Here is a 72,089-nt window from a genome sequence, read left to right as displayed (position 1 = left end):
GACAAGCTGGACAGAAAAAAACAGCAAACAAATAGCGGAAATTAGCGGAAAAAGAGGAAATTAGCTGTGCAGAGCAGCAGGCCACAGGAACGATCCAGGAGGAAACAGGTCCAATACTAGAACATTGACTGGAAGCCAGGATCAAAGCACTAGGTGGAGTCAAATAGAGCAGCACCTAACGACTTCAGCACATCACCTGAGGAAGGAAACTCAGAAGCCGCAGTACCACTTTCCTCCACCAACAGAAGCTCACAGAGAGAACCAGCCGAAGTACCACTTGTGACCACAGGAGGGAGCTCTGCAACAGAATTCACAACAGTACCCCCCCCCCCTTGAGGAGGGGTCACCGAAGCCTCACCAGAGCTCCCAGGACGACCAGGATGAGCCATATGAAAGGCACGAACAAGATCGGGAGCATGGACATCAGAGGCAAAGACCCAGGAATTATCTTCCTGAGCGTAACCCTTCCACTTAACCAGATACTGGAGTTTCCGCCTTGAAACACGAGAATCCAAAATCTTCTCCACAATATACTCCAACTCCCCCTCCACCAAAACCGGGGCAGGAGGATCAACAGATGGAACCATAGGTGCCACGTATCTCCGCAACAATGACCTATGGAATACGTTATGTGTGGAAAAGGAATCTGGAAGGGTCAGACGAAAAGACACAGGATTAAGAACCTCAGAAATCCTATACGGACCAATAAAACGAGGTTTAAACTTAGGAGAGGAAACCTTCATAGGAATATGACGAGAAGATAACCAAACCAAGTTCCCAACCCGAAGTCGGGGACCCACACAGCGTCTGCGATTAGCGAAACGTTGAGCCTTCTCCTGGGACAAAGTCAAATTGTCCACTACATGAGTCCAAATCTGCTGCAACCTGTCCACCACAGTATCCACACCAGGACAGTCCGAAGACTCAACCTGCCCTGAAGAGAAACGAGGATGGAACCCAGAGTTGCAGAAAAACGGTGAAACCAAGGTAGCCGAGCTGGCCCGATTATTAAGGGCGAACTCAGCCAAAGGCAAAAAGGACACCCAGTCATCCTGATCAGCAGAAACAAAGCATCTCAGATATGTTTCCAAGGTCTGATTGGTTCGTTCGGTCTGGCCATTAGTCTGAGGATGGAAAGCCGAGGAAAAAGACAAGTCAATGCCCATCCTACCACAAAAGGCTCGCCAAAACCTCGAAACAAACTGGGAACCTCTGTCAGAAACGATATTCTCTGGAATGCCATGTAAACGAACCACATGCTGGAAAAACAACGGCACCAAATCAGAGGAGGAAGGCAATTTAGACAAGGGTACCAAATGGACCATCTTAGAGAAGCGATCACAGACCACCCAAATGACTGACATCTTTTGAGAGACGGGAAGATCTGAAATAAAATCCATAGAGATATGTGTCCAAGGCCTCTTCGGGACCGGCAAGGGCAAAAGCAACCCACTGGCACGAGAACAGCAGGGCTTAGCCCGAGCACAAATCCCACAGGACTGCACAAAAGTACGCACATCCCGCGACAGAGATGGCCACCAAAAGGATCTAGCCACTAACTCTCTGGTACCAAAGATTCCAGGATGACCAGCCAACACCGAACAATGAACCTCAGAGATAACTTTATTCGTCCACCTATCAGGGACAAACAGTTTCTCCGCTGGGCAACGATCAGGTTTATTAGCCTGAAATTTTTGCAGCACCCGCCGCAAATCAGGGGAGATGGCAGACACAATTACTCCCTCTTTGAGGATACCCGCCGGCTCAGATACACCCGGAGAGACGGGCACAAAACTCCTAGACAGAGCATCCGCCTTCACATTTTTAGAGCCCAGAAGGTATGAAATCACAAAGTCAAAACGGGCAAAAAACAACGACCAACGAGCTTGTCTAGGATTCAACCGCTTGGCGGACTTGAGATAAGTCAAGTTCTTATGATCAGTCAAGACCACCACGCGATGCTTAGCTCCTTCAAGCCAATGACGCCACTCCTCGAATGCCCACTTCATGGCCAGCAACTCTCGATTGCCCACATCATAATTTCGCTCAGCAGGCGAAAACTTCCTGGAAAAGAAGGCGCATGGTTTCATCACCGAGCAATCAGAACTTCTCTGCGACAAAACAGCCCCTGCTCCAATCTCAGAAGCATCAACCTCGACCTGGAACGGAAGCGAAACATGTGGTTGACACAACACAGGGGCAGAAGAAAAACGACGCTTCAACTCTTGAAAAGCTTCCACCGCAGCAGAAGACCAATTGACCAAATCAGCACCTTTCTTGGTCAAATCGGTCAATGGTTTAGCAATACTAGAAAAATTGCAGATGAAGCGACGATAAAAATTAGCAAAGCCCAGGAACTTTTGCAGACTTTTCAGAGATGTCGGCTGAGTCCAATTATGGATGGCTTGGACCTTAACAGGGTCCATCTCGATAGTAGAAGGGGAAAAGATGAACCCCAAAAATGAAACCTTCTGAACACCAAAGAGACACTTTGATCCCTTCACAAACAAAGAATTAGCACGCAGGACCTGAAACACCGTTCTGACCTGCTTCACATGAGACTCCCAATCATCCGAGAAGATCAAAATGTCATCTAAGTACACAATCAGGAATTTATCCAAGTACTCTCGGAAGATGTCATGCATAAAGGACTGAAACACTGATGGAGCATTGGCAAGTCCGAATGGCATTACTAGATACTCAAAATGGCCCTCAGGCATATTAAATGCAGTTTTCCACTCATCGCCTTGCTTAATACGCACAAGATTATACGCACCACGAAGATCTATCTTGGTGAACCAACTAGCCCCCTTAATCCGAGCAAACAAATCAGATAACAATGGCAAGGGGTACTGAAATTTAACCGTGATCTTATTTAGAAGGCGGTAATCTATACAAGGTCTCAGTGAACCATCCTTCTTGGCTACAAAAAAGAACCCTGCTCCCAATGGCGACGATGACGGGCGAATATGCCCCTTCTCCAAAGACTCCTTCACATAACTCCGCATAGCGGCGTGCTCAGGCACAGATAAATTAAACAGTCGACCTTTTGGGAATTTACTACCAGGAATCAAATCGATAGCACAATCACAATCCCTATGCGGAGGTAGGGTATCGGACTTGGGCTCATCAAATAAATCCCGGTAATCAGACAAGAACTCAGGAACCTCAGAAGGGGTGGATGACGAAATAGTCAGAACTGGGACATCACCATGTACCCCCTGACAACCCCAGCTGGACACAGACATGGATTTCCAATCTAAAACTGGATTATGGACTTGTAGCCATGGCAACCCCAACACGACCACATCATGCAGATTATGCAACACCAGAAAGCGAATAACCTCCTGATGTGCAGGAGCCATGCACATGGTCAGCTGGGTCCAGTACTGAGGCTTATTCTTGGCCAAAGGCGTAGCATCAATTCCTCTCAATGGAATAGGACACTGCAAGGGCTCCAAGAAAAACCCACAACGCCTAGCATACTCCAAGTCCATCAAATTCAGAGCAGCGCCTGAGTCCACAAATGCCATGACAGAATATGATGACAAAGAGCAGATCAAGGTAACAGACAGAAGAAATTTTGACTGTACCGTACCAATGGTGGCAGACCTAGCGAACCGCTTAGTGCGCTTAGGACAATCAGAGATAGCATGAGTGGAATCACCACAGTAGAAACACAGCCCATTCAGACGTCTGTGTTCTTGCCGTTCAACTCTGGTCAGAGTCCTATCGCACTGCATAGGCTCAGGTTTAAGCTCAAGTAATACCGCCAAATGGTGCACAGATTTACGCTCACGCAAGCGTCGACCGATCTGAATGGCCAAAGACATAGACTCATTCAGACCAGCAGGCATAGGAAATCCCACCATGACATCCTTAAGGGCTTCAGAGAGACCTTTTCTGAAAATAGCTGCGAGCGCACCTTCATTCCACTGAGTGAGTACGGACCACTTTCTAAATTTCTGACAATATACCTCTATTTCATACTGACCCTGACACAGAGCCAGCAAATTCTTCTCTGCCTGATCCACAGAATTAGGCTCATCGTACAGCAAACCGAGCGCCAGGAAAAATGCATCGATATTACTTAATGCAGGATCCCCTGGCGCAAGGGAAAATGCCCAGTCCTGAGGATCGCCACGCAAAAAAGAAATAACGATCCTAACTTGTTGAACTGGGTCACCAGAGGAGCGAGGTTTCAAAGCCAGAAATAGTTTACAATTATTTTTCAAACTCAGAAATTTAGTTCTATCTCCAAAAAACAAATCAGGAATAGGGATTCTCGGTTCTAACATAGAATTCTGAACCACAAAGTCTTGAATACTTTGTACTCTTCCCGTGAGCTGATCCACACATGAAGACAGACCTTTAATGTCCATTGCTACACCTGTGTCCTGAACCACCCAAATGTCTAGGGGAAAAAAAGGCAAAACACAGTGCAAAGAAAAAAATGGTCTCAGAACTTCTTTTTTCCCTCTATTGAGAATCATTAGTACTTTTGGCTTCCAGTACTGTTATGAAAGGTAATTCAGTACCACAATGAACATAGAGGTCAGCGCACATACAGTGACCTGGCAATAACCCAAAAAACAAGAACGAGCTCTGAGACGTGGGAACTCTGTTGACCGCAATCTCTAATCCTCTCCAAACCACACTAAAGGCAGCCGTGGATTGCGCCTGACGCTCCCTATGCAACTCGGCACGGCCTGAGAAACTAGCTAGCCTGAAGATAGAAAATAAGCCTGCCTTGCCTCAGAGAAATACCCCAAAGGAAAAGGCAGCCCCCACATATAATGACTGTGAGTTAAGATGAAAAGACAAACGTAGAGATGAAATAGATTTAGCAAAGTGAGGCCCAACTTTCTGAACAGAGCGAGGATAGGAAAGGTAACTTTGCGGTCAACACAAAACCCTACAAAAACCACGCAAAGGGGGCAAAAAGACCCTCCGTACCGAACTAACGGCACGGAGGTACACCCTCTGCGTCCCAGAGCTTCCAGCAAGCAGTAAAAAACAAATTGACAAGCTGGACAGAAAAAAACAGCAAACAAATAGCAAAGAAGAACTTAGCTATGCAGAGCAGCAGGCCACAGGAACGATCCAGGAGGAAACAGGTCCAATACTAGAACATTGACTGGAAGCCAGGATCAAAGCACTAGGTGGAGTCAAATAGAGCAGCACCTAACGACTTCAGCACATCACCTGAGGAAGGAAACTCAGAAGCCGCAGTACCACTTTCCTCCACCAACGGAAGCTCACAGAGAGAACCAGCCGAAGTACCACTTGTGACCACAGGAGGGAGCTCTGCCACAGAATTCACAACACGCAAAGCTGTGCACCATCTGGCGGTGTTCTCTGAGCATAGGCCTGAGCCTATGCAGTGTGATAGGACTTTGACCAGAGCTGAACGGCTGGAACACAGACGTCGGAATGGGCTGTGTTTTTATTGTGGTGATTCCACTCATGCTATCTCCAATTGTCCTAAGCGCACTAAGCGGTTCGCTAGGTCTGCCACCATTGGTACGGTACACTCTAAATTTCTTTTGTCCGTTACCCTGATTTGCTCTCTGTCGTCCTATTCTGTTATGGCATTTGTGGATTCAGGCGCTGCCCTGAATTTGATGGACTTGGAGTTTGCCAGGCGCTGTGGTTTTTTCTTGGAGCCCTTGCAGTATCCTATTCCATTGAGAGGAATTGATGCTACGCCTTTGGCCAAGAATAAGCCTCAGTATTGGACTCAATTGACCATGTGCATGGCTCCTGCACATCAGGAGGATATTCGCTTTTTGGTCTTGCATAATCTGCATGATGTGGTCGTTTTGGGTTTGCCTTGGCTACAGGTCCATAATCCAGTGTTGGATTGGAAATCTATGTCTGTGTCCAGCTGGGGTTGTCAGGGGGTACATGGTGATGTTCCATTGCTGTCTATTTCGCCTTCCTCTCCTTCTGAAGTCCCTGAGTTTTTGTCAGATTACCGGGATGTATTTGAAGAGCCCAAATCCGGAGCCCTACCTCCTCATAGGGATTGCGACTGTGCTATTAATTTGATTCCTGGTAGTAAGTTTCCTAAGGGCCGTCTGTTTAATATATCTGTGCCTGAGCACGCTGCTATGCGGAGTTATGTAAAGGAATCCTTGGAGAAGGGTCATATTCGTCCGTCGTCGTCACCATTGGGAGCAGGGTTCTTTTTTGTGGCCAAGAAGGATGGTTCTTTGAGACCGTGTATTGATTACCGCCTTCTTAATAAGATCCCAGTCAAATTTCAGGATCCTTTGCCGCTGCTGTCTGATTTATTTGCTCGGATTAAGGGGGGTAGTTGGTTCACCAAGATAGATCTGCGTGGTGCGTATAATCTTGTGCGAATTAAACAGGGTGATGAATGGAAAACGGCATTTAATACGCCCGAGGGCCATTTTGAGTACCTGGTTATGCCATTCGGACTTGCCAATGCTCCATCAGTGTTTCAGTCCTTTATGCATGACATCTTCCGAGAGTACCTGGATAGATTCATGATTGTATATTTGGATGACAGTTTGGTCTTTTCGGATGATTGGGAGTCTCATGTTAAGCAGGTCAGAATGGTGTTCCAGGTCCTTCGTGCGAATTCCTTGTTCGTGAAGGAGTCAAAGTGCCTCTTTGGAGTTCAGAAGGTTTCATTTTTGGGTTTCATTTTTTCCCCTTCTACTATCGAGATGGACCCTGTTAAAGTTCAGGCCATTTACGATTGGACTCAACCGACATCTGTGAAGAGCTTGCAGAAGTTTCTGGGCTTTGCTAATTTTTATCGTCGCTTCATCGCTAATTTTTCCAGTATTGCTAAACCGTTGACTGATTTGACCAAGAAAGGTGCTGATGTGGTCAATTGGTCCTCTGCGGCTGTAGAGGCTTTTCAGGAGTTGAAGCGACGTTTTGCTTCTGCCCCTGTGTTGTGCCAGCCAGATGTTTCGCTCCCTTTTCAGGTTGAGGTTGATGCTTCTGAAATTGGAGCAGGGGCTGTGTTGTCGCAAAGAAGTTCTGATGGCTCGGTGATGAAACCCTCTGCCTTCTTTTCTAGAAAATTCTCACCTGCTGAGCGCAATTATGATGTGGGCAATCGGGAGTTGTTGGCCATGAAGTGGGCATTCGAGGAGTGGCGACATTGGCTTGAAGGAGCTAAACATCGTGTGGTGGTCTTGACTGATCACAAGAATTTAACTTATCTCGAGTCTACCAAACGGTTGAATCCTAGACAGGCTCGATGGTCGCTCTTTTTCTCCCGTTTTGATTTTGTGGTTTCATACCTTCCGGGATCTAAGAATGTGAAGGCTGACGCCCTGTCCAGGAGTTTTGTGCCTGACTCTCCGGGTGTTCCGGAGCCGGCGGGTATTCTTAAAGAAGGGGTAATTTTGTCTGCCATTTCCCCTGATTTGCGGCGTGTGCTGCAAAAGTTTCAGGCTGATAGACCTGACCGTTGTCCTACGGAGAGACAGTTTGTCCCTGATAGATGGACTAGTAGAGTTATCTCTGAGATTCATTGTTCAGTGTTGGCTGGGCATCCTGGAATCTTTGGTACCAGAGATTTGGTGGCTAGATCCTTTTGGTGGCATTCTTTGTCACGGGATGTGCGTTCTTTTGTGCAGAGGTTCCCAGTTTGTTTCGAGGTTTTGGCGGTCCTTTTGTGCTAAGATGGGCATTGATTTGTCTTTTTCTTCGGCTTTCCATCCTCAGACTAATGGTCAAACCGAACGAACTAATCAGACTTTGTAAACATATCTGAGATGCTTTGATTCTGCTGATCAGGATGATTGGGTGTCCTTCTTGCCTTTGGCTGAGTTCGCCCTTAATAATCGGGCCAGCTCGGCTACTTTAGTTTCTCCTTTTTTTCTGTAATTCTGGTTTCCATCCTCGTTTCTCTTCAGAGCAGTTTGAGCCTTCAGACTGTCCTGGTGTGGATACGGTGGTGGACAGGTTGCAGCAGATTTGGACTCATGTGGTGGACAATTTGACATTGTCCCAGGAAAAGGCTCAACGTTTCGCTAACCGCCGGCGCTGTGTTGGTCCCCGACTTCGTGTTGGGGATTTGGTTTGGTTGTCATCTCGTCATGTTCCTATGAAGGTTTCCTCTCCTAAGTTTAAGCCTCGTTTCATTGGGCCATATAAGATTTCTGAAGTTCTTAATCCTGTGTCATTTTGTTTGGACCTTCCAGCTTCTTTTGCCATCCATAATGTGTTCCATAGGTCGTTGTTGCGGAGATACGTGGCGCCTATGGTTCCCTCCGTTGATCCTCCTGCCCCGGTGTTGGTCGAGGGGGAGTTGGAGTATGTGGTGAACATTTTGGATTCTCGTGTTTTGAGACGGAAACTCCAGTACCTGGTCAAGTGGAAGGGTTATGGTCAGGAAGATAATTCCTGGGTTTTTGCCTCTGATGTTCATGCTGCTGATCTAGTTCAGGCCTTTCATTTGGCTCATTCTGATCGGCCTGGGGGCTCTGGTGAGGGTTCGGTGACCCCTCCTCAAGGGGGGGTACTGTTGTGAATTCTGTTGTCGAACTCCCTCCTGTGGTCGTGAATGGTACTTCGGCGAGTTCTGTCCATGGACTCCCTCTGGTGGCTGTGAGTGAAGCTGCTGCTTCTGAGGTTCCTTACACAGGTGACGTGGTTTATCCTTTGGTTGGCTGCTCTATTTAACTCCACTCAGATCGTTACTCCATGCCAGCTGTCAATGTTCCTGTGCTGGTTCAGTTCGCTCTTGGATCTTCTGGAGACCTGTCTCTTCCTGCAAGAAGCTAAGTCCCCGATTGTTATTTTCTGTTCTTGGTTTTCTAGTCCAGCTTGCTTTCATGATTTTGTCTTGCTAGCTGGAAGCTCTGGGATGCAGGGTGGCGCCTCCGCACCGTGAGTCGGTGCGGGGGTCTTTTTGCACACTCTGCGTGGTCTTTTGTAGTTTTTTGTGCTGACCGCAAAGATACCTTTCCTATCCTCTGTCTATTTAGTTAGTCTGGACTCCCTTTGCTAAAACCTGTTTCATTTCTGTGTTTGTGATTTTCATCTTTACTCACAGTTAATATTTATGGGGGGCTGCCTTTTCCTTTGGGGAAATTTCTCTGAGGCAAGGTAGGCTTTATTTTCTATCTCTAGGGCTAGCTAGTTCTTAGGCTGTGAAGAGGCGTCTAGGGAGAGTCAGGAACGCTCCACGGCTATTTCTAGTTGTTGTGATAGGATTAGGGCCTGCGGTCAGCAGAGCTCCCACATCCCAGAGCTTGTCCTGTGTGAGTTTAACTATCAGGTCGTGCCGGGTGCTCCTAACCACCAGGTCATAACACATCTCCTCCTGTATATACAGTAGTATATACCTGCATGTCATCTCCTCCTTTATATAGTATATACCTGCATGTCATCTCCTCCTGTATATAGTGTATACCTGTAAGTTATCTCCTCCTGAATATAGTATATAACTGTGTGTCATCTGCTCATGTATATAGTATATACCTGTGTGTCATCTCCCCTGTATATAGTATATACCTGTGTGTCATCTCCCCTCTATATAGTATATACCTGTATGTCATCTCCTCCTGTATTAGACCTTATTCACACGTTATTTGGTCAGTATTTTTACCTCAGTATTTGCGGGCCTCTGTGCAGGCCTGCCGGGGCTCTGTGCGTGTGCCGGGGCTCTGTGCATGTGCCGGGCCTCTGTGTGGCGTGTGGGGCTCTGTGAGGGCCTTCTGCGGCTCTGTGCAGCGTGCAGGGCTCTGTGCAGCTTGCCGGGGCTCTGTGCGGGCCTGCCAGGGCTCTGTGCAGCATGCGAGGCTCTGTGCAGCGGGCTGGGGTTCTGTGCAGCTTGCGGGGGCTCTGTGCGGACCTGCGGGTGCTCTGTGCGGCGTACGGGGCTCTGTGCGGCGTGCCGGGGCTCTGTGCGGCATACAGGGCTCTGTGTGTGTGTGCAGGCATTGTCCGGGTTTTATTAACCCTTTATTTCTATTGGATTAATAATGGATAGGCATCTTATTGACGCCTCTCCTTTATTAACCTGGCTTAATGTCACCTAACAATAGCAAGGTGACATTAACCCCTTATTACCCCATATCCCACCGCTACACGGGAGTGGGAAGAGAGGGGCTAAGTGCTGGAATTGGTGCATCTTACAGATGCACCATTTCTTGGGCGGCTACGGACTGGTATTTGTAGCCCTAGGGCCAATATCCATGGCCCCTCTCTAGGCTATGAATATCAGCCCGCAGCTGTCTGCGTAGCCTTTCTGGCTATAATATATAGGGGGACGCCACGTCATTTTTTTGGGGGGTCCCCCTGTTTTAATAGCCATTAAAGGCTACGCAGACAGCTGCGGGCTGATATTCATAGCAGGCTACAGCTATTGGTCCCTGGCCGTCGGCTTTCCCCCTCTGGTGCAAAAAATGGTGCGGGAGCCCACGCCGTTTTTTCCCGTTTTTTTTTGGAGCCCAGGGATTACAGTTCAGGTGGAAGAAACATGAACACAACTGGAGACATGGATACTGTTGCCAACCAAGTATTTAATCTGGAAGAGGAGTGGCAAATTCCTGCGAGATCCAGGCCTTGTTCATTTTCAGAAAAGTAAGCCGGTCAATGTTATCGGAGGATAGTTGCATACGACGGTCTGTTAGTACACCACCTGCGGCACTAAAGACGCATTCCGATAATACACTAGCAGCAGGGCAAGCCAGCCTTGAAGGGGGAAGAGCTGTCTGAGATTTCACTGAGAGGGCAAGACATGTAGTCTGTCACTATCTGACTCAATTGCCTCCTGCTGACTGGAGCCGTCTGTGATGGTGTAGACATTTGAGGCGGGCGCACAAAAGTTTGCCACAGTTGGGCCATACTGGTCTTACCTTGAGCTGAGGCACTGCTTCTGCTCCCTGTTTGTGCTGAGCTTCCTCCAATGTCTCGACGCACTGAGCTGCTTTGTAAAGCACTAGCAGCACTGCTCTCAGTTGGACTGGAGAAAATGATGGAATGCACCAGTGTATCTTGGTACTCCCGCATTTTATGCTCCCGATTCAACGGTGTTATGAGGCTTTGTAAGTTGTCCCAGTAGCGCGGATCTAGGAGGGTGTACACCCAATAATCAGCCATGTTGAGAATGTGGACGATGCGGCGGTCGTTTCTCAGGCACTGCAGCATGAAATCAACCATGTGCTGCAGACTGCCAACTGGCCAAGAAACACTGTCCCCTGCTTGAGGCGTGATCTCTGCCTGCTCTGCATCACCCCACCCTCACGCTACATACTGACTACTGGAGCATTATGTAACTCCCTCCTCTGTAAAGAAGTCTTCCTCCTCCATTAACTCCTCCTCATCCTCCTCACAAAGTGTCCCCTGCCTAGGCCTTTGTGAGGAACCACGTCACGCAGACTGTCCAGAAGCAGATGGCATTTGTGACTCCTCATCCTCCACCTCTTCCACAACCTCATCCCTTAGTGCTTGCAGTGTTCTTTCAAGCAGGCAGATAAGGGGGACAGTCATGCTGACTAGTGCATCATCTGCACTCGCCATCCGTGTGGAATCATTGAAGGCGCACAAAACCTGGCACATGTCCTTCATAGTAGCCCACTCAGTGGTTGTGAAGTCTGAACAGCGCGCAGTGCGACTTCTTTGTGCCTAATGCAGCTGGTACTCCAGTACTGCTGGCTGCTGCTCACACAACCACTCCAACATATGTAACGTTGAATTCCACCTGGTGGGTAGGTCACATATGATGCGATGTTCCGGAAGGCAGAATAGGCACTGCAGAGCTGCAATGCGCGATCTTGCCATGCTGGAACGCCGCTAGTGAGCACACTCTAGGCGGACCTTGTGCAGCAGTGCATCAAGATTCGGATAGTCCCTCAAAAATCTCTGCATGACCATGTTGAGCACATGTGCCATAAACATAAGGATGAATGACCTCGGGGAGACAGCCGTGAACGGCGCTGCAAGGCCAAAAAAAGCTCCTCTATGTACTCCTATATAGTGTTTTTCCACAATCTAGCAGGATATGGATGGAAACCCACTAATAGGATAAATTTGAAAAAATGTGCAGCAGGCAGCACTAATTGAAAAAAGGACAATGGAACAGTATGAGGCAGTGATGCACCCTGAGCTGACTACAACCAGCTGTGGCGGCAGAACAGACTACAGAGTGAGCTGCACTCACACGCAGACAGCTGTGAACGGCACTGCAAGGCCAAAAAAAAGCTCCTCTATGTAATCCTATATAGTGTTTTTCCACAATCTAGCAGGATACGGATGGAAACCCACTAATGGGAGAAAAACAGGAAAAATGTGCTGCAGGCAGCACTAATGCAAAAAAGGACAATTGAACAGTATGAGGCAGTGACGCACGCTGAGCTGACTACAACCAGCGGTGGCTGTAGAACAGACAACAGCGTGAGCTGCACTCATACATGTGAACAGCGCTGCAAGGCAAAAACAAGGTTCTCACACAGCAGTTGCTAAATTTGCCTGGGTAAAGCACAATTAAGCAAATCGCTATCTCTAAACTGGCCCTCAGTCAGAACACAGAGTCCTGTCCCTAACTGAATTCACAGCAGAGTGAACCCAAAATGGCGGCGGCGGCGACTTTTATAGTGCATCATGACATCATTTCAGCAGCCAATCACAGCCATGCCAGTAGTTACATGCTTACCATGCAGAACAGGATGTGCCCACACTTCTAATTGTGCCTCATTGGCTGAATTCTGGCTGTTTGAATTATGGGAACTTCCGATTCCGGTATCCGATATACTGAAAGTATCGTAACTCGGTATCGGAATTCCGATACTGCAAATATCGGCCGATACCCGATACTTGCGGTATCAGAATGCTCAACACTAGTAAGGAATACAGATTTACAACTGGAATATTTAATTCAGTGATATCTAGGATGTGGGACTTTAGTGTTCCCTAAAATCCCTATAAATATATATTCATGCAGTTTGTTCCAGTAGCCCATTCACACGGGATCAAACCATAGAAGGTGACACAAGGGGAGGTGTCAGCCAACTAACAGAATTACAGAGTTGTGTAAAGATCAAAAATATGTCCAAGTTAGACAAGTATAAAGCCCTGACCCCAACTGAAACCTTAGAGATTGCTAAACAAGGGCTCACAGCACTCGCTGATAGGGTTGAGCGAAACGGGTCGTTCATTTTCATAAGTCGCCGACTTTTGGCAAAGTCGGGTTTCATGAAACCCGACCCGATCCCTGTGTGGGGTCGGCCATGCGGTATGCGACTTTTGCGCCAAAGTCGCGTTTCAATGACGTGAAAAGCGCCATTTCTCAGCCAATGAAGGTGGACGCAGAGTGTGGGCAGCGTGATGACATAGGTCCTGGTCCCCACCATCTTAGAGAAGGGCATTGCAGTGATTGGCTTGCTGTCTGCTGCGTCACAGGGGCTATAAAGGGGTGTTCCCGCCGACCGCCATGTTACTGCTGCTGATCTGAGCATAGGGAGAGGTTGCTGCCGCTTCGTTAGAAGCAGGGATAGCGTTAGGCAGGGTACATTCACCCCCAAACCGCTTGTGCTGTAGCGATTTCCACTGTCCAACACCACCTTTTGTTTGCAGGGACAGTGGAAGCTACATTTTTTTTCCTCAGCGCTGTAGCTCATTGGGCTGCCCTAGAAGGCTCCCTGATAGCTGCATTGCTGTGTGTACGCCGCTGTGCAAACCAACTGCTTTTTTCAAAGCACAAATCCTGTTGTTCCTTCCTTTCTGCACAGCTATCTTGTTTGTTTGTCCACACTTTTGATTTAATTTGTGCAGCAGTCCACTCCTTGTTATTGCTGCCTGCCATACCTTGCTGAGATTACTGCAGGGAGATAGTAATTGTAGGACAGTCCCTGTTTTGTTTTGTTTTGTTTTTTTAATTCTCCCTGAAAAAAAAAAATAGTGGGAGATTAATCTCTCTCCAATTGTGGGGCACAGAAAGCCTAGTGTCTATAATCCTTTTTTTTTTTTTTTTTTTTTAATTCTCCCTAAAAAAAAATAGTGGGAGATTAAGATTGGCATTTCTGCTAGAGTGCCAGTCCTGTGTGTGCCATCTCTCTCCAATTGTGGGGCACAGAAAGACTAGTGTGTAATACTGGCCCTGATTTCTTGGCAATTCTCCCTAACAAAAAAAAGTAGTGGGAGATTAAGATTGGCATTTCTGCTAGAGTGCCAGTCCTGTGTGTGCCATCTCTCTCCAATTTTGGGGCACAGAAAGCCTAGTGTGTAATACTGGCCCTGATTTCTTGGCAATTCTTCCTAACAAAAAAAAGTAGTGGGAGATTAAGATTGGCATTTCTGCTAGAGTGCCAGTCCTGTGTGTGCCATCTCTCTCCAATTTTGGGGCACAGAAAGCCTAGTGTGTAATACTGGCCCTGATTTCTTGGCAATTCTCCCTAACAAAAAAAAGTAGTGAGAGATTAAGATTGGCATTTCTGCTAGAGTGCCAGTCCTGTGTGTGTTCCATCTCTCTCCAATTTTGGGGCACAGAAAGCCTAGTGTGTAATACTGGCCCTGATTTCTTGGCAATTCTCCCTAACAAAAAAAAGTAGTGGGAGATTAAGATTGGCATTTCTGCTAGAGTGCCAGTCCTGTGTGTGCCATCTCTCTCCAATTTTGGGGCACAGAAAGCCTAGTGTGTAATACTGGCCCTGATTTCTTGGCAATTCTCCCTAACAAAAAAAAGTAGTGGGAGATTAAGATTGGCATTTCTGCTACAGTGCCAATCCTGTGTGTGCCATCTCTCTCCAATTTTGGGGCACAGAAAGCCTAGTGTGTAATACTGGCCCTGATTTCTTGGCAATTCTCCCTAAACAAAAAAAGTAGTGGGAGATTAAGATTGGCATTTCTGCTAGAGTGCCAGTCCTGTGTGTGCCATCTCTCTCCAATTTTGGGGCACAGAAAGCCAAGTGTGTAATACTGGCCCTGATATCTTGGCAATTCTCCCTAAAAAAAAATAGTGGGAGATTAAGATTGGCATTTCTGCTAGAGTGCCAGTCCTGTGTGTGCCATCTCTCTCCAATTGTGGGGCACAGAAAGACTAGTGTGTAATACTGGCCCTGATTTCTTGGCAATTCTCCCTAACAAAAAAAAGTAGTGGGAGATTAAGATTGGCATTTCTGCTAGAGTGCCAGTCCTGTGTGTGCCATCTCTCTCCAATTTTGGGGCACAGAAAGCCTAGTGTGTAATACTGGCCCTGATTTCTTGGCAATTCTTCCTAACAAAAAAAAGTAGTGGGAGATTAAGATTGGCATTTCTGCTAGAGTGCCAGTCCTGTGTGTGCCATCTCTCTCCAATTTTGGGGCACAGAAAGCCTAGTGTGTAATACTGGCCCTGATTTCTTGGCAATTCTCCCTAACAAAAAAAAGTAGTGGGAGATTAAGATTGGCATTTCTGCTAGAGTGCCAGTCCTGTGTGTGCCATCTCTCTCCAATTTGGGGGCACAGAAAGCCTAGTGTGTAATACTGGCCCTGATTTCTTGGCAATTCTCCCTAACAAAAAAAAGTAGTGAGAGATTAAGATTGGCATTTCTGCTAGAGTGCCAGTCCTGTGTGTGTTCCATCTCTCTCCAATTTTGGGGCACAGAAAGCCTAGTGTGTAATACTGGCCCTGATTTCTTGGCAATTCTCCCTAACAAAAAAAAGTAGTGGGAGATTAAGATTGGCATTTCTGCTAGAGTGCCAGTCCTGTGTGTGCCATCTCTCTCCAATTTTGGGGCACAGAAAGCCTAGTGTGTAATACTGGCCCTGATTTCTTGGCAATTCTCCCTAACAAAAAAAAGTAGTGGGAGATTAAGATTGGCATTTCTGCTACAGTGCCAATCCTGTGTGTGCCATCTCTCTCCAATTTTGGGGCACAGAAAGCCTAGTGTGTAATACTGGCCCTGATTTCTTGGCAATTCTCCCTAAACAAAAAAAGTAGTGGGAGATTAAGATTGGCATTTCTGCTAGAGTGCCAGTCCTGTGTGTGCCATCTCTCTCCAATTTTGGGGCACAGAAAGCCAAGTGTGTAATACTGGCCCTGATATCTTGGCAATTCTCCCTAAAAAAAAATAGTGGGAGATTAAGATTGGCATTTCTGCTAGAGTGCCAGTCCTGTGTGTGCCATCTCTCTCCAATTGTGGGGCACAGAAAGACTAGTGTGTAATACTGGCCCTGATTTCTTGGCAATTCTCCCTAACAAAAAAAAGTAGTGGGAGATTAAGATTGGCATTTCTGCTAGAGTGCCAGTCCTGTGTGTGCCATCTCTCTCCAATTTTGGGGCACAGAAAGCCTAGTGTGTAATACTGGCCCTGATTTCTTGGCAATTCTTCCTAACAAAAAAAAGTAGTGGGAGATTAAGATTGGCATTTCTGCTAGAGTGCCAGTCCTGTGTGTGCCATCTCTCTCCAATTTTGGGGCACAGAAAGCCTAGTGTGTAATACTGGCCCTGATTTCTTGGCAATTCTCCCTAACAAAAAAAAGTAGTGGGAGATTAAGATTGGCATTTCTGCTAGAGTGCCAGTCCTGTGTGTGCCATCTCTCTCCAATTTGGGGGCACAGAAAGCCTAGTGTGTAATACTGGCCCTGATTTCTTGGCAATTCTCCCTAACAAAAAAAAGTAGTGAGAGATTAAGATTGGCATTTCTGCTAGAGTGCCAGTCCTGTGTGTGTTCCATCTCTCTCCAATTTTGGGGCACAGAAAGCCTAGTGTGTAATACTGGCCCTGATTTCTTGGCAATTCTCCCTAACAAAAAAAAGTAGTGGGAGATTAAGATTGGCATTTCTGCTAGAGTGCCAGTCCTGTGTGTGCCATCTCTCTCCAATTTTGGGGCACAGAAAGCCTAGTGTGTAATACTGGCCCTGATTTCTTGGCAATTCTCCCTAACAAAAAAAAGTAGTGGGAGATTAAGATTGGCATTTCTGCTAGAGTGCCAGTCCTGTGTGTGCCATCTCTCTCCAATTGTGGGGCACAGAAAGACTAGTGTGTAATACTGGCCCTGATTTCTTGGCAATTCTCCCTAACAAAAAAAAGTAGTGGGAGATTAAGATTGGCATTTCTGCTAGAGTGCCAGTCCTGTGTGTGCCATCTCTCTCCAATTTTGGGGCACAGAAAGCCTAGTGTGTAATACTGGCCCTGATTTCTTGGCAATTCTTCCTAACAAAAAAAAGTAGTGGGAGATTAAGATTGGCATTTCTGCTAGAGTGCCAGTCCTGTGTGTGCCATCTCTCTCCAATTTTGGGGCACAGAAAGCCTAGTGTGTAATACTGGCCCTGATTTCTTGGCAATTCTCCCTAACAAAAAAAAGTAGTGGGAGATTAAGATTGGCATTTCTGCTAGAGTGCCAGTCCTGTGTGTGCCATCTCTCTCCAATTTGGGGGCACAGAAAGCCTAGTGTGTAATACTGGCCCTGATTTCTTGGCAATTCTCCCTAACAAAAAAAAGTAGTGAGAGATTAAGATTGGCATTTCTGCTAGAGTGCCAGTCCTGTGTGTGTTCCATCTCTCTCCAATTTTGGGGCACAGAAAGCCTAGTGTGTAATACTGGCCCTGATTTCTTGGCAATTCTCCCTAACAAAAAAAAGTAGTGGGAGATTAAGATTGGCATTTCTGCTAGAGTGCCAGTCCTGTGTGTGCCATCTCTCTCCAATTTTGGGGCACAGAAAGCCTAGTGTGTAATACTGGCCCTGATTTCTTGGCAATTCTCCCTAACAAAAAAAAGTAGTGGGAGATTAAGATTGGCATTTCTGCTACAGTGCCAATCCTGTGTGTGCCATCTCTCTCCAATTTTGGGGCACAGAAAGCCTAGTCTGTAATACTGGCCCTGATTTCTTGGCAATTCTCCCTAAACAAAAAAAGTAGTGGGAGATTAAGATTGGCATTTCTGCTAGAGTGCCAGTCCTGTGTGTGCCATCTCTCTCCAATTTTGGGGCACAGAAAGCCAAGTGTGTAATACTGGCCCTGATATCTTGGCAATTCTCCCTAACAAAAAAAAGTAGTGGGAGATTAAGATTGGCATTTCTGCTAGAGTGCCAGTCCTGTGTGTGCCATCTTTCTCCAATTTTGGGGCACAGAAAGCCTAGTGTGTAATACTGGCCCTGATTTCTTGGCAATTCTCCCTAACAAAAAAAAGTAGTGGGAGATTAAGATTGGCATTTCTGCTAGAGTGCCAGTCCTGTGTGTGCCATCTCTCTCCAATTTTGGGGCACAGAAAGCCTAGTGTGTAATACTGGGCCTGATTTCTTGGCAATTCTCCCTAAAAAAAAAAAGTAGTGGGAGATTAAGATTGGCATTTCTGCTACAGTGCCAGTCCTGTGTGTGCCATCTCTCTCCAATTTTGGGGCACAGAAAGCCTAGTGTGTAATACTGGCCCTGATTTCTTGGCAATTCTCCCTAACAAAAAAAGTAGTGGGAGATTAAGATTGGCATTTCTGCTAGAGTGCCAGTCCTGTGTGTGCCATCTCTCTCCAATTTTGGGGCACAGAAAGCCAAGTGTGTAATACTGGCCCTGATTTCTTGGCAATTCTCCCTAACAAAAAAAAGTAGTGGGAGATTAAGATTGGCATTTCTGCTAGAGTGCCAGTCCTGTGTGTGTCATCTCTCTCCAATTTTGGGGCACAGAAAGCCTAGTGTGTAATACTGGCCCTGATTTCTTGGCAATTCTCCCTAACAAAAAAAGTAGTGGGAGATTAAGATTGGCATTTCTGCTAGAGTGTCAGTCCTGTGTGTGCCATCGCTCTCCAATTTTGGGGCACAGAAAGCCTAGTGTGTAATACTGGCCCTGATTTCTTGGCAATTCTCCCTAACAAAAAAAAGTAGTGGGAGATTAAGATTGGCATTTCTGCTAGAGTGCCAGTCCTGTGTGTGCCATCTCTCTCCAATTGTGTGGCACAGAAAGCCTAGTGTGTAATACTGGCCCTGATTTCTTGGCAATTCTCCCTAACAAAAAAAAGTAGTGGGAGACTAAGATTGGCATTTCTGCTAGAGTGCCAGTCCTGTGTGTGCCATCTCTCTCCAATTTTGGGGCACAGAAAGCCTAGTGTGTAATACTGGCCCTGATTTCTTGGCAATTCTCCATAACAAAAAAAAGTAGTGGGAGATTAAGATTGGCATTTCTGCTAGAGTGCCAGTCCTGTGTGTGCCATCTCTCTCCAATTTTGGGGCACAGAAAACCTAGTGTGTAATACTGGCCCTGATTTCTTGGCAATTTTCCCTAACAAAAAAAAGTAGTGGGAGATTAAGATTGGCATTTCTGCTTGAGTGCCAGTCCTGTGTGTGCCATCTCTCTCAAATTGTGGGCCACAGAAAGCCTAGTGTCTGCAATACTGTTCTTTTTTGTGGTTTTTAATTCTCCCTTTAAAAAAAAAAATATTGGAGATTAATATTGGCATTTTTGCTCGAGTGACAGTCCTGCGTCTGTGGCATCTCTCTCAAATTGTGGGCCACAGAAAGCCTAGTGTCTGCATTACTGTTTTTTTTTGGGGGGGGGTTAATTCTCCCTTAAAAAAAAAATGGGACATTAATATTGGAATTTTTGCTCGAGTGACAGTCCTGCGTGTGTGGCATCTCTCTCAAATTGTGGGCCACAGAAAGCCTAGTGTCTATAATACTGTTTTTTTGGGGGGGGTTTAATTCTCCCTTTAAAAAAAAAATGGGAGATTAATATTGGCATTTGTGCTTGAGTGCCAGTCGTGTGTGCCATCTCTCTCAAATTGTAGGCCACAGAAAGCCTAGTGTCTGTTTTTTTGTTTTTTGTTTTTTAAATTCTCCCTGAAAAAAAATAATTAGTGGGAGATTAATATTGGCATTTGTGCTTGAGTGCCAGTCGTGTGTGCCATCTCTCTCAAATTGTAGGCCACAGAAAGCCTAGTGTCTGTTTTTTTGTTTTTTGTTTTTTAAATTCTCCCTGAAAAAAAATAATTAGTGGGAGATTAATATTGGCATTTGTGCTTGAGTGCCAGTCGTGTGTGCCATCTCTCTCAAATTGTGGGCCACAGAAAGCCTAGTGTCTGTTATTTTGTTTTTTGGTTTTTAAATTCTCCCTGAAAAAAAATAAATAGTGGGAGATTAATATTGGCATTTGAGCTTGAGTGCCAGTCGTGTGTGCCATCTCACTCAAATTGTGGGCCACAGAAAGCCTAGTGTCTGTTTTTTTGTTTTTAAATTCCCCCTGAAAAAAAATAAATAGTGGGAGATTAATATTGGCATTTGTGCTTGAGTGCCAGTCGTGTGTGCCATCTCTCTCAAATTGTGGGCCACAGAAAGCCTAGTGTCTGTTTTTTTGTTTTTTGGTTTTTAAATTCTCCCTGAAAAAAATAAATAGTGGGAGATTAATATTGGCATTTGTGCTTCAGTGCCAGTCCTGCGTGTGTGGCATCTGTCTCATTTTGTGCCACAGAAAACCTAGTGTGTAACATGGTGCCTGATTTTCCTTGCAGTCTCACCCACCTATAAAGGGATATCTAAATCCTACAGAAGTTTGAGTTCACCTTGTAAGTTGTTTTACAGTAACAAATACCGTTACTTTGGTTACGTTTTGCAAACAATGAGGAAGTCTGGTGGAAGAGGTCGTGGCCGTGGGCGTTAATTGCCAGCTGGTAATGATGGTAGTGGTGGTGGAGCATCAGGTGGTCGTGGGAAAAACAATATAGCACCTAAGTCTCGAGCTGTGGAGCCAGGATCGTCGTCTGGCTACACAAGGCCTCGAACGCTCCCTTTTCTGGGAGTAGGAAAACCGCTTTTAAAGCCGGAGCAGCAAGAGCAAGTTTTGGCTTACCTTGCTGACTCTAGCTCTTTTGCCTCATCTTCTGAAACTGGTAAATGTAAAAGCAGCGCGTCGTTAGTGGATGTTCACGCTCAGGGACAAGTTGCTCCATTGTCCTGTTCAGCAAAAACAACAACAGAGAAGGATGCGTCAGGCGACACAACGGGTTACTCCATGGAGCTCTTTACACATACGTTCCTGGGTTAGAAAGTGAAACCGTTAACAGGCCATGCCCATTAGAAGTTGAATCGGACATGGAGTGCACAGATGCACAGCCACAGCCAGATTACTGAGCTGTTCCTTTGACTCAGACCAGAACATTGCCCTCGCAGTGTACAAATCCAGAATAAGACCCTGATGAGACTATGGTGCCCCTTCACGAATGCTATACCACCGCCCGACACGGTGACACAGACGAAGTTGCACACGAGGTAGAAGAGGAGGTAATAGATGACCCAGTTGTTGACCCCGATTGGCAGCCATTGGGGGAACAGGGTGCAGGCGGCAGTAGTTCTGAAGCAGAGGAGGAGGGGCCGCAGCAGGCATCAACATCGCAACAGGTTCCATCTGCCAGGCCCGTATCTGGCCCAAAACACGTGGCAAATCCAAAACCAGTTGGAGGACAGCGTGGCCATATGGTTAAAGAAGCCTGAAAACAATGCCTGAAAAGGTATCCGATGGTAGAAAGAGTGCAGTCTGGCATTTTTTAAAACAACATCCAAATGATCAGTGCAAAGTCATCTGTCAAAAATGTTCAACTACCTTAAGCAGAGGTCAGAATCTTAAAAGTGTAAATACAAGTTGCATGCGTAGACATTTAACCACCATGCATTTGCAAGCCTGGACTCACTACCAAACGTCCCTTAAGGTTGTAGCACCCTCGGCCAATGAAGCTAGTCAGCAACACTACATCCCTTCCCTCACTGTAAGCCCACCATTTCCCACACCACCTGCAGTAAATGTGCAGATTTCGTCGCCAGGCCAAAGCAGTCAGGGAATCACCAGTTTCGTAGTAGGAAACACTGCATGTAGGGCACCAGCAAGAATACCATCTCCAACCCTCTCTCAGTCTGCCATGTCCACCGGCACCCCCGCTAGTTCCACGATCTGCAGCTCTCCAGTCCAGCTCACCCTCCATGAGACTCTCGTTAGGGAAAGGAAGTACTCATCCTCGCATCCGCGTACACAGGGTTTGAACGCCCACATTGCTAGACTAATCTCATTAGAGATGATGCCCTACCGGTTAGTTGAAAGCGAAGCTTTCAAAGCCCTGATGGACTACGCTGTACCACGCTACGAGCTACCCAGTCGACACTTCTTTTTGAGAAATGCCATCCCAGCCCACCACCGGCATGTAAAAGACCGCATCGTCCATGCACTCAGGCAATCTGTGAGTACAAAGGTGCACCTGACAACAGAGCATGGACCAGTAGGCATGGCCAGGGACGTTACGCGTCCATCACGGCACACTGGGTTAATGTGATGGATGCAGGGTCCACAGGGGACAGCTGTAGCCGTTCGCCCCCCCTCCTCCTCCTCCTCCTCGTCCTCCTGCAGAAGCGAGAGCTCGTCCACAGACCGCAGTCGCACAACCACTCCATCCGCAGCTGCCACTGTTGCACACCAGGTGTCCCATTATGGGGCAGCTACTGGCAAGCGTCAGCAGGCTGTATTGGCAAGGAAGTGTTTGGGTGACAACAGACACACCGCGGAAGTTCTGTCCAAGTTCTTGCATAAAGAAACGCAGTCTTGGCTGGGCACTGTACATCTTGAGGCAGGCAAGGTAGTGAGTGATAACGGAAGGAATTTCATTGCTGCCATAGCCCTTTCCCAACTGAAACACATTCCTTGCCTGGCTCACACCTTAAACCTGGTGGTGCAGTGCTTCCTGAAAAGTTATCCGGGGTTATCCGACCTGATCCTCAAAGTGCACAGACTTTGCTCGCATATCCGCCGTTCGCCCGTACACTCCAGCCGTATGCAGAACTATCAGTGGTCTTTGAACCTTCCCCAGCATCGCCTAATCATCGACGTTACAACAAGGTGGAACTCAACACTGCACATGCTTCAGAGACTGTGCAAACAGAGGCGTGCTGTTATGTATTTGTGGGAGGATACACATACACGGGCAGGCAGTTGGATGGCAGACATGGAGTTGTAAGGTGTGCAGTGGTCGAAGGTACAAGACATGTGTCAAGTCCTTCAGTGTTTTGAGGAATGCACACGGCTGGTTAGTGCAGACAACGCCATAATAAGCATGAGCATCCCCCTAATGCGTCTGCTGATGCAAAGTTTGACGCACATAAAGGAGCAGGCGTCTGCAGCAGAGGAAGAGGAAAGCCTTGATGACAGTCAGCCATTGTCTGGTCAGGGCAGTGTACAGGACGAGGTAGTGGGCGAACAGGAGGAGGAGGACGAGGAGGATGATGGGGATGAGTATTTTTTTAATGAGGAAGCTTCTCTGGGGCCAATGGAAATTGGTGGCGTGGCAAGGCCGGGTTCTGGTTTTTTGAGGGACACAAGTGATGTAGATTTGCCTGTAACTGCCCCTCAACCCAGCACAACCGCAGATTTGACAACTGGAACTTTGGCCCACATGGCGCATTATGCCTTACATATTCTCAAAAGGGACCCACGCATTATTAAAATGATGACCGATGACGATTACTGGTTGGCCTGCCTCCTTGATCCTCGCTATAAAGGCAAATTGCAAAATATTATGCCACATGAGAACCTGGAACAAATATTAGCAACCAAACAATCAACTCTTGTTGACCGTTTGATTCAGGCATTCCCAGCACACAGCGCCGGTGATGGTTCTCACACGAGCTGCAGGGGGCAGCAGGCCAGAGGTGTTAGAGGTGCACAAAACAGAAGTGGCGTTGGACAGAGGGGTTTTCTGACCAGGTTGTGGAGTGATTTTGCAATGACCGCAGACAGGACAGGTACTGCAGCATCAATTCAAAGTGACAGGAGACAACATTTGTCCAGTATGGTTACTAACTATTTTTCATCCCCTATTGATGTTCTCCCTCAACCCTCATTCCCATTTGATTACTGGGCATCCAAATTAGACACCTGGCCAGAATTGGCCGAATATGCATTGCAGGAGTTTGCTTGCCCAGCAGCTAGTGTGCTATCAGAAAGAGTATTCAGTGCTGCTGGTTCAATATTAACTGAAAAAAGGACTCGTCTGGCTACCCAAAATGTTGATGATCTAACCTTCATTAAAATGAACCACTCCTGGATTTCGTATTATTTTGCCCCACCTTTCCCGGCTGACACTTAGCTTTCCTATTAAAAGGTTCTGCTTGTGGACTGGTCTGACTGAGTTTTCCAATCTGGTAATTTGCAGCTGCTGTTTGTCCAGTATACGACATGTTTACACCTCCCTAAATGGGTAAACTCCCCCCACGGGGCCGTGGTCTCGCCACTTGGCGCAAGCACCCGTGAGAGTGCCGTTTGTCTGAAGAGGTGGGTGTGCACGCTTTTGGTCGACGGCACTGCCACTGGGTCCCTCATACTACAATAAAATGTCTCTGGCGGTGGTGGTGCACAACCAACGTCAGACACACCGTTGTAACATGAGGGGCCCTGGGCCTGTACCGCCGGCCACAAGACAGTCCCCCCTTCCCCAGCTCAAACAGTGCTCTACGATTTGCAAAATTATCTCTCACAGCTCCACCAATGTTTAGTCTATGCGCTGACATCCTTCAATGCCTGGCACTGACAATACCAATGTGTTGACATGTATGATGCTACTTAACATAGTCAGGGGCAGTGTCCTATATTTACACCAGTAAATACTTTGCGCCAAATTACTAGGTCTGAAACTCAGCAGAAGAGCCCACCCCTGTACCTAAGTATGCCACCCTTTTGGTTTTTGGTTTTGTTGTCTTGCGAGACATTAACATCTATTTATTTTTTGGGAGTACTAACTGTCAGACACTCCTTACAATCGGCCTCCGCTGACAACACCAATGCTGCCTGTGTACCCCTGCAAGATAATTTCAAGTGCATAGAGCGTACTTTTGTTATGTTAGGCGTACTAAGTCTGCCTGCGGTCCATAATTGAAATTGTCCTCCACTGACCACACCACTGCTGCCCGTGTACCCCTGGAACCTATTTTAAAGTGCCTACAGCCTACTTTTGTTATGTTAGGCCTACTGAGTCTGTCTGCGGTCCCTCCTTCCAATAGTCCTCCACTGACCACACCACTGCTGCCCATGTACCCCTGGAACCTATTTTAAAGTGACTACAGCCTACTTTTGTTATGTTAGGCCTACTGAGTCTGTCTGCGGTCCCTTCTTCCAATAGTCCTCCACTGACCACACCACTGCTGCCCGTGTACCCCTGGAACCTATTTTAAAGTGCATACAGCCTACTTTTGTTATGTTAGGCCTACTGAGTCTGTCTGCGGTCCCTCCTTCCAATAGTCCTCCACTGACCACACCACTGCTGCCCGTGTACCCCTGGAACCAATTTTAAATTGCCTACAGCCTACTTTTGTTATGTTAGGCCTACTGAGTCTGTCTGCGGTCCCTCCTTCCAATAGTCCTCCACTGACCACACCACTGCTGCCCGTGTACACCTGGAACCTATTTTAAAGTGCCTACAGCCTACTTTTGTTATGTTAGGCCTACTGAGTCTGTCTGCGGTCCCTCCTTCCAATAGTCCTCCACTGACCACACCACTGCTGCCCGTGTACCCCTGGAACCTATTTTAAAGTGCCTACAGCCTACTTTTGTTATGTTAGGCCTACTGAGTCTGTCTGCGGTCCCTCCTTCCAATAGTCCTCCACTGACCACACCACTGCTGCCCGTGTACCCCTGGAACCAATTTTAAATTGCCTACAGCCTACTTTTGTTATGTTAGGCCTACTGAGTCTGTCTGCGGTCCCTCCTTCCAATAGTCCTCCACTGACCACACCACTGCTGCCCGTGTACCCCTGGAACCTATTTTAAAGTGCCTACAGCCTACTTTTGTTATGTTAGGCCTACTGAGTCTGTCTGCGGTCCCTCCTTCCAGTAGTCCTCCACTGACCACACCACTGCTGCCCGTGTACCCCTGGAACCTATTTTAAAGTGCCTACAGCCTACTTTTTTTCTTTATTTTGTAATTATAAAGCCCAGATGGACTATGCTGTACCACGGTACGAGCTACCCAGTTGTCACTTCTTTTGCGAGAAAAGCCATCCCAGCCCTCCACCAGCATGTAAAAATCTGCATTGTCCATGCTCTCAGGCAATCTAATAGTAGAAAGGTGCACCTGACAACAGACGCATGGACCAGTAGGCATGTCAACGGAAGGTTACGTGTCCATTACAGCGCACTGGGTTAATGTGGTGGATGCATGGTCCACAGGGGACAGCCTACTAAGTCTGTCTGCAGTCTCTAATTGAAATTGTCCTCCGCTTACCACACCGATGCTGCCTGTGTACTCCTGGAACCTTTTTTAACTGCATTGAGCCCAATTTTTTGTTTAAGGCCTACTACCTGTGTCTGTCTGCGCCATTCAATACAGCTGTCCTCCTCTGAAAAAAGCTGAGCGTCAATTGTCTGGTTTTCAGCCTATAGGAATTTGAAAACTGCATTGGGGCTACTATTTCGGTAGGGCCTATTAACGGTGTCTGCCGCTCCAAGGTGTTCTCCTAATTGTCTTTCCTGAGTTTCGATCTTCAGGCTCTTGTTAAATAGTTTTTAAATCAAACTGCAGTGGGGCTAGTACTTGGATTGGGGCCTACTACCAGTGTCTGGCGCTCCAAGGTGTTCTCCTGGTTGTCTTTCCTGAGCTTCGATCTTCAGGCTCTCGTTAAATAGTTTTAAAATCAAACTGCAGTGGGGCTAGTACTTGGGTTGGGGCCTACTACCAGTGTCTGCTGCTCCAAGGTGTTCTCCAGCTTGCCTCTCCCTGAATTCTATCTTGAAGCTCTCGTTAAGTAGTTGTTGAAACAACACTGCATTAGGCCTACAAGTTGGGTCTGGGTTGTAGAGATGGTGTCTGCCGCTCCAAGGTGTTCTCCAGGTTGCCTCTCCCTAAATTCTATCTTCAGGCTCTTGTTAAATTGTTTTTAATATAACACTGCATTTGGCCTACTTGTTTTGTTGGCCCTACTAACGGTGTCTGCCGTTCCTTGATGTTCTCCTACACTTAACAAATCAGTGCCGCCTGTTTACTTCTGTTACCAATTTTGAATTGCATTTAGCCTACTTACTGATTTGGGCCTACTCACTGTCAGCCTCTCATTACAGTTGTACTCCACTGAACAAAGCAATGCCCCCTGGTTAGTCCTGTTACCAATTTTGAACTGCATTTAGCCCACTTTATTATTTGGGCCTATATCTGTGTTTTCTCCTCATCCTGCCCATTGCCCAGCCAGTGATAGATGAGTCTGCTGGTACATTGACCCAGAACGCTACATTCCCCGTGCACGCTACACAGCCAGAATGTGACCCTGCTGAAAGTCAGGTTTCCCTTCCCGCATACCATACCACCTTACACGGGGACAAAGAGGAAGGTGCCGATGAAAGTGCAGGTTCCTTCATCAGGTGTGGGGGGGGAATACTCATTGGCGACGTCACTGGCACAGGGCCCCTCATAGTACGCAAAAGTGTCGTACTATGTAGTGTAGTAGGGTATTAGACCTACTATAATTAAAACACCTGTGGCTAGGAGGCGGGAGTGCACGATCAGAAGGCTAGAGAATACATTTCAAAAACCTGACCTGCACATCCAAACATAGACTGAGTGTGAACAGGTGCTGAACCCAGAGTCGCCAACTCGTATATAGTTAAGTAAAAAGGGCAGCACACTGCAGCGCCAAAACATGCAAACTTGAAAACACGAAATTTGAACTGCATTACTGCACTAGAAATATGAAAAATGAGAGCTTTTAGCGCATAAAAATGGCTGATCGTGCACTCCCGCCTCCTAGCCACAGGTGTTTTAATTATAGTAGGTCTAATACCCCTCCACAGAGAGTGAGAATTTGAGTCCAAGAAGAGGTTTCACATGTACCCATTCAGATGGAGACGTTTATTCTCAGCGAGGTAGGTCAAGCGTAGGACCTCGTATAAGAGAGATGCCGTAAAGTGGCTACGAGGTACACATAAATATGGCCATTTTTATGTGCTAAAAGCTCTCATTTTTCATATTTCTAGTGCAGTAATGCAGTTCAAATTTCGTGTTTTCAAGTTTGCATGTTTTGGCGCTGCAGTGTGCTGCCCTTTTTACTTAACTATATATGAGTTGGCGACTCTGGGTTCAGCACCTGTTCACACTCAGTCTATGTTTGGATGTGCAGGTCAGGTTTTTGAAATGTATTCTTTAGCCTTCTGATCGTGCACTCCCGCCTCCTAGCCACAGGTGTTTTAATTATAGTAGGTCTAATTCCCCTCCACTGAGAGTGAGAATTTGAGTCCAAGAAGAGGTTTCACATGTACCCATTCAGATGGAGACGTTTATTCTCAGCGAGGTAGGTCAAGCGTAGGACCTCGTATAAGAGAGATGCCGTAAAGTGGCTACGAGGTACACATAAATATGGCCATTTTTATGCGCTAAAAGCTCTCATTTTTCATATTTCTAGTGCAGTAATGCAGTTCAAATTTCGTGTTTTTAAGTTTGCATGTTTTGGCGCTGCAGTGTGCTGCCCTTTTTACTTAACTATGCTTCCCCATTGACTTGCATTGGGTTTCGGGTTTCGGTCGATCCCCGACTTTTCGCGATAATCGGCCGATTCTACTTGACTCGACTTTTGAGATAGTCGGGTTTCGCGAAACCCGACTCAACCCCAAAAAACTAAAAGTCGCTCAACTCTACTCGCTGCATGACTAGGGAGATACACTAGAGAAGCTGAGGCCAACAAGATTAATGCCCTGTTCTCCAAAGAACCATCCAAGGTGTACTCCCAACTACAGAGTAACAGCACATAGACAGCAACTCCTCCAATAGCAGAGACTGAACTCTGGGAGAAGGAAAAAACACACAACACCAGTGCAATGTGGCTGCTAGATCTGAGAAAGTAGCACAGCAACCACCCAGAGCAAGAACCAGTCACCATTACAGATGCAGACATCCAATAGCATGTCAAGAACATGAAGAGCTGGACAGCACCTGGCCCAGACATGATCCACACCTACTGGCTAAAGAAATTAACAGCGGTACATGAATGCAAGGCAAAGCAGATGAATCAACTTCTAGAAGCAGGCCACCACCCAGCTTGGTTAGGAAGAACAGTGCTGATCATGAAGGATCCTCACAAAGCAACAGTTCCATCCAACTACCGCCCAATAACCTGTCTTACAACAACATGGAAACTCCGGTCAGGCGTCATAGCTAGGGTTGAGCGAAACGGGTCGGCCACTTTCAGAAGTCGCCGACTTTTGGCAAAGTCGGGTTTCATGAAACCCGACCCCTGTGTGGGGTCGGCCATGAAGTCGGCGATCTTCTGAATGTGGTATCGGAATTCCGATCCCGATTTCCGATACGTTTGCAATATCGGAAATCGGTATCGGAATCCATATTTAATGTAAAATAAAGAATTAAAATAAAAAATATCGCTATACTTACCCTCTGACGCGCCGTGGTACTAACCAGGAACCTTCCTTCCTTCGAATCAGCGCTTGCAGGACCTTGCGGTGATGTCGCGGCTTGTGATTGGTCGCGCGGCCGCCCATGTGACCGCTCGCGCGACCAATCACAAGCCGCGACGTCACGCAAGGTCCTGCAAGCGCTGATTCTTAGGAAGGAAGGCTGCCGGAAAGAAGCAGGGCGCGTCCGAGGGTGAGTATATACCTAATAGGAATATACTCACCCTCGGACGCGCCCTGCTTCTTTCCGGCAGCCTTCCTTCCTAAGAATCAGCGCTTGCAGGACCTTGCGTGACGTCGCGGCTTGTGATTGGTCGCACGAGCGGTCACATGGGCGGCCGCGCGACCAATCACAAGCCGCGATGTCACCGCAACGTCACCGCAAGGTCCTGGAAGCACTGATTCGAAGGAAGGAAGGTTCCCGGTTAGTACCAGGGCGCGTCAGATGGTAAGTATAGCGATATTTTTTATTTTAATTCTTTATTTTACACTTAAATATGGATCCCAGGGCCTGAAGGAGAGTTTCCGCTCCTTCAGACCCTGGGAACCATTGGAAACCCAATGCACTGCATTGGGTTTCGAGTTTCGGCCGACCCCGACCCCGACTTTTTTATAAGATCGGCCGATTTCACTCGACCTGACTTTTGAAAAAGTCGGGTTTCGTGAAACCCGACCCGATCCTATAAAAGTAAAGGTCGCTCAACCCTAGTCATAGCCACCAAGCTACTGAACCATATGAACCAGTACATGAATCCAGCTCAGAAAGGAATTTGGACTGACACCAGAGGCTCTAAGAACCAGCTCCTAGTAGATAAAGCAGTTGTTCAAGACTCAAGATCCAGACAGACCAATCTCAGCACTGCCTGGATTTACTACAGGAAAGTCTATGACTCAATGACTCAATGCCATACACATGGATCTGTGAATGCTTGGCTTTCTACAACGTCAACAGGAAATTAAAAACCTCCCTCAGAAACTCAATGAGGCAATTGAGAACAACATTATAAGTGAACTCCAGACAACTAGCACAAGTAACCATCAAGTGCGGCATACACCAAGGTGATGCATTGTTCCCATTGCTGTTCTGCATAGGCTTGAACCCCCTCAGTCAGATAATTACAGAGTCTGGCTATGGATACAAGTTTAAGAGTGGAAGCACCATCAGCCACCTCATCTACATGGATGACATAAAACTGTATGCGAAAAACCAACGAGCCATCAATTCACTGATCCACCTGACAAGGATCTACAGTGAAGAAATCGAGATGTCTTTTGGTCTAGAGAAGTGTGGCCGGTTTGTAATAATGAGAGGCAAGGTAGTCAAGACTGATGGAGTGGAATTACCAGCAGGGCACATAGCAGATGTACAGACATGCTACAGGTACCTCAGCATCCCACAAGGATATAGTAACCCTGATGTGGAGGCAAGGAAAGCAGCAACATCCAAATACCATCAAAGGGTAAGACAGGTCCTGAAGAGCCAGCTCAATGGGAAGAATAAAATCCGTGCCATCAGTACATATGCCCTGTCAGTTATTAGATACCCTGCTGCATAGTGTGCTGGCCAAAAGAAGAGATGGAAGCTGCAGATGTGAAGACACAAAAGCTCCTCACATTGCATGGAGGTCTCCATCCCAAGTCTAACACTGAAAGATTTTATACCAAAAGAAAGGAGGGTAGGCGAGGCTTGACAAGCATCCAAGCCACCATCACAGATGAAACAAGGAGTATTCAGGAATACATCAGAAAAATGCACCAAAAGAGGAGATGCTGAGAGAAATCCTATGGCAGCAACAACAACAGATCTGGAAGGAAGGACAGAAACATGAAGCGCCATGGCAAGACAAGCCGCTACATGGGATGTACCATCGACAGATAACGGAGGTAGCTGACATGGAGAAATCTTACCAATGGCTGGAGAAAGCTGGACAGCACAGAGGCAATAATCATGCGAGTTTTAGGCGCTCGCTCAAAACTCATTTGTTCAGAGCGGCCTATCACGTTCCCTAATCAGTCATTTTATGTTTGTGTGTGTGTAGCCCATTCACTATCTCCATCTATCCCCCACCCCCTGAAGATGGCTGGACCATCATTGTAAATACATCATTGTAAATACACACCTGTACTTTGTATCTCCCCCACCTCATTGTAGATTGTAAGCTCTCACGAGCAGGGTCATCTTATTTTGCTTTATTACTGTATTGTTAACATTGTTACCTATGACTGTTGTGTTTGAAACTGTTAAACTGTAAAGCGCTGCGGAATATGTTGGCACTATATAAATAAAGATTATTATTATTATTATTATTATAATCATAGTGGCACAAAAGCAAGCACTTAGTACCAGATACATAGAAGCAGGAATCTACCACACAAGACAAGACCCCAGCTGCAGACAATGCAAAGAAACCTCAGAAACCATCCAACACAAAGTGGCAGGATGCAAAATGTAAGCAGAAACAGTGTATATCGAACACCACAACCAAGTGGAGGGAATTGTATGCAGGAACATCTGCACAGCATATGGGCTAAGTTCCCCTGAGTCCAGGTGGTGGAGAATGAAAGGGCTAAAATCTGGTGGGATTTCAAGATCCAGACGGATAAGCAGGTGTTGGCTAACCAACCAGACATTGTGATAGTAGACAAGGATCAGAAGACAGCGATGATAATAGATGTGGCAGTGCCAAGTGACAGCAACATCAAAAGAAGGAATATGAGAAGCTGGAGAAATACCAGTGCCTCAAAGGAGAGCTGGAAAAGATGTGGAAGGTGAAGGAAACAGTGATTCCAGTGGTGATAGGAGCGCTTGGAGCAGTGACCCCTTAGTTGGAAGAATGGCTACAACAGATCCCAGGAGCAACATCTGAGCTCTCTGTCAAGAAAAGTGCAATGCTGGGAACAACCATGATCCTGCGCAGAACCCTCAAACTGCCAGGTAGAGGACCTGAGAATGAGGAAGGACAATAAAGACCACCATCATTGGGGGTGAGAAGGACATTTTTTTTTTAAAATATGCAGTTGAAACTACAAGTTTACGTTCACTATATAAGAAATACACATATGCATGTTTTTCTCAATATCTGAAATGAAATCAGATTTTTTTCCCATTTTAGGTCAATTATCATTACTATAATTATTAATATTTGTCAAAAGCCAAAATAATGAGAGAGAAAGAATGTTTAAGACATTTTTATTACTTACTGCAAAGTAAAAAGTTTACAAGATTACTATGCCTTTAAACAATTCTGGACTGCCCATATGATGATGTCATGTGTTTGGAAGATTTTTATAGGTTGTTTTGCAACATCTGTGTTAATTAGAGACACACTTGTGAATATATTTTAATGCACACCTGAAACACACTGCTTCTTTGTGTGGCATTATAGGAAAGTTTAAAGAAATCAGCCAAGATGTCAGGAAGAGAATTGTAGCTTTGTACAAGTTTGGCTCATACTTCGGTACAATTTCAAGATACCTGAAGGTGCCTCGTTCATCTGTGCAAACAATTATATGCAAGTACAAACAATGTCCAGCCATTAGTGATGAGCGAACATGCTCGCCATTACGCGTTACTCGCCTGAGTATCGCTATGCTCGGCATAATCGGCGAGTGGGGAGCATATCCAGGATTATTCGATGGTTACTGCATTCTCCACCCAGCAGTTTTGGCAGACTTTAGAGACCCAATCATGGTGCAGGGATTATCTACCAAGCCATGAAAGGCCGCAGCCATCTTTGTTGTGGTCAAGCAGTGATTGGCTGAGCCGCACAGCATCATCGCGAGTATAAGAGACCTGGCGCCACCCTGCTCGCCGCATTTTGTTCCTTTTTCAGAAAAAGCAGGGAGAGCTGCTGCTGAGATAGGGTCAGAATCGTGGTTTTAAGAGTTAGTGTAGGTCTGCAACTCTTACATCCACAACTCCTGAGAAACCAACAGTCCTTTTTAGGGCTAATTCGTGGGTCCCAATATTGCAGCGCTAGGTAGGCAGGGCACAGCATATCCACATCAGTGCAAGGCCTGCAGGCACTGTATGTGCATTCATTGGTCCCACTGCATCCTTCCCAAAGCTCTATAACTGCCTGCTACTGCTGCAGATTATTTACTGTTTATATACCTTTTTTTTTCAAAAAATTCCCCCCCCAATAAAACATACAGTCCGTTCTGTCAGACTGAGGCCTGTTGAAAAATTATCGTTTGTCAGGCATACATAGCATAGTTGTGTGTGCTACCCTTGTGCCCCTTGGTTGTTTTTTGGTGTGTTAAATTCACCAAAAAAGGCCTCATATATCTGTGTGCTCCAAGTTTGGTCATTGGAGGCCGGTGTACTTTTTTTTTGGCTGTGTTTTTTGGCTGTGTCAAATTCTATACAGCACTATTTCGCATAAAAAAATTGAAAGGCCACAGATTTACCAGTTTGGTATTTCTGTTACAGCTGTCATACAGTCTATCTGTGTGCTCCAAGTTTGGGCATTGGAAGCTGGTGTACTTATTTTTTGGCTGTGTGATACTCAAATTCTATACAGCGCTATTTCGCCTAAAAAAAAATTGAAAGGCCACAGATTTGCCAGTGTGGTATTTCTGTTACAGCCATCATATCTCTGCTCCAAGTTTTGGCTTTGGAAGCCGGTGTACTTATTTTTTGGACGTAAGATACTCAAATTCTATACAGCAGTTGTGTATAACCCAGTCTTTGGAATGCAAGCGGAAATACCCAGCCAACGCATTTCACATAAATTAACTTAAAAAAAAGCCCCCAAAAATTTAATACAGTCTGTTAGGTCAGGCTGAGGCCTGCCTGGTGTTTGGGTTTGAAAAATCGTAGATTTGCAGTCATACTGATCACAGATTATTTTGCTACTAATAAAGACATTTCTGTTGAGCATTTGAAATAGTGCAGTAGTCCATTTAAAATGGTTAAGGCAAGGGGCAAGGGACGGGGAAGTGGACGTGAAGCTGATGGTGCATCCAGAGGATGAGGCCGTGGGCAAGGTGAAAATGGGCAACAACAAAGACCCACATCTTCTCGCTCGACCTTCCTGTCCCAGTTTCTAGGGGACCGCAACACACCACTATTGAAGCCAGAGCAGTGGGAAACTCTTGTTGGTTGGATAGCGGATAATGCTTCCAGTCACTTAGTCACCACCACCTTGTCTTCCACACGGTCAAGTCTGAGTAGCCGTGAGTGTGGCCAGGATATTCCTCGCCCTGATCGTCCTTCCTCCCACCATGCCGATCGCCTTGAGACAACTGATCTCACACTTGGACACTCTGAAGAGCTGTTCAGCTTTCCACTTCAAGATTCAGAAATCTCTGCCGATCAAGTTGAAGTGGGAAAAGATGAGATCGCATGTAGAACTGCCCAAAGCTTTGACCAGCCCTGGTCACACGAAGGCAATGGTGGGAAAGTGTCACAAGAGGTGGACGATGATGAGACACAATTGCCAGAAAGTCAGGAGGAGGAGCAGGGTGCGGATGTGGAAGACAAGGTGGTGGATGACATAGTGACTGACGCAACCTGGCAGGAGGACATGCATAGCAAGGACAGAAGCACAAATGGGGAAGGAGGCATATCCCCCCAACAGGCAGCAAGAAGCAGTGTGGTGGCCACAGACAGAAGGCGTGCATCCGTTCCTCGTAACACCAACATGAGTGAAGTTGCCATTCCAACTGTTAGATCTTCGCGAGACTCTGCCGATAACCCCAAACAGGCCATTTGCAGCACGTGCCATGCCAGCATCAGCAGGGGTATAAAAACAACCAGCCTGACCACCACCAGCATGACCAGGCACATGCAAGCAAAGCACCCAACTTTGTGGGCTGAACCTCAGGCTCCAGGACCACTGCCTACTGGTCACACCACTGCTTCCTCCACTGTTTTGCATAGAAGCCAATCCCCAGCACACCGTTCATGTGAAGATGCCTCAAACCCTGCGCCTGTTGTGTCCCACAGTCGGGCAGCACCATCAGAAAGCCCGTCCACGTCCTTGTCCCAGCACAGCATTCAGTTGTCTATAACCCAGTCTTTGCAATGCAAGCGAAAATACCCAGCCAACGCACCACAGGCCACAGTCCTCAATTCTAATATATCTCTTCTGCTTGCGCTAGAAATGCTGCCTTTTAGGCTTGTTGAGATGGAAGCTTTCCGCAACCTGATGGCGGCGGCTGTCCCAAGGTACTCAGTCACCAGTCACCACTATTTCTCCCTGTGTGCCTACCGGCATTACACCAGCATGTGTCCCACAACATTACCCGTGCCCTCAACAATGCTGTTACCAGGAAAGTCCACCTAACCATGGACACGTGGACAAGTGCTTGTGGGTAGAAACAGTACATCTCAATGACAGCACAGTGGGTTAACATAGTGGAAGCCGGGACTCAGTCGGACCTTGGGATGGAACACATCCTCCCCACATGGAGGATTGCTGGCCCTACGTCAATCAGGGTTGCCCCCACAGTCTACAGCTCCTGCACCTCCTCCTCCTCTTCATCCTCCATCTCTGAAATGAACACATCAGTCAGAAGCTGGAAGCACTGCAGCACTGCCTCAGCCAAGCGGCAACAGGCTGTGCTGAAGCTAATCTGCATAGGGGACAAATCGCACAATGCAGAAGAGTTGTGGACACCACTAAAAGAGCAATCAGATGTTTGGATGACACCGCTGAACCTACAGCCAGGCATGGTTGTGTGTAACAATGGCCATAACCTGGTGACAGCTCTGAGGCAAGGTGAGCTCACCCACGTACCTTGCTTGGCCCATGTGCTTAACCTCGTGGTTTAACTCTGCTTTACGGTCGGCTGGCGCTCACAGTCAGTGCGGGAAGCTGACGGCGAGGGGACAGACACCGGAATGTAAGTATGTACTGTTTTTTTTTTTACATTTACAATGGTAACTAGGGTAAACATCGGGTTAATAAGCGTGGCCCTGCGCTTAGTAAGCCGATGTTTACCCTGGTTACCAGGGGACTTCGGCATTGTTGGTCGCTGGAGAGCTGTCTGTGTGACAGCTCTCCAGCAACCACACAGCGACGAAACAGCGACGCTGCAACGATCGGCATCGTTGCCTATATCGCTGCAGCATCGCTAAATGTGACAGTACCTTTAGAGACAGTGTTCCTCTGTCTACCAGCAGCCATCGAGCCAATACACCACAGGGCTAATAATTAAAATCTTCAATATATTTCCATGGAATCTATTGAAAGTGATTATGAAACTATATTCAAATCTGTTATCGTTTTTCTCTTCTTTTTTCAAAAGCTTATTTTCTTTAATTGGACAATCTGTTTCAAGTCTTTTGTACACTTGAATGTATCGCTCAGGATATTTTTAGGATGCTGGAGAAGATTGCAGGCTGCCTGGATGAGCTGGCTACTCCCAAAGCTAGAAAAAAAAGTAGATGTCCACAGTGCTGACCTAAATTAAACACATATTGATGTTAGGAACTGTGCTATCGTGCTCACATGACCACAATGACAACACCTCCCTCCCTCATTAGTAGCAATACTTTACCCTCAGTCCTCATCTGCTCTTGCGACACTCCTCATTCTGATGCTGCTGTCCATCTTCTTTCCCGACACTTTACTAATAGGAAGTGCCAGCAGAGAGTCACTTTTTCCTATCTACTGTGTGAATGCTGCCTTTTTATGATTGGCCAGTATCATAGTGGGATGAAGGTACATCCCCACAGAGCTGAACAAAATGAAACACCTAGCTTAATCATTAGAACAATAACAGATTAGGCACCAGTAATTTGTGTTCCTTCTATCTCCATGACAGAGTGGAAGAAAAAAATAATAAAGAAACATTTTTACATACATTCCTGCTATTATATTCTGGAATGTACAGTTTATAAGGCAAACACTGATCCTGTTTTACTCTAATATTGTTTTACTGCGTGCTCATCCTTGGACTGTCTTTTTCTTTTAATCTTCACTTTTACTCTTCTAAATATAATACTTGATGAGAACCTCTTGAGAGCTGATAAATAACACAGAGATGTAGCTTCCAGAATAGATGTTAATGGAATATATTTTCTATGGAAAAGAAAATGTCATGTGGTTTGAATCAAATGAAATTGTCATTATCCAATATGCAGAACAACATAACAAGATTTTGTCTAGCCCTAACCTTTACTAAAGGTACCTTCACACACAACGATATTGTTAACGATATCGTTGCTATTTGTGACGTAGCAACGATATCGTTAATGAAATCGTTATGTGTGACAGCGACCAACGATCAGGCCCCTGCTGGGAGATCGTTGGTCGCTGAATAAAGTCCAGAACTTTATTTCGTCGCTGGATCTCCCGCGGACATCGCTGGATCGGCGTGTGTGACACCGATCCAGCGATGTCTTCACTGGTAACCAGGGTAAACATCGGGTAACTAAGCGCAGGGCCGCGCTTAGTAACCCGATGTTTACCCTGGTTACCATGCTAAAAGTAAAAAAAAACAAACAGTACATACTTACCTACAGCCGTCTGTCCTCCAGCGCTGTGCTCTGCTCTCCTCCTGTACTGTCTGTGAGCCGGAAAGCAGAGCGGTGACGTCACCGCTCTGCTTTCCGGCTCCCAGACAGTACAGGAGGAGAGCAGAGAAGCAGAGCGCAGCGCTGGAGGACGGACGGCTGTAGGTAAGTATGTACTGTTTGTTTATTTTTACTTTTAGCATGGTAACCAGGGTAAACATCGGGTTACTAAGCGCGGCCCTGCGCTTAGTTACCCGATGTTTACCCTGGTTACCGGCATCGTTGGTCGCTGGAGAGCGGTCTGTGTGACAGCTCTCCAGCGACCAAACAGCGACGCTGCAGCGATCCGGATCGTTGTCGGTATCGCTGCAGCGTCGCTTAATGTGAAGGGGCCTTAACATGAACATTTTATCCTCCATATGGGCCCTGAGGCTTTGTTCTCTTTTCCACTATTTTAGAGCCTAGTCTGGGACTATTTTTGTTACCATTTAATTCTTCATTGCTCATCTCTAAATTATAAAATGTAACACTAAAGTTGTATCTCTTGAGAAGTGACTACCAAGGCATACATAGAGATGGGAGTTTAATGGCATAAATCTTGAAGAATCCATTTGGAATGATAATGCCAGTCTTCCTATTGCCTTTTTATAGCATTGGATTTTGCATATCAAAAACTCCTGTAATTTAAATAACATTAAATGGAAGATAGACAAGTTTCTTTTGGTACAGGCCTTTAAAAAATTTCAGCCTACCTCACATGTCATCGCTGAAATGAAACTGCTAAAGAAGGACAATTGTATAAATAACTATAAGGAGAAGCAATTGAGAAAGAAATAATAATTGTGCTCCCTTATTGAAAAGTATGCTCTAACTCCACTGTTCACATCTTATTAGAAAGATAGCTTACTGGAGAATTGACACTCTCTGATATCTTCAAAGTATGGCAAGTGCTATCAACTGGTAAACCTAGCATTGACTAACCCACTCAGATCCAGGGTATCAGGAATAGGCATGGTTAAGTTGTTTTTAGCATGTGTTGAAATACCATAGCTTCTTTATATCAACACTTTTCACTGAGACAAATCTTATGTTATATTCATGCAACCCTGAAGATTACCAACAAGATTACTTTTCTTGTCCCCAGTGCTAGTGCTATGTAGCTATTGTCTTCTTGCTCTATATACTCACTGTGTTCCAGGATCAATTGGATAGTCCTGGATTCCGAGCACTATCCTGGATAAGTTAAGATTGGTACTTGCTATGGGGACCCTGCTGCTATTATTGGGGATCTTGTTACCATCTGTGTACACGGCTCCTATGACAGGCATTGATGGAAAATTTATGGGTATTATGTTATTTTTTAACGTTTTGATGACCCAAATGGCACCATTTTGCCAAATCTGCATGAAAGTGAATTATAGAAAGTCCGCTTTTCGGCCAATGTGGATTTTTGTCCATTCCACCCAAGTATATTTGCTGGTCTCTGGCTGTCACTGTCAAGGCAGAGTAGCCATAGCTGTTAATGTTGTAGGATAATCTATGACTGTCACTGTTGTGGGTGTTCTGTGGCTGTCACTGATAGGGGGCTCTGTGGCAATAACTGCAGAGTTAAAGACACCATTTCTTAACACTCTCAGTTTAAAACGACACAAAACTTTTGTGCTATTTTGCTAATAAACTTATTAAAAAATAGAGCAGACTCATTAATTTGAGTACATTGTATCCATTAAATGAGCATTTTTTCTTTCTCTTCTTTTAGAAATAGTTGAAAGGCTGCTGTGTTTAAAGTGATATGAACCCTTTCAAACAGGTGATGTATGGAACACAGTAACATAGTAACATTGTAACTGTAACGCTCGTGCCCAGACTGGATGGCACGAGCGAGGATTGTGGCCCCACTGTGCCACGAATCAGACAATCCCTGGAGGGGCGTGACTAAGCAGCTACATTGGTGTTCACTGGAGCTTCTAGTGGTGAGGTCAGGCTTGTGCGGCAGGTAGCTGCCAGGTACCACTCCAGGGCAGTGTCTGGCAGTAGCAGCTGATCCCACAGGGAGACAGGACACTAATGACAGGTGCAGGCAAGTACGGTAACTGTCTGAAATATGGACTGGCGAGTACTGGAAGGCACGAATGATGTACAGGCAGGCACGGATGACACTCTGGCAGGCAGACAGGCACAGCTGACACTCTGGCAGGCAGGCAGGCACGGCTGACACTCTGGCAGGCAGGCGGGCATAGTTCAGACTCTAGGGACCTGCACTGTTTCAGGTAGGACAGGAACACTGGCAGGTAAGAGTGGGAAATGAGACCAGGTAGGAACCAGTTCAGACTGGAGGGACAGGAACTGTTTCAGGAAGGACAGGAACATGGGCTAGTACAAGTGGGATAAAGGAACAGGTAGGAACCAATTCAGACTGGAGGGATCAAGTAACAGGTAGGAACCAGTTCAGACTAAAGGGAGCGATCCTCAGGCTGCGGAACAAGAGCAAAGCAGTGCCGCAGGGTGCAGAGCTGCAGGGTGCGGAACGGGAGCAGAGCTGTTGTGAATTCTGTTGTCAAGCTCCCTCCTGTGGTCATGAATGGTACTTCGGCTGGTTCTGTCCATGGGCTTCCTCTGGTGGTTGTGAGTGGGGCTGCGGCTTCTGAGTTTCCTTCCAGAGGTGACGAGGTTAATTCGTTAGCTGGCTGCTCTATTTAACTCCACTTAGATCATTGCTCCATGCCACCTGTCAATGTTCCAGTATTGGTCTAGTTCACTCCTGGATCGTTCTTGTGACCTGTTTTCCCAGCAGAAGCTAAGTTCCTGCTTGTTTTTCTCTTGTTTGCTATTTTTCTGTCCAGCTTGCTTTTTTGATTTTTGTCTTGCTTGCTGGAAGCTCTGGGACGCAGAGGGAACGCCTCCGCACCGTGAGTCGGTGAGGAGGGTCTTTTTGCGCCCTCTGCGTGGTCTTTTTGTAGTTTTTTGTGCTGACCGCAAAGTTATCTTTCCTATCCTCAGTCTGTTCAGTAAGTCGGGCTTCACTTTGCTAAATCTATTTCATTTCTGTGTTTGTAATTTTCATCTTTACTCACAGTCATTATATGTGGGGGGCTGCCTTTTCCTTTGGGGAATTTCTCTGAGGCACGGTAGGCTTTATATTTCTATCTTTAGGGCTAGTTAGTTTCTTAGGCTGTGAGGAGTTGCATAGGGAGCGTTAGGAGCAATCCACGGCTATTTCTAGTGTGTGTGATAGGATTAGAGTTCCCACGTCTCAGAGCTCGTCCTATATTATTAGTAACTATCAGGTCATTCCGTGTGCTCTTAACCACCAGGTCCATTATTGTCCTAACCACCAGGTCATAACAGTACAGGTGGTCCAAAGTATTAATGCATCTCAATAGAGGGATAAGAGAAGTTCTGAGACCATTTTTTTTTCTTTGCAGTGTGTTTTGTCTCTCTTTTCCCCTTTACCTCTGGGTGGTTCAGGATACAGGTGTAGATATGGACATTCAAGGTCTGTCCTCTTGTATGAATAATCTCACTGCAAGGGTACAAAACATTCAAGATTTTGTGGTTCAGAATCCGATGTTAGAGCCTAGGATTCCAATTCCTGATTTGTTTTTTGGGGGATAGATCTAAGTTTCTGAATTTCAAAAATAATTGTAAATTGTTTCTTGCTTTGAAACCTCGCTCCTCAGGTGACCCTGTTCAACAAGTGAAAATCATTATTTCTTTGTTACGTGGCGACCCTCAAGACTGGGCATTTTCCCTTGCGCCAGGAGATCCGGCATTGCGTGATGTTGATGCAATTTTTCTGGCGCTCGGATTGCTTTATGATGAACCAAATTCAGTGGATCAGGCAGAGAAAATCTTGTTGGCTCTTTGTCAGGTGTTGTGAATTCTGTTGTCGGGCTCCCTCCTGTGGTCATGAATGGTACTTCGGCTGGTTCTGTCCATGGACTTCCTCTGGTGGGTGTTTCTGAGTTTCCTTCCACAGGTGACAAGGTTAATTCGTTAGCAGGCTGCTCTATTTAACTCCACTTAGATCTTTGCTCCATGCCACCTGTCAATGTTCCAGTATTGGTCTAGTTCACTCCTGGATCATTCTTGTGACCTGTCTTCCCAGCAGAAGCTAAGTTCCAGCTTGTATTTCTTTGGTTTGCTATTTTTCTATCCAGCTTGCTATTTTATTTGTTGTCTTGCTTGCTGGAAGCTCTGGGACACAGAGGGAGCGCCTCCGCACCGTGAGTCGGTGCGGAGGGTCTTTTTGCGCCCTCTGCGTGTTTTTTTTGTAGGTTTTTGTGCTGACCGCAAAGTAACATTTCCTATCCTCGGTCTGTTCAGTAAGTCGGGCCTCACTTTGCTAAATCTATTTCATCTCTGTGTTTGTATTTTCATCTTTACTCACAGTCATTATATGTGGGGGGCTGCCTTTTCCTTTGGGGAATTTCTCTGAGGCAAGGTAGGCTTTATTTTTCTTTCTTCAGGGCTAGCTAGTTCCTTAGGCTGTGCCGAGTTGCATAGGGGGTGTTAGGCGCAATCCACGGCTATTTCTAGTGTGTTTGATAGGATTAGGGATTGCGGTCAGCAGAGTTCCCACGTCCCAGAGCTCGTCCTTTATTATCAGTAACTATCAGGTCATTCCGTGTGCTCTTAACCACCAGGTCCATTATTGTCCTGACCACCAGGTCATAACAGTACAGGTGGCCCAAAGTACTAATGCATCTCAATAGAGGGATAAGAGAAGTTCTGAGACCATGTTTTTTCTTTGCACTGTGTTTTGTCTCTCTTTTCCCCTTTACCTCTGGGTGGTTCAGGACACAGGTGTAAACATGGACATTCAAGGTCTGTCCTCTTGGATGGATAATCTCACTACAAGGGTACAAAACATTCAAGATTTAGTGGTTCAGAATCCGATGTCAGAGCCTAGGATTCCAATTCCTGATTTGTTTTTTGGTAATAGATCTAAGTTCTTCAATTTCAAAAATAATTGTAAATTGTTTCTTGCCTTGAAACCTCGCTCCTCAGGTGACCCTGTTCAACAAGTAAAGATCATTATTTCCTTGTTACGTGGTGACCCTCAAGACTGGGCATTTTCCCTTGCGCCAGGAGATCCGGCATTGCGTGATGTTGATGCGTTCTTTCTGGCGCTTGGATTGCTTTATGACGAACCTAAATCTTGCTGGCTCTGTGTCAGGGTCAGGATGAAGCGGAGATATATTGTCAGAAGTTTAGAAAGTGGTCTGTGCTCACTCAATGGAATGAATGTGCCCTGGCAGCAAACTTCAGAAAGGGTCTCTCTGAAGCCCTTAAGGATGTCATGGTGGGATTTCCCATGCCTGCTGGTCTGAATGAGTCTATGTCCTTGGCCATTCAGATCGATCGGCGCTTGCGTGAGCGTAAAGCTGTGCACCATTTGGCGGTACTATCTGAGCATGGGCCTGAGCCTATGCAATGTGATAGGACTTTAACCAGAGCTGAACGGCAAGAACACAGACGTCGGAATGGGCTATGTTTTTACTGTGGTGATTCCACTCATGCTATCTCCGATTGTCCTAAGCGCACTAAGCGGTTCGCTAGGTCTGCCACCATTGGTACGGTACAGTCTAAATTTCTATTGTCCGTTACTCTGATTTGCTCTTTGTCATCCTATTCTGTTATGGCATTTGTGGATTCAGGCACTGCCCTGAATTTGATGGACTTGGAGTATGCTAGGCGCTGTGGTTTTTTCTTGGAGCCCTTGCAGTATCCTATTCCATTGAGAGGAATTGATGCTACGCCTTTGGCCAAGAATAAGCCACAGTACTGGACCCAATTGACCATGTGCATGGCTCCTGCACATCAGGAGGATATCCGCTTTCTGGTGTTGCATAATCTGCATGATGTGGTCGTTTTGGGGTTGCCATGGCTACAGGTTCATAATCCAGTATTGGACTGGAAATCTATGTCTGTGTCCAGCTGGGGTTGCCAGGGGGTACATGGTGATGTTCCATTTTTGTCTATTTCGTCTTCCACTCCTTCTGAAGTTTCAGAGTTTTGTCGGATTATCGGGATGTATTTGATGAGCCCAAAGCCAGTGCCCTACCTCCTCATAGGGATTGCGATTGTGCAATTAATTTGATTCCTGGTAGTAAGTTTCCTAAGTGCCGATTGTTCAATTTATCTGTGCCAGAACACGCCGCTATGTGGAGTTATATAAAGGAATCCTTGGAGAAGGGTCATATTCGCCCGTCGTCATCACCGTTAGGAGCAGGGTTCTTTTTTGTGGCCAAGAAGGATGGTTCTTTGAGACCTTGTATTGATTACCGCCTTCTTAATAAAATTACAGTCAAATTTCAGTATCCTTTGCCGTTGCTGTCTGCTGTCTGATTTGTTTGCTCGTATTAAAGGGGCTAGTTGGTTCACCAAGAGAGATCTTCGAGGGGCGTATAATCTTGTGCGTATTAAACAAGGCGATGAATGGAAAACAGCATTTAATACGCCCGAGGGCCATTTTGAGTACCTGGTTATGCCATTCGGGCTTTCCAATGCTCCATCAGTATTTCAGTCCTTTATGCATGACATCTTCCGAGAGTACCTGGATAAATTCCTGATTGTGTATTTGGATGATATTTTGGTCTTTTCGGATGATTGGGAGTCTCATGTGAAGCAGGTCAGAATGGTGTTCCAGGTCCTTCGTGCAAATTCCTTGTTTGTGAAGGGGTCAAAGTGTCTCTTTGGAGTTCAGAAGGTTTCATTTTTGGGGTTCATTTTTTCCCCTTCTACTATCGAGATGGACCCTGTTAAAGTCCAGGCCATTTACGATTGGACTCAGCCGACATCTGTGAAGAGCCTGCAAAAGTTCCTGGGCTTTGCTAATTTTTATCGGCGCTTCATCGCTAATTTTTCTACTGTTGCTAAACCGTTGACTGATTTGACCAAGAAGGGTGCTGATGTGGTCAATTGGTCTTCTGCAGCTGTAGAGGCTTTTCAGGAGTTGAAGCGTCGTTTTTCTTCTGCCCCTGTGTTGTGCCAGCCAGATGTTTCGCTCCCGTTTCAGGTTGAGGTTGATGCTTCAGAGATTGGAGCAGGGACTGTTTTGTCGCAAAGAAGTTCTGATGTCTCGGTGATGAAGCCATGTGCTTTCTTTTCTAGATAGTTTTCGCCTGATGAGCGTAATTATGATGTTGGTAATCGTGAGTTGTTGGCCATGAAGTGGGCATTCAAGGAGTGGCGTCATTGGCTTGAAGGAGCCAAGCATCGCGTGGTGGTCTTGACAGATCACAAGAATTTGACTTATCTTGAGTCTGCCAAACGGTTGAATCCGAGACAGGCTCGATGGTCGTTATTTCTCTCCCGTTTTGATTTTGTGGTTTCGTACCTTCCGGACTCTAAGAATGTGAAGGCTGATGCCCTGTCAAGGAGTTTTGTGCCTGACTCTCCGGGTGTTCCTGAGCCGGCGGGTATTCTCAAAGAGGGGGTAATTTTGTCTGCCATCTCCCCTGATTTGCGGCGGGTGCTGCAAAAATTTCAGGCTGATAGACCTGACCGTTGCCCAGCGGAGAAACTGTTTGTCCCTGATAGATGGACTAGTAGAGTTATCTCTGAGATTCATTGTTCAATGTTGGCTGGGCATCCTGGAATCTTTGGTACCAGAGATTTGGTGGCTAGATCCTTTTGGTGGCCGTCTTTGTCACGGGATGTGCGTTCTTTTGTGCAGTCCTGTGGGACTTGTGCTCGGGCTAAGCCCTGCTGTTCTCGTGCCAGTGGGTTGCTTTTTCCCTTGCCGGTCCCGAAGAGGCCCTGGACGCATATTTCTATGGATTTTATTTCGGATCTCCCAGTCTCTCAAAAGATGTCGGTCATTTGGGTGGTTTGTGATCGCTTTTCTAAGATGGTCCATTTGGTTCCCTTGTCTAAATTGCCTTCCTCCTCTGATTTGGTGCCATTATTTTTCCAGCATGTGGTTCGTTTACATGGTATCCCGGAGAACATCGTTTCTGACAGAGGTTCCCAGTTTGTTTCGAGGTTTTGGCGATCCTTTTGTGCAAGGATGGGCATTGATTTGTCTTTTTCCTCGGCTTTCCATCCTCAGACAAACGGCCAAACCGAACGAACTCATCAAACTTTGGAAACATATCTGAGATGCTTTGTTTCTGCTGATCAGGATGATTGGGTGTCCTTTTTGCCGTTGGCTGAGTTGGCCCTTAATAATCGGGCCAGCTCGGCTACTTTGGTTTTGCCGTTTTTCTGCAATTCTGGTTTCCATCCTTGTTTCTCTTCAGGGCAGGTTGAGTCTTCGGACTGTCCTGGTGTAGATACTGTGGTGGATAGGTTGCAGCAGATTTGGACTCATGTTTTGGACAATTTGACATTGTCCCAGGAGAAGGCTCAACGTTTCGCTAACCGCCGGCGCTATGTGGGTCCCCGACTTCGTGTTGGGGATTTGGTTTGGTTGTCGTCTCGTTATGTTCCTATGAAGGTTTCCTCTCCTAAGTTTAAGCCTCGTTTCATTGGTCCGTATAAGATTTCTGAGGTTATCAATCGTGTATCATTTCGTTTGGCCCTTCCTGCTTCTTTTGCCATCCATAATGTGTTCCATATGTCGTTATTGCGGAGATACGTGGCGCCTGTGGTTCCATCCGTTGATCCTCCTGCCCCGCTGTTGGTTGAGGGGGAGTTGGAGTATGTGGTGTAGAAGATTTTGGATTCTCGTGTTTCGAGACGGAAACTCCAGTACCTGGTCAAGTGGAAGGGTTATGGTCAGGAAGATAATTCCTGGGTTTTTGTCTCTGATGTTCATGCTGCCGATCTGGTTCGTGCCTTTCATTTGGCTCATCCTGGTCGGCCTGGGGGCTCTGGTGAGGGTTCGGTGACCCCTCCTCAAGGGGGGTACTGTTGTGAATTCTGTTGTCGGGCTCCCTCCTGTGGTCACGAATGGTACTTCGGCTGGTTCTGTCCATGGACTTCCTCTGGTGGGTGTTTCTGAGTTTCCTTCCACAGGTGACGAGGTTAATTCGTTAGCAGGCTGCTCTATTTAACTCCACTTAGATCTTTGCTCCATGCCACCTGTCAATGTTCCAGTATTGGTCTAGTTCACTCCTGGATCGTTCTTGTGACCTGTCTTCCCAGCAGAAGCTAAGTTCCAGCTTGTATTTCTTTGGTTTGCTATTTTTCTGTCCAGCTTGCTATTTTTATTGTTGTCTTGCTTGCTGGAAGCTCTGGGACGCAGAGGGAGCGCCTCCGCACCGTGAGTCTGTGAGGAGGGTCTTTTTGCGCCCTCTGCGTGGTTTTTTTGTAGGTTTTTGTGCTGACCGCAAAGTAACCTTTCCTATCCTCGGTCTGTTCAGTAAGTCGGGCCTCACTTTGCTAAATCTATTTCATCTCTGTGTTTGTATTTTCATCTATACTCACAGTCATATGTGGGGGGCTGCCTTTTCCTTTGGGGAATTTCTCTGAGGCAAGGTAGGCTTTATTTTTCTTTCTTCAGGGCTAGCTAGTTTCTTAGGCTGTGCCGAGTTGCATAGGGAGTGTTAGGCGCAATCCACGGCTATTTCTAGTGTGTTTGATAGGATTAGGGATTGTGGTCAGCAGAGTTCCCACGTCCCAGAGCTCGTCCTTTATTATCAGTAACTATCAGGTCATTCCGTGTGCGCTTAACCACCAGGTCCATTATTGTCCTGACCACCAGGTCATAACAGTCAGGGTCAGGATGAGGTAGAGATATATTGTCAGAAGTTTAGGAAGTGGTCTGTACTCAATCAGTGGAATGAATGTGCCCTGGCAGCAATTTTCAGAAAGGGTCTCTCTGAAGCCCTTAAGGATGTCATGGTGGGATTTCCCATGCCTGCTGGTCTGAATGAGTCTATGTCTTTGGCCATTCAGATCGATCGACGCTTGCGTGAGCGTAAAGCTGTGCACCATTTGGCGGTATTATCTGAGCATAGACCTGAGCCTACGCAGTGTGATAGGACTTTGACCAGAGCTGAACGGCAAGAACACAGACGTCGGAATGGGCTGTGTTTTTACTGTGGTGATTCCACTCATGCTATCTCTGATTGTCCTATGCGCACTAAGCGTTTCGCTAGGTCTGCCACCATTGGTACGGTACAGTCGAAATTTCTTTTGTCCGTTACTCTGATTTGCTCTTTGTCATCCTATTCTGTTATGGCATTTGTGGATTCAGGCGCTGCCCTGAATTTGATGGACTTGGTGTTTGCCAGGCGCTGTGGTTTTTTCTTGGAGCCCTTGCAGTATCCTATTCCATTGAGAGGAATTGATGCTACGCCTTTGGCCAAGAATAAGCCTCAGTACTGGACCCAATTGACCATGTGCATGGCTCCTGCACATCAGGAGGATATTCGCTTTTTGGTGTTGCATAATCTGCATGATGTGGTCGTTTTGGGGTTGCCATGGCTACAGGTCCATAATCCAGTATTGGATTGGAAATCTATGTCTGTGTCCAGCTGGGGTTGTCAGGGGGTACATGGTGATGTTCCATTTTTGTCTATTTCGTCATCCACCCCTTCTGAAGTCCGGGAGTTTTTGTCGGATTACCGGGATGTATTTGATGAGCCCAAATCCAGTGCCCTACCTCCTCATAGGGATTGCGATTGTGCTATCAATTTGATTCCTGGTAGTAAGTTTCCTAAGGGCCGACTGTTCAATTTATCTGTGCCAGAGCACACCGCTATGCGGAGTTATGTAAAGGAATCCTTGGAGAAGGGTCATATTCGCCCGTCGTCGTCACCATTGGGAGCAGGGTTCTTTTTTGTGGCCAAGAAGGATGGTTTTTTGAGACCTTGTATTGATTACCACCTTCTTTTCTAGAAAGTTTTTGCCTGCTGAGCGCAATTATGATGTTGGCAATCGAGAGTTGTTGGCCATGAAGTGGGCATTCGAGGAGTGGCGTCATTGGCTTGAAGGAGCCAAGCATCGCGTGGTGGTCTTGACGGATCACAAGAATTTGACTTATCTCGAGTCTGCCAAACGGTTGAATCCTAGACAGGCTCGTTGGTCGCTATTTTTCTCCCGTTTTGATTTTGTGGTTTCGTACCTTCCAGGCTCTAAGAATGTGAAGGCTGATGCCCTGTCAAGGAGTTTTGTGCCCGACTCTCCGGGTGTTCCTGAGCCGGCGGGTATTCTCAAAGAGGGGGTAATTTTGTCTGCCGTCTCCCCTGATTTGCGGTGGGTGCTGCAAAAATTTCAGGCTGATAGACCTGACCGTTGCCCAGCGGAGAAACTGTTTGTCCCTGATAAATGGACTAGTAGAGTTATCTCTGAGGTTCATTGTTCGGTGTTAGCTGGTCATCCTGGAATCTTTGGTACCAGAGATTTGGTGGCTAGATCCTTTTGGTGGCCGTCTTTGTCGCGGGATGTGCGTTCTTTTGTGCAGTCCTGTGGGACTTGTGCTCGGGCTAAGCCCTGCTGTTCTCGTGCCAGTGGGTTGCTTTTGCCCTTGCCAGTCCCGAAGAGGCCCTGGACGCATATCTCTATGGATTTTATTTCGGATCTCCCTGTCTCTCAAAAGATGTCGGTCATTTGGGTGGTTTGTGATCGCTTCTCTAAGATGGTACATTTGGTTCCCTTGTCTAAATTGCCTTCCTCCTCTGATTTGGTGCCATTATTTTTCCAGCATGTAGTTCTTTACATGGCATTCCGGAGAACATCGTTTTGGACAGAGATTCCCAGTTTGTTTCGAGGTTTTGGCGAGCCTTTTGTGCTAGGATGGGCATTGATTTGTCTTTTTCCTCGGCTTTCCATTCTCAGACAAATGGCCAAACCGAACGAACTAATCAGACTTTGGAAACATATCTGAGATGCTTTGTTTCTGCTGATCAGGATGATTGGGTGTCCTTTTTGCCTTTGGCTGAGTTCGCCCTTAATAATCGGGCCAGCTCGGCTACTTTGGTTTCACCGTTTTTCTGCAATTCTGGTTTCCATCCTCGTTTCTCTTCAGGGCAGGTTGAGTCTTCGGACTGTCCTGGTGTAGATACTGTGGTGGATAGGTTGCAGCAGATTTGGACTCATGTGGTGGACAATTTGACATTGTCACAGGAGAAGGCTCAACGTTTCGCTAACCGCCGGCGCTGTGTGGGTCCCCGACTTCGTGTTGGGGATTTGGTTTGGTTGTCGTCTCGTTTTGTTCCTATGAAGGTTTCCTCTCCTAAGTTTAAGCCTCGTTTCATTGGTCTGTATAAGATTTCTGAGGTTCTCAATCCTGTGTCGTTTCGTTTGACCCTTCCAGCTTTTTTTGCCATCCATAATGTGTTCCATAGGTCGTTGTTGCGGAGATACGTGGCGCCTGTGGTTCCATCCGTTGATCCTCCTGCCCCGGTGTTGGTTGAGGGGGAGTTGGAGTATGTGGTGGAGAAGATTTTGGATTCTCGTATTTCGAGACGGAAACTCCAGTACCTGGTAAAGTGGAAGGGTTATAGTAAGGAAGATAATTCCTGGGTCTTTGCCTCCGATGTTCATGCTGCCGATCTGGTTCGTGCCTTTCCGTTGGGTCGGCCTGGGGGCTCTGGTGAGGGTTCGGTGACCCCTCCTCAAGGGGGGGTACTGTTGTGAATTCTGTTGTCAAGCTCCCTCCTGTGGTCATGAATGGTACTTCGGCTGGTTCCGTCCATGGGCTTCCTCTGGTGGTTGTGAGTGGGGCTGCGGCTTCTGAGTTTCCTTCCACAGGTGACGAGGTTAATTCGTTAGCTGGCTGCTCTATTTAACTCCACTTAGATCATTGCTCCATGCCACCTGTCAATGTTCCAGTATTGGTCTAGTTCACTCCTGGATCATTCTTGTGACCTGTCTTCCCAGCAAAAGCTAAGTTCCTGCTTGTTTTTATCTTGTTTGCTATTTTTCTGTCCAGCTTGCTTTTTTGATTTTTGTCTTGCTTGCTGGAAGCTCTGGGACGCAGAGGGAACGCCTCCGCACCGTGAGTCGGTGAGGAGGGTCTTTTTGCGCCCTCTGCGTGGTCTTTTTGTAGTTTTTTGTGCTGACCGCAAAGTTATCTTTCCTATCCTCAGTCTGTTCAGTAAGTCGGGCCTCACTTTGCTAAATCTATTTCATCTCTGTGTTTGTAATTTTCATCTTTACTCACAGTTTACTCCACGGCTATTTCTAGTGTGTGTGATAGGATTAGGGATTGCGGTCAGCAGAGTTCCCACGTCTCAGAGCTCGTCCTATATTATTAGTAACTATCAGGTCATTCCGTGTGCTCTTAACCACCAGGTTCATTATTGTCCTAACCACCAGGTCATAACACAGAGCAGAGCCACAGGATGCGGGACAGGAGCAGAGCCTCAGGATACAGGACGAGAGCAGAGCCACAAGATGCGGGGCAGGAGCACAGCAGAGCCGCAGAGCCAAAGAGGGAGCAGACACAGGGATAAACACAGCAGGGTAGGGAAGGCTTCAGACAAGGATACAAACAGGTTCAGGCAAAGGACTTAATTCAGACAAGGTCAAACACTGGCGCAAGTTCAGGATGAAGGATTCAGGCCTGGGTATACAGCCCCCAGGGTGGCAGAAACAAGAAAATAAGGAAACAGTAACAGACCTGGGTATACAGCCCCCAGGGTGGCAGAAACAAGAGCAGGGACAGGACAGCACCTGGAAACCCAGTAGCAAAACACAGACAGAGAGAATGTTGATCAGGAATCTTCCTATTGGTGGAGATGCCATTAGTACCTGATACCCCTTGGCAATATGTTGGGGACACATTAGGAATGTGCACACTGTTTATTTAAGATTCAGAAATTGCCAACACCCTAAGCATACAGCCAAGAAGTATGCACACACTAAGCAGAGGACACATGGTATACAGCATGTAGGAGGCGGCGGGCAGAACTCATTGCATGGCATGGAGTGATGAGTAACTCGGTGTATCAGTCTGATGGGAGATGGGAAGCCATGTGTTAGGGTTGGCGGAACGCACCAAATATATAGTTTATTAGATGGAATTGGTGCGTTCGCAACCCGGGATCCACCGTGCAGGAAAGTACCTGCTGCTAAGTAAGACGGACTATATGGCGGTACTATAAATATACATACAAGGGTTAACTTCACCCTGCGTGAAGCAAGCGATCCTGTTGCATCACAGGACTGCAGTACCGCACATAGAGCGCGAGCAATAAGTCAGCGAACACAACCCCAACTAGGATTGAAGTCCGATTAGACCACTGCTCGCACAACACCGCAACTGGGTGTGTAAGGAAACTATTGAAATAGTAAATAAAGGCACGAGAGTGCATGCGGTGCCGCACTGACGGACGCCACTAACCACCCAGGCTTGGGTAAGGAAAGCGCAGAGGAAGCGCACCGCGCCGTACTGGCGGACACAGCAACTGGACGCTGTGATGTGTGTTACGTGCTGTTGGATAAGTCGGGCGCTAGATAGCAAACATACACCTTCCGTGAACAGACATTCAATAGGGAGGGTTATTTAAAGAGCAACTTTCACTCACAACACACACACATATTTACAAGACAATACTAGCGCATGGCCGTGCGGTCATGCGCAGTTTATATAGTTGCAGCACAGGAAGCTGCTACTGAAGTTTTTGCCCTTTCAGGACCTTCCAGAAGGACCAATGGAAAGTGCTGCAGTACCTGAGCATGTTTTGCCCTTTCAGGACCTTCCAGGAGGACCAATGGAATGTACTGCAGCACCTGAGCATGTGACCGAACATGTGGCCCTCGACCTCCAATGGGAGACCCTGCCCTGGGCATGCTCAGTGTGAGTAAACAAGGACTTAGTCCCAGAGAGGCTCGCTCGCTGCAGATCAGTGCAGGGTACCATAGGAATGCCAGAAAAGGCAGTAGTGACCCTATGCACCGAATCAGCCTCAGCGAGACGCTGGGAGCGACGTCTCCGCTGAGCAGAGCCCACTGCGGCCGATACCGAATGGGAGACCGCAGAAGACACGGATCGAGATTCCCCCTGTGCAGCAGAGGAAACTCAACTCCTAACATTACCCCCCCTCCTAGGGCCCCCCCTCCCTGAGCCTCACTACGCTCAAAAGCTGCGATAAGCAGCGGAGCCCGAATGTGCTCCACAGGCTCCCAGGTTCTATCCTCTGGGCCGTGACCCTTCCAGTCCACCAGCTAAAATTTCTTGCCACGTACCACCTTGCACCCCACAATAGTATTCACCTCAAACTCATCCGTGGATGAACCCGATGTCCCAGCAGATGACTCAGAAAACCGGGACAAATGAACGGGCTTTAAGAGGGAAACGTGGAAAGTATCGGTGATACCAAGGCGTGGAGGAATAGCCAAACGGTAGACCACAGGGTTGACTGTTGTGAATTCTGTGGCAGAGCTCCCTCCTGTGGTCACAAGTGGTACTTCAGCTGATTCTCTCTGTGAGCTTCCGTTGGTGGAGGAGAGTGGTACTGCGGCATCTGAGTTTCCTTCCTCAGGTGATGTGGTGAAGTCGTTAGGTGCTGCTCTATTTAACTCCACCCAGTGCTTTTATCCTGGCCTCCAGTCAATGTTCTGGTATTGGACCTGTTTCCTCCTGGATCGTTCCTGTGGCCTGCTGCTCTGCATAGCTAAGTTCCGCTTTTGCTATTTTGTTTGCTGTTTTTTCTGTCCAGCTTGCTTATTTTGTTTTTTCTTGCTTGCTGGAAGCTCTGGGACGCAGAGGGTGTACCTCCGTGCCGTTAGTTCGGTACGGAGGGTCTTTTTGCCCCCTTTGCGTGGTTTTTTGTAGGGTTTTGTGTTGACTGCAAAGTTACCTTTCCTATCCTCGCTCTGTTTAGAAAGTCGGGCCTCACTTTGCTAAATCTATTTCATCTCTACGTTTGTCTTTTCATCTTAACTCACAGTCATTATATGTGGGGGCTGCCTTTTCCTTTGGGGTATTTCTCTGAGGCAAGGTAGGCTTATTTTCTATCTTCAGGCTAGCTAGTTTCTCAGGCTGTGCCGAGTTGCATAGGGAGCGTTAGGCGCAATCCACGGCTGCCTCTAGTGTGGTTGGAGAGGATTAGGGATTGCGGTCAGCAGAGTTCCCACATCTCAGAGCTCGTTCTATGTTTTTGGGTTATTGTCAGGTCACTGTATGTGCTCTTACTTCTATGTCCATTGTGGTACTGAATTACCTTATCATAACAGTTGACCTGTTCCAGAACCTTAAACGGGCCAATGTAGCGAGGAGCAAACTTAGTGGACTCAACTCGCAGCCTGATGTTACGGGCAGAGAGCCACACTAAGTCGCCAGGAGCAAAGGCCGGAGCGGGGCGCTGGTGTGTATCAGCCGAAACCCTCATTCTCTCCTTGGAGGCCCGGATGGCATCCTGTGTGCGGTCCCAGATGTCACGTGCCTCCACCGCCCAGTCTGCCACCCTAGAATCGGTGGATGACACGGGCATGGGCACAGGGACACGCTTATGCTGGCCGTAATTAAGGAGAAAAGGAGTTTGACCAGTGGAATCGGCTACGGCATTGTTCAAGGCAAATTCCGCCCAAGGTAGCAAAGATGCCCAGTCATCCTGCCTAGCAGAGACGAAATGTCGCAAATATGTCACCAGAGTCTGGTTGGTTCTCTCCACCAACCCATTCGTCTCGGGATGGTATGCAGAGGAGAGGTTTAACTCTATGCTGAGTAAACGGCAGAGCTCTCTCCAAAACCGAGACGCGAACTGGGGACCCCGATTGCTGACAATCTTATCAGGCATACCATGCAATCGGAAAACGTGCTTAATGAACAACACCGCCAAGGCCCGTGCTGAGGGTAACCGAGGAAGCGGCATCAAATGCACCATTTTAGAGAAATGGTCGGTGACAACCCAAATAATGGAGCAGCCACGTGACTTGGGTAGGCCCACCACAAAGTCCATCCTGACCATCTCCCAGGGACTGTCTGCCACCGGTAGAGGGTAAAGCAACCCAGCAGGCCGTTGCCGAGGAGACCGATTCTGGGCACAAGAAACGCACGCCTGAATATAGTCCTTGACATCTCGGGCCATATGCGGCCACCAGTATGTTCTCGCCAGAAGCTCAGATGTCCTCTTGGTCCCAAAATGCCCACCCACTCTGGAGGAGTGAGCCCAAGAGAGAACCTCCGGTCGCAAGTTAGCTGGTACGAAAGTCTTGCCCGGGGGCACAGACTCTAGCGAAACCGGAGCTACAGTTCTCAGGCTCTCAGAAGGGACAATAAGCCGAGGCTCCTCCTCATCCTCCGATGACACCACGGAGCGGGAGAGAGCGTCAGCACGAACGTTCTTCTCCCCGGAGAGGAAATGGAGAGTAAAATGGAACCAGGAGAAGAACAGGGACCATCTAGCCTGGCGAGAATTCAGCCGCTGGGCCGTTTGCAGATACACCAAGTTCTTGTGGTCAGTGAAGACTTGGAATGGAAAGCAAGCTCCATCCAAGAGATGTCTACACTCCGAAAAAGCCAATTTCATGGCCAGCAACTCCCTGTCCCCGATGGAATAATTCCTCTCCGCTGGTGTGAAGGTCTTGGAGAAGAAGAAGCAAGGATGCTTCCAACCTTGAGCATCCTTTTGGAAAAGGACTGCTCCAGCACCAACGGATGAGGCATCCAACTCCAAGATAAATGGCTTATCAACATCGGGGCGATGTAGGATGGGAGCGCTAGTGAAGTGTGACTTGATCGAGAGAAAGGCTTTGGAGACCTCCTCTGACCACAACTTGGGATTTGCTCCCTTCTTGGTGAGGGCAACCAAGGGAGCTACCAAAGTTGAGAAGTGTGGAATGAACTGGCGATAATAATTAATGAACCCCATAAAGCGCTGCACTGCTTTAAGAGAATGGGGTTCCTGCCAGTCCATTACAGCCTGTAGCTTGGCAGGATCCATAGCCAAACCCTGGGCAGAGATGATATAACCAAGGAAAGGCAAGGACTCCTGCTCAAACACACACTTCTCCAACTTGGCATAGAGGGAGTTTGCCCGTAAGAGGTCGAAGACTTTGCGAACATCTCTCCGATGGGAGTCAATATCTGGAGAGAAGATGAGAATATCATCCAGATAGACTACGACCGAGGTGGTGAGCATATCCCGGAAGATGTCGTTCACAAAGTCTTGGAAAACGGCTGGGGCATTACAGAGCCCAAAGGGCATCACCAGATATTCATAGTGCTCATCCCTGGTGTTAAAAGCCATCTTCCATTCATCCCCCTCACAGATGCGAATCAGGTTGCAGGCACCCCGCAGATCTAACTTCGTAAATACCCTCGCTCCCCGTAGCCTATCAAACAGCTCAGATATCAGGGGTAATGGGTACTTGTTCTTAACGGTGATGGCGTTAAGACCCCTGTAGTCTATGCATGGACGTAAGTCTCCAGTCTTCTTCTGTACGAAGAAGAACCCAGCCCCTGCCGGTGACACTGACTTCCTAATGAATCCTCTTGCCAGATTCTCTTGGATGTACTGAGACATTGCCTCCGTCTCCGGGAGAGATAACGGATAGACTCGACCCCGGGGAGGCTCAGCACCAGGCAAGAGGTCAATAGGACAGTCATAGGGGCGGTGAGGCGGAAGGGTTTCCGCAGCTTTTTTGGAGAACACGTCTGCATAGGGCCAATAGTGCTTGGGGAGAGAGGAAAGATCTGCGGGTACCTGTGTAGTAGCAACCTGAACGCACTCCCTCTGACATCTACTCTCGCAGGATTTACTCCATCCCAAAATTCTCCCAGAGGACCACTCAATATGAGGAGAATGGTAGCGAAGCCATGGTATCCCCAACAGGCCTCATCAATTCCCTCAGGAATGACTAATAGGGAGATTATCTCCTGATGTGATGGAGACACAGAAAGCGTGAAAGGAATGGTTTGGTGGGTAATCTGTGAGGGTAGTGTTGACCCATTTACCACTCGAACGGTCACAGGCTTGGCGAGCATCACCAAGGGTATTGCGTGATGCTGGGCAAAAGAGGAAGACATAAAATTACCCTCTGCCCCAGAATCCACGCATAGCTCGACCATAAGAGTGGATGGGCCTATGGTAATTGTCCCCTTGAAGGACAACTTTGAGGCAAACGTCGCCGTGTCTAGTGTACCTCCTCCAACTGCCACTAAACGCTGACGTTTCCCCGACCGCTGAGGACCCTTGGAGGCAAGATGTCCTGACTTCCGGTAAACATGACGGACCTTATGTGCACGGGCAGACTGAGATTTGGATCCCGCTCGTGTCACCTCTAAGGCCTCATGTGTTGTGAATTCTGTGGCAGAGCTCCCTCCTGTGGTCACAAGTGGTACTTCGGCTGATTCTCTCTGTAAGCTTCCGTTGGTGGAGGGAAGTGGTACTGCGGCTTCTGAGTTTCCTCCCTCAGGTGATGCGGTGAGGTCGTTAGGTGCTGCTCTACTTAACTCCACCTAGTGCTTTGATCCTGACTTCCTGTCAATGTTCCAGTATTGGACTTGTTTTCCTCCTGGATCGTTCCTGTGGCCTGCTGCTCTGCATAGCTAAGTTTTCCTTTGCTATTTTGTTTGCTTTTCTTCTGTCCAGCTTATCTATTTGTTTGCTGGAAGCTCTGGGACGCAAAGGGTGTACCTCCGTGCCGTTAGTTCGGTACGGAGGGTCTTTTTGCCCCCTTTGCGTGGTTTTTGTAGGGTTTTGTGTTGACCGCAAAGTTACCTTTCCTATCCTCGCTCTGTTCAGAAAGTCGGGCCTCACTTTGCTAAATCTATTTCATCTCTACGTTTGTCTTTTCATCTTACTCACAGTCATTATATGTGGGGGGCTGCCTATTCCTTTGGGGTATTTCTCTGAGGCAAGGTAGGCTTATTTTCTATCTTCAGGCTAGCTAGTTTCTCAGGCTGTGCCGAGTTGCATAGGTAGCGTTAGGCGCAATCCAAGGCTGCCTCTAGTGTTGTTGGATAGGATTAGGGATTGCGGTCAACAGAGTTCCCACGTCTCAGAGCTCGTTCTATGTTTTTGGATTATTGTCAGATCACTGTATGTGCTCTGACCTCTATGTTCACTGTGGTACTGAGTTGCCTAATCATAACAGTACAGGAAGCCAAAGTACTAATGATTCTCAATAGAGGGAAAAAAGAAGTTCTGAGACCATTTTTTTTTCTCTGCACTGTGTTTTGCCTTTTTTTTTTCCCCTAGACATTTGGGTGGTTCAGGACACAGGTGTAGCAATGGACATTAGAAGTCTGTCTTCATGTGTGGATCAGCTCTCGGCAAGAGTACAAAAGATTCAAGACACTATTGATCAGAAATCTATGTTAGAACCAAGAATTCCTATTCCTGATTTGTTTTTTGGTGATAGAACTAAGTTTCTGAGTTTCAAAAATAATTGTAAACTATTTCTGGCCTTGAAACCTCGCTCCTCTGGTGATCCAGTTCAACAGGTTTTGATCATTATTTCTTTTTTGCGTGGCGACCCTCAGGACTGGGCATTTTCTCTTGCGCCAGGAGATCCTGCATTAAGTAATATCGATGCGTTTTTCCTGGCGCTCGGATTGCTGTACGATGAGCCTAATTCTGTGGATCAGGCAGACAAAAATTTGCTGGCTCTTTGTCAGGGTCAGGATGAGATTTAGAAAGTGGTCCGTGCTCACTCAATGGAATGAATCTGCGCTGGCAGCTATGTTCAGAAAGGGTCTCTCTGAAGCCCTTAAGGATGTCATGGTGGGATTTCCTATGCCTGCTGGTTTGAATGAGTCTATGTCTTTGGCCATTCAGATTGGTCGACGCTTGCGTGAGCGTAAATCTGTGCACCATTTGGCGGTATTACCTGAGCTTAAACCTGAGCCTATGCAGTGCGATAGGACTTTGACCAGAGTTGAACGGCAAGAACACAGACGTCTGAATGGGCTGTGTTTCTACTGTGGTGATTCCACTCATGCTATCTCTGATTGTCCTAAGCGCACTAAGCGGTTCGCTAGGTCTGCCACCATTGGTACAGTACAGTCAAAATTTCTTCTGTCCGTTACCTTGATCTGCTCTTTGTCATCGTATTCTGTCATGGCATTTGTGGATTCAGGCGCTGCCCTGAATTTGATGGACTTGGAGTATGCTAATTCCATTGAGAGGAATTGATGCTACGCCTTTGGCCAAGAATAAGCCTCAATACTGGACCCAGCTGACCACGTGCATGGCTCCTGCACATCAGGAGGTTATTCGCTTTCTGGTGTTGCATAATCTGCATGATGTGGTCGTGTTGGGGTTGCCATGGCTACAAGTCCATAATCCAGTATTAGATTGGAAATCCATGTCGGTGTCCAGCTGGGGTTGTCAGGGGGTACATGGTGATGTTCCATTTCTGTCAATTTCGTCATCCACCCCTTCTGAGGTTCCAGAGTTCTTGTCTGATTACCGGGATGTATTTGATGAGCCCAAGTCCGATGCCCTACCTCCGCATAGGGATTGTGATTGTGCTATCAATTTGATTCCTGGTAGTAAGTTCCCAAAAGGCCGATTGTTTAATTTATCTGTGCCTGAGCACGCCGCTATGCGCAGTTATGTGAAGGAGTCCCTGGAGAAGGGGCATATTCGCCCGTCATCGTCGCCATTAGGAGCAGGGTTCTTTTTTGTAGCCAAGAAGGATGGTTCGCTGAGACCTTGTATAGATTACCGCCTTCTAAATAAGATCACGGTTAAATTTCAGTACCCCTTGCCGTTGTTATGTGATTTGTTTGCTCGGATTAAGGGGGCTAGTTGGTTCACCAAGATAGATCTTCGTGGTGCGTATAATCTTGTGCGAATTAAGCGAGGCGATGAATGGAAAACTGCATTTAATACGCCCGAGGGTCATTTTGAGTATCTAGTAATGCCATTCGGACTTGCCAATGCTCCATCAGTGTTTCAGTCCTTTATGCATGACATCTTCCGAGAGTACCTGGATAAATTCCTGATTTTGTACTTGGATGACATTTTGATCTTCTCGGATGATTGGGAGTCTCAAGTGAAGCAGGTCAGAACGGTTTTTCAGGTCCTGCGTGCTAATTCTTTGTTTGTGAAGGGATCAAAGTGTCTCTTTGGTGTGCAGAAGGTTTCATTTTTGGGGTTCATCTTTTCCCCTTCTACTATCGAGATGGATCCTGTTAAGGTCCAAGCCATCCATGATTGGACTCAGCCGACATCTCTGAAAAGTCTGCAAAAGTTCCTGGGCTTTGCTAATTTTTATCGTCGCTTCATATGCAATTTTTCTAGTATTGCTAAACCATTGACCGATTTGACCAAGAAGGGTGCTGATGTGGTCAATTGGTCTTCTGCTGCTGTGGAAGCTTTTCAAGAGTTGAAGCGTCGTTTTTCTTCTGCCCCTGTGTTGTGTCAACCAGATGTTTCGCTTCCGTTCCAGGTCGAGGTTGATGCTTCTGAGATTGGAGCAGGGGCTGTTTTGTCGCAGAGAGGTTCTGATTGCTCAGTGATGAAACCGTGCGCCTTCTTTTCCAGGAAGTTTTCGCCTGCTGAGCGAAATTATGATGTGGGCAACCGAGAGTTGCTGGCCATGAAGTGGGCATTCGAGGAGTGGCGTCATTGGCTTGAAGGAGCTAAGCATCGCGTGGTGGTCTTGACTGATCATAAGAACTTGACTTATCTCGAGTCCGCCAAGCGGTTGAATCCTAGACAAGCTCGTTGGTCGTTGTTTTTTGCCCGTTTTGACTTTGTGATTTCATACCTTCCGGGCTCTAAAAATGTGAAGGCGAATGCTCTGTCTAGGAGTTTTGTGCCCGACTCTCCGGGTGTATCTGAGCCGGCGGGTATCCTCAAAGAGGGAGTAATTGTGTCTGCCATCTCCCCTGATTTGCGGCGAGTGCTGCAAAAATTTCAGGCTAATAAACCTAATCGTTGTCCCTGATAGGTGGACGAATAAAGTTATCTCTGAGGTTCATTGTTCGGTCTTGGCTGGTCATCCTGGAATCTTTGGTACCAGAGAGTTAGTGGCTAGATCCTTTTGGTGGCCATCTCTGTCGCGGGATGTGCGTACTTTTGTGCAGTCCTGTGGGATTTGTGCTCGGGCTAAGCCCTGCTGTTCTCGTGCCAGTGGGTTGCTTTTGCCCTTGCCAGTCCCGAAGAGGCCTTGGACACATATCTCTATGGATTTTATTTCAGATCTTCCCGTTTCTCAAAAGATGTCAGTCATTTGGGTGGTCTGTGATCGCTTTTCTAAGATGGTCCATTTGGTACCCTTGTCTAAATTGCCTTCCTCCTCTGATTTGGTGCCATTGTTCTTCCAGCATGTGGTTCGTTTACATGGCATTCCAGAGAATATCGTTTGACAGAGGTTTCCAGTTTGTTTCGAGGTTTTGGCGAGCCTTTTGTGGTAGGATGGGCATTGACTTGTCTTTTTCCTCGGCTTTCCATCCTCAGACTAATGGCCAGACCGAACGAACCAATCAGACCTTGGAAACATATCTGAGATGTTTTGTTTCTGCTGATCAGGATGACTGGGTGTCCTTTTTGCCTTTGGCTGAGTTCGCCCTTAATAATCGGGCTAGCTCGGCTACCTTGGTTTCGCCATTTTTCTGCAACTCTGGGTTCCATCCTCGTTTCTTGTCAGGACAGGTTGAGTCTTCGGACTGTCCTGGTGTGGATACTGTGGTGGACAGGTTGCAGCAGATTTGGACTCAGGTAGTGGACAATTTGACCTTGTCCCAGGAGAAGGCTCAACGTTTTGCTAATCGCAGACGCTGTGTGGGTCCCCGACTTCGTGTTGGGGATCTGGTTTGGTTATCTTCTCGTCATATTCCTATGAAGGTTTCCTCTCCTAAGTTTAAACCTCGTTTCATTGGTCCGTATAGGATTTCTGAGGTTCTTAATCCTGTGTCTTTTCGTCTGACCCTTCCAGATTCTTTTTCCATACATAACGTATTCCATAGGTCATTGTTGCGGAGATACGTGGCACCTATGGTTCCTTCTGTTGACCCTCCTGCCCCGGTTTTGGTGGAGGGGGAGTTGGAGCATATTGTGGAGAAGATTTTGGATTCTCGTGTTTCAAGACGGAAACTCCAGTATCTGGTTAAGTGGAAGGGTTATGCTCAGGAAGATAATTCCTGGGTCTTTGCCTCTGATGTCCATGCTCCCGATCTTGTTCGTGCCTTTCATGTGGCTCATCCTGGTCGGCCTGGGGGCTCTGGTGAGGGTTCGGTGACCCCTCCTCAAGGGGGGGTACTGTTGTGAATTCTGTGGCAGAGCTCCCTCCTGTGGTCACAAGTGGTACTTCGGCTGATTCTCTCTGTAAGCTTCCGTTGGTGGAGGGAAGTGGTACTGCGGCTTGTGAGTTTCCTCCCTCAGGTGATGTGGTGAGGTCGTTAGGTGCTGCTCTACTTAACTCCACCTAGTGCTTTGATCCTGGCTTCCTGTCAATGTTCCAGTATTGGACTTGTTTTCCTCCTGGATCGTTCCTGTGGCCTGCTGCTCTGCATAGCTAAGTTTTCCTTTGCTATTTTGTTTGCTTTTCTTCTGTCCAGCTTATCTATTTGTTTGCTGGAAGCTCTGGGACGCAGAGGGTGTACCTCCGTGCCGTTAGTTCGGTACGGAGGGTCTTTTTGCCCCCTTTGCATGGTTTTTAGGGTTTTGTGTTGACCGCAAAGTTACCTTTCCTATCCTAGCTCTGTTCAGAAAGTCGGGCCTCACTTTGCTAAATCTATTTCATCTCTACGTTTGTCTTTTCATCTTACTCACAGTCATTATATGTGGGGGGCTGCCTTTTCCTTTGGGGTATTTCTCTGAGGCAAGGTAGGCTTATTTTCTATCTTCAGGCTAGCTAGTTTCTCAGGCTGTGCCGAGTTGCATAGGTAGCGTTAGGCGCAATCCACGGCTGCCTCTAGTGTTGTTGGATAGGATTAGGGATTGCGGTCAACAGAGTTCCCACGTCTCAGAGCTCGTTCTATGTTTTTGGATTATTGTCAGATCACTGTATGTGCTCTGACCTCTATGTTCACTGTGGTACTGAGTTGCCTAATCATAACACTCATGTGACTCGGACGCCTGGACTGGAGATTCCAAAGGTTTGGCGAAGGTGGGAGCCAGCCGAAACCTCTGCCTACACTGGGCTCGCTCCAACCTTCGCTCGTGAAAACGAAGGTCTATGCGAGTAGATATGGCTATGAGCTCCTCCAGTGTGGCGGGAATCTCCCTAGTGGCCAAAGCATCTTTCACATGGTCAGCCAGCCCCCTCCAAAATACGGGAATGAGGGTTTTATCTGACCATTCCAACTCAGACGCTATTGTCCGGAAGAGAACAGCAAAATGGCTGACCATGGTTGAACCCTGAGTCAAAGCCAGCAGCTGGAGCGCTGTATCATGGGTGACTTGAGGTCCTACAAAGACCTGTTTCAGAGAGTCCAGAAACCGAGGAACACTCCGCACCACATGATCGTTGCGCTCCCACAGCGGCGTAGCCCACTCCAACGCTCTGTCCGACAAGAGGGAGATTATGAATCCCACCTTTGCCCGCTCAGTAGGGAAACGTGCAGCCAGGAGCTCGAGGTGTATACCACATTGGCTCACGAAACCCCTACAGGACTTACTGTCCCCAGAGTATCTCTCAGGCAAAGGAAGGTGAGATAGGGTCGGAACAGAGGTGGCAGTGGGTAAAGCTGCTGCAGCCACGCTAGCAGCCTGAACAGCTATTGCGGTAACATCCACCGCCGAGGTTGCACGCTCAAGAGACGCCAACCGGCCCTCCAGCAGCTGGATGTACCCCTGCAATCGCTGTTCATCCGCCATTACTTAGCCAGATCCTGGCGCTAGTATTCTGTTAGGGTTGGCGGAACGCACCAAATATATAGTTTATTAGATGGAATTGGTGCGTTCGCAACCCGGGATCCACCGTGCAGGAAAGTACCTGCTGCTAAGTAAGACGGACTATATGGCGGTACTATAAATATACATACAAGGGTTAACTTCACCCTGCGTGAAGGAAGCGATCCTGTTGCGTCACAGGACCACGGTACCGCACATAGAGCGCGAGCAATAAGTCAGCGAACACAACCCCAACTAGGATTGAAGTCCGATTAGACCACTGCTGGCACAACACCGCAACTGGGAAACTATTGAAATAGTAAATAAAGGCACGGGAGTGCGTGCGGTGCCGCACTGACGGACGCCACTAACCACCCAGGCTTGGGTAAGGAAAGCGCAGAGGAAGCGCACGGCGCCGTACTGGCGGACACAGCAACTGGAAGCTGTGATGTGTGTTACGTACTGTTGGATAAGTCGGGCGCTAGATAGCAAACATACACCTTCCGCGAACAGACATTCAATAGGGAGGGTTATTTAAAGAGCGACTTTCACTCACAACACAGACACATATTTACAAAACAATACTAGCGCATGGCCATGCGGTCATGCGCAGTTTATATAGTTGCAGCACAGGAAGCTGCTACTGAAGTTTTTGCCCTTTCAGGACCTTCCAGAAGGACCAATGGAAAGTGCTGCAGTACCTGAGCATGTTTTGCCCTTTCAGGACCTTCCAGGAGGACCAATGGAATGTACTGCAGCACCTGAGCATGTGACCGAACATGTGGCCCTCGACCTCCAATGGGAGACCCTGCCCTGGGCATGCTCAGTGTGAGTAAACAAGGACTTAGTCCCAGAGAGGCTCGCTCGCCGCAGGTCATTGCAGGGTACCATAGGAAAGCCAGAAAAGGCAGTAGTGACCCTATGCACCGAATCAACCTCAGCGAGATGCTGGGAGCGACGTCTCCGCTGAGCAGAGCCCACTGCGGCCGATACCGAATGGGAGACCGCAGCAGACACGGATCGAGATTCCCCCTGTGCAGCAGAGGAAACTCGACTCCTATCACCATGCATTGATGTCGGCAGGGATGTTACAGTAAGATAGTTTTTAAGGTTCAAGGAAGACTTTAAGTCCATCTAGTTCAGCCCATATCCTAACCTAACATGCCCTAACATGTTGATCCAGAGAAAGGCAAACAAAATCATGTGGCAAACAGTAAGCTCCACGTTGGGAAAAAAATTCCTTCCCTACTCCACATACGGCAATCAGACTAGTTCCCTGGATCAACGCCCTATCAAGGAATATAGTGTATATAACCGGTAACATTATACTTTTCAAGAAAGGTATCCAGTCCCAATGTGCACTATGACCGCTGGGTCCTCACCAACTCCTCCCAGTAATCTGTAAGCCCAATCAGCGATGTGTCAGACTCGAGTGCCATATAGGCAGCACACTGTTTGAGATCTCTGTCTTTGTGACAAATTGCTTTATCTGTTGCCCTAATAATTGAGTCCCCCACTACTAGCACCTGTCTGTTCTGCCCTGCTCTCCTATTTTCCCCCTTACAAGAGCAGACACTCCTTCGGCTTTCTGAGGACATGCCTTGCTGCAGCAGTGCTACCCCTGCACTGACACCCTCCTCATCTGCCAACTTATTGGGTTGTGCCTGATTGGGACTAGCCTCCCGGGCACTCTTCCCTCTACCCCTCTTTCTAACTGTCACCCAGCTACCTACTTCACTGTCCTGCAGTTCATTACTACCATCCTCCCATATCTGTCCCATTGAGCATCTCATAATTGAGCAGCAGACTCCAGGAGTATGCACCCTCGACCAGCTGTTCAAGGATTGCATACATGGGGCAAGATGTACACTGGATGGCATTGTCAATTTTGGAGCTCATTTCATAATGGGGATAGCACCAGAAAGAAAAGTTAAGTAAAAAGAAATGTAGAGTATTAATAAAATGCAAACATCAATTCGGTAATTCCTCCCTTGTAAACTCCCTGAATCCAAAGTCACCAAATCACAAGTCTCACACTTACTTCTGTTGGCACTTACACTCCGGTCACACACAGCTTGTTCACACTCGCTAAGGAAGCAGATTTAAAGATATTTTTTTCCCTTTAGCACCAACCCAACCAACAGCTCAATGCACTTCCAAAGGACTGAAAGCCCCAACCAGCTGCCACTTATAAAGCCTTAATTATGAACCCCACCCTTAATTAACTCTTTGTCAGTATAGCTACACCCCAGGATTTAAGTGCAATGTAGTTAACCCTTAAACATACAGTGAAATAAGAGACTTAAAATCTGTATAGAGAAAAATAGGTTTAGAAAGCTCAATAAAATTAAACAGATAGAAAAGCACTCAGCAATTCACAATAAAGCAACTCACAGCAATTCACACAGGTATTTGCTGCAGGATTCCCAAATACCTCTTCACTGAATTACAAGTCACACACTTACTTCTGTTCGCACTTAGGCTCCGGTCACACTCACTAAGGAAGAAGATTTAAAGAGATTTTTTTCCCTCCCTTTAGCACCAACCCTTCCAACAGCTCAATGCACTTCCAAAGGACTCAAGAAGTGAAGACAGCCACCACTATTTTCTAAGAGCTATGTTTGAAACTAGTTCCGCTAGCTGCTGTTTAACCACTTGCAGACCAAATTTTAGTTGTAGGACATTAAACTTTATCAGACTAGCCAGAAAGACCACAAATGGATTATTGGGGAAGTGATGCATTGTGTGATCTGATAACTTTCTGAAATACCCTTGTAGCAAGGTCATAGCTACACAGACTACAGAAGTACAAGTCAAACCAAAGTTTTAGTGACTGATGAAACACCATTTTGCATAATTGGGATGACCTACCAAACTACAGTAATCCCTCTTGTCGGTTTACCTACATTTTGAGGCTGGGACTGGCCAGCTGGGGATTCTGTGAATCAACCCAACCAGTAAGCTCCACCAAAAGTCCGAGATTGAAGAGATGTAATGTCCCTCCCCTCCTGACAAATCACAGTTATATATATAGATTGCTAATGCCATCTTTCATTTGAAGCAGAGGAAGAGTCTCAGGGACATCAGTGTTCTGCTAATAGATCTTAACACTATTTACATATTAAGAAAAACATGGATTTCTTTAGAGTAAAACATTGGTACAGTATTATTTTACTCAACTACCTATGACTTGCATGTCCTTATAGATAGTTTAAAAGGGTTCATCCTGTGGACAGATTTCCTTTAACCCCTTTACCCCCAAGGGTGGTTTTCATGTTAAAGACCAGGCCAATTTTTACAATTCTCATCACTGTCCTTTTATGAGGTTATAACTCTGGAATGCTTCATCGGATCCTGGTCGTTCTGACAATGTTTTCTCATGATATATTGTACTTCAGGATAGTGGTAAAATTTCTATGATATTACTTGCATTTATGTATGAAAAAAATGGAAATTTGGCGAAAATGTAGCAATTTTACAACTTTGAATTTTCATGCCCTTAAATCACAGATGCGTCACACAAAATACTTAATAAGTAACATTTCCCACATATCTACTTTACATCAGCACAATTTTGGAACCATTTTTTTTTGTTAGGGAGTTATAAGGGTTAAAAGTTGACCAGCGATTTCTCATTTTTACACCTTTTTTTTAGGGACCACATCACATTTGAAGTCACTTTGAGGGGTCCATATGATAGAAAATACCCAAAAGTGACACCATTCTAAAAACTGCACCCTTCAATATGCTCAAAACCACATTCAAGAAGTTTTTTAACCCTTCAGGTGCTTCACAGAAATTTTTGGAATGTTTAAAAAAAATGAACATTTAACTTTTTTTTCTCAAAAATTTACTTCAGATCCAATATTTTTTATTTTACCAAGGGTAACAGGAGAAATTGGACCCCAAAAGTTGTTGTGCAATTTGTCTCGAGTATGCTAATACCCCACATATGCAGGTAAACCACTGTTTGGGTGCATGGCAGAGCTCAGAATTAAAGGAGCGCCGTTTGACTTTTCAATGCAAAATTGGCAGGAATTGAGATTGGACACCATGTCGCGTTTGGAGAGCCCCTGATGTGCTTAAACAGTAGAAACCCCCACAATTTACACAGTTTTCAAAAGTAGACCCCATAAGGAACTTATCTAGATGTGTGGTGAGCACTTTCAACCCCCAAGTGCTTCATAGAAGTTTATAATGTAGAGCTGTAAAAATAAAAAATCATATTTTTTTAACAAAAATGAGTTTTTGCCCCAATTTTTTATTTTCCCCACGGTAACAGGAGAAGTTGGACCCCAAAAGTTGTTGTGCAATTTGTCCTGAGTATGCTGATACTCCATATGTGGAGGTAAACCACTGTTTGGGTGCATGGCAGAGCTCGGAAGGGAAGGAGCGTCGTTTGACTTCAATGCAAAATTGGTTGGAATTTAGATCAGACTTCATGTCATGTTTGGAGAGCCCCTGATGTGCCTAAACAGTGGTCACCCCTCAATTCTAACCCCAACCCTAACCCCAACACACCCCTAACCCTAATGCCATCCCTAACCATAACCCTAACCACAAACCTAACCCTAACAAACTCCTAAACATTATCTCAACCCTAATCATAACACTAAACCTAACCCTTACACACCCCTAACTCTAATCCCAACCCCAACCCTAATCCCAATTGTAACCCTAACCCTAACTTTAGCCCCAACCCTAAGCCTAACTTTAGCCCCAACCCTAACTTTAGCCCCAACCCTAAGCCTCACTTTAGCCCCAACCCTATCCCTAATGGGAAAATGGAAATACTTTTTTTTTATTTTATTATTTTCCCTAACTAAGGAGGTGATAAAGGGGGGTTTGATTTACTATTTATATCGGGTTTTTATAGTTGGTTTTTATGTTAGGCAGCTGTCACACACTAAAAGACGCTTTTATTGCTAAAAATAGTTTTTGCATCACCACATTTTGAGAGCTATAATTTTTCCATATTTTGGCCCACAGAGTCATATGAGGTCTTGTTTTTTGCAGGACAAGTTGACGTTTATATTGGTACCATTTTCGGGCACATGACATTTTTTCATTGCTTTTTATTCCGATTTTTGGGAGGCAGAATGAACAAAAACCAGCAATTCAACAATTTCTTTTGGGGAGGGGCGTTTACACCATTCCACGTGTGGTAAAATTGATCAAGCAGTTTTATTATTCAGGTCTGTACGATAACAGCGATACCTCTTTTATATAATTTTTTTATGTTTTGGCGCTTTTATACAATAAAAACTATTTTATATAAAAAATAATTATTTTTGCATCCCTTTGTTCTAAGAGCTATAACTTTTTTATTTTTCTGGTGATGGAGCTATATGGTGGCTTGTTTTTTGCAGGACAAGATGAAGTTTTCAGCAGTACCATGGTTATTTATATCGGTCTTTTTGATCGCATGCTATTCCACTTTTTGTTCAGTGGTATGATGATAAATTATTGTTTTTTTGTCTTGTTTTTTTTAATGGTGGTCGCTAGTGGGACAGTTTTATAAGTCGGGTCATTACAGACGTGGTGATATCAAATATGTGTATTTTTATTGTTTAGATTTTTTTTATTATTCAAATATTCATTTAATGATAGAATAAATATACATTTTTTAATATTATTATTTTTTTTATATATTTTTACAATTTTTAATTCATTCTTAGATTTACACTTTGTCCCACTATGGGACACTCATTTTGTGCAGGCTGATCGCTTCTATAGCATGCAAATCTACAAGCTATATAAGCTGTCAGCGCTGCAGCTTCTGTACACTGACACTGAGAGACTTCCTGACATGTACTGTGCATGACAGGAAGTCTCTCAGCTCTGGAGACCCGGATGTCATCATGACGACATCGGATCTCCATGGTAGCGATCGGGTTTCCATGGCAGCGATCGGGATGCCGTGGGGTCTCCGATCCAAAGGCAGAGGGGTTGACAGCCCTCTCTGATTGCTCTCGGAATGCTGCGATCATGTTTGATCGCAGTGTTCTGGAGGTTAAAGTGGCGGAAGCGGTCCGTGACCGCTCCTGGCACTTTGTCACAGCTGACACCCGGCACTATCAGCTGACACCAGGCCTCAATCGGTCGCACACCACCCGTGTGTGCAGTTGATCGGCTATGACGTACTATCCCGTTCATGGTCAGACGGGCACAGCCCACATGGACGGGATTGTACGTCAGATGTCAGAAAGTTGTTAAAGGGAACCTAGCAGATGATTAATGCTGCCCAAGACACAAACAAAATGAATCAGAGACTGGATCAACCATTATATAAATCTGTTAGAGTAGCTATTGCTGTTACTGGTGTAAGCAGCTATAAACTAACAGTGATAGCTGTTAGTGGTGTAAAAGTATTTGAAATGTTGCAAAGTGTTTGAACCTTTTGCATTTTATGGCAATCCCCAACAGCTATGCCAACTTGTTAAAAAAGAGGGCACAGCTTTATGTAAAGGGGTGTGGTCGACTGCAGCCAGAAAATAAAACAACATTTACTCCACAAAAGACTCAATGTATGAAATCTTTTATGCAAATATTCTGAGGTAAAAGGCTTTGAAAATTAGCATAATTTGAGCGCAACTGGTGGCTGTGCTAAATTTATATAACTTTTGGTGTCCCCATGTAATTTCTCCAAGCTCCAACAAAGTGGTGCGGGACAAGGGAATTCATGATGAGTGATGGCATTTGCTAAGCCACAAATTTTACTCCAGCAGGGTCTGAAGTATGATGTTTGGTGATACGTACATATAAGTTTATGATACTCATCCGATTCTCCTGATTCTTGTAGAAGTCTGTGATTCATCTGACCCCAGTCCACCCACTCATCAAGACCAGTGTGGTCTATCGGGCTCTGAGTGTTTAGATGCTGTTTAGCAAGCTTACAACTGTAGAGCATCGGCTACAGGGAGAAAATTACATTTAATTCTTCCTGCAGCTTCTCACTTCCAGCCATTGAGGCAGTACAAGGAACAGTTAGAGTCTGTGTTCACTACACAAAGTGCGTCTGTAATCAATCTCCTGGACTTTAATTGACAGTCTGCTTTGCACACATATGCAGCCCACATACTATGTTTTGGGAAGTGAGTACAATGTGCTCTCTGTGTAGTGAGTGGTGAATGTAACAGACCCCTACACTGCCCCAATGATTGGAAGTAAGCTACTGCAGGGAGAACATAAATTTATTGTCTCCCTGTAGCTATTATTTAAGTAATGTGATGCATTGACCCCTGTAACAGGTAGGGAGTGCTGCATGGTCTCCCCAGTATGCACACAGAGGTGTATTGAGGCCATGAGAGTGCATGGCAGTTGCATGCATGGCTGTGGTCATAAGACAAAGTCCGGCATTGTGATGAATGGACGATATGTGTGTCACAGAGGAGAAGACTCTGCGCTGCCAGCCTGAAGTGATGTGGTGTTCTGGGACCTATAGTCCCAAGAGTATGTTGCATGTTGTTTAATAGTCATGGGAGGCTGGCTGGGCTAGTTATGTGAGATGGGCGGGACAAACTAGCCACACACACCCACGCTCCCACCCAGGGGAGTGGTTAAGGATATATAATGTGACCAGGGTGTGGGTCACATGTCCCTGTGTATGTTCCTGTGAGGTTCCTGTGTTGGAAGACCAGGGAGTAGGCTTCCTGAAAAGCACTTGCTGGTGTTGGGAGGTCCTGGGAGTAGGACCGGATCCCTGAGCAGCACTCAGTGAAACTGTGGACCAGGATAATCTGTGTTGGGGAAGCTACCGACCTTCGGTGGGTCTGGACTAACTAATGTGTGCTGCCCAGGCAAGTTGGTGATCCCCGTGAGGCAGCCTTCCCAAGAGAGAGGACTGACAAGGAGTCAACAGGTAGGGCAGGAGCTCCCAGAAGGTACCATAATGTATTGGTGCTAATTGTTTCTGTGAACTGTGTGGTAACCCACGGCAACTGGTCAGAAGAGGACCAGCATGATTAGTTGCTGCAAACGGATCATGTGTGGCTAATGAGTTAAAGCCACAACCTGTAAAGTTATATGGCCTATGTGATATCCTGTTGGTGATGTAACCTGGCTTACCGTACGGTTTATGAGGCTGTAATAAACCGTATGGACTGTTTTGTCTGGAAAAACTGTGCCCGTGCCAAGCAAGTAATCCCCTACCCGTTAGTAAGTGTAATCTCACATATGGTGCTAGACCGCGGGCAACGGTCCAGGACGCACGTTCAGAGTTGTTTGCTGTGGCGGGGCCACGAAGATTGCGTCTGGCTGTAACTCGGTGGGGTTATGAAGCTGACAAGCGGCTTGCTGTGGACTGACGGGTCCACGAAAGTGACAAGCAGCTTGCTGTGGATCGGCGTGTCCACAAAGTTTGTGGAGGAGCCGTCCAGAGCCTTGTGGAGCAAAGCTGCAGTGGCGGTGGCAGTGGCTTGTGGACGGCAGCCTGAGATACCAGTTGTGTGTGACTGCAGCAGGAGCTGTGGCAGTACCAGCGGGGGCTGGTGAAGTGACATATAAAGAAAAAAACATTTTTTTTCCTCATGTCGTGCAGACTCTTAAAGGGCCAGTACAAGCCCAGAGACACAGTGGTGTACTGTGCGAACTGTTGCTTCACCCTTTTCTGACCTCTTACGGGATAGTACGTCCGAGGTCAGATCCCCTCCTTTGATGCAGGGCTCCGCGGTGAGCCC

Source organism: Ranitomeya imitator, chromosome 1 (assembly GCF_032444005.1).
Source record: "Ranitomeya imitator isolate aRanImi1 chromosome 1, aRanImi1.pri, whole genome shotgun sequence".
Classification (NCBI taxonomy): Eukaryota; Metazoa; Chordata; class Amphibia; order Anura; family Dendrobatidae; genus Ranitomeya; species Ranitomeya imitator.
This window is presented reverse-complemented; position numbering follows the sequence as displayed.